The 72,089-nt window shown below is 43.1% G+C and overlaps 1 protein-coding gene across 1 annotated transcript; it reads right to left on the bottom strand.

Moving 5' to 3' along the window:
* Positions 1-39,167: 39,167 nt before the first annotated feature.
* LOC145401667 (uncharacterized) lies at positions 39,168-40,019 on the bottom strand. Its single transcript, XM_080273856.1, has one exon. It carries the CDS (start codon positions 40,017-40,019, stop codon positions 39,168-39,170), a length of 852 nt encoding a protein of 283 aa, XP_080129982.1.
* Positions 40,020-72,089: the final 32,070 nt, after the last annotated feature.

Raw genomic sequence — 72,089 nt, 5'->3', positions numbered from 1 at the left:
TGTTATAAAAATAATATTTTATACACAAAAAACTTTTACTTTCAGAACATAGAATAGGAAAATATGCTTTTATCTTTTTACACTGGAGTGACTGTCACTCGCAATACTTATATGATTACTATGTACAATTATTTACAACAAAAAACACTGTAACTGTCAGTGCTTTTACAAGTACATACACTAATTTACACTCATCAGGCTGTCACTGTCAGCACGTAAAAGAAAACTAAACAATATTATCACTGTCACTCTCAGTATTTTTCCCAATATTTTTACCCTTATTTTCAAAATCTACTTAGGCTGTGGTAGTCGAAAAAACACGGGTAAGCACAGAGGGGAACTTTGCACTCTTTGCACTGCAAGGAGGTGCGCCTAAAAGTTCTTTCCTGCCTGGTAGTGTGGCTGCACACATGACACCTCCTCAGTGCTTTCCCCCTCTTTGCAGTGGCTGGCAGTGGCTCCAGGCGGTGTCGCTGAAGGTAGGCCATACACTGTAGGCGGTCTGGAGGTGTGTGAGGGTGGCGTTTGGGACCTGTTGAAAGCACCTGGCCATAACGCTGAAGCAGCTGGTAGACACAAGTCTTGGAGAATCTTCTGAGAGAGTAGTTGGCTGGCTTCCTGTTCTTGATTTTATACAGGATGAAGGCGTTGAACATGCACATGTCAATCAAGTGCAAGAACACCTTCCTGTACCAACGACGATTTTTCCTCAGACAGTCAATCTCTCCAATCATCATATCCGACTTGTCCACCAGCCGCATATTGACGTTATAGTCAATTACAGCATCAGGCTTCATCACAGGCTCGCCAGTCCTTCTGTCGACCTTCCCTGTTGCCAGCATTTCACCCTTGTGTACTGTGGTGAGCATGTTCACGACTCTCTTATCATGCCACCTGATCGCAAGCATCTTGTCAGATTTCTTCAGGTGCACGTCTCCCCGCTTTGACTTTTCAGCCTCTGGGAAGGCAGGGTAATGTGCCCTGTTACTTCTGACAGTGCCACAGGAGCCGACGCCGTGTTCAGAAAGGTACTTGGCGAGTTTTGGAGCTGTATAATAATTGTCCGTATACAGGACATGATTCTCGCCAAAGTACTTTTCCAAAAGCACTTTCACCACAGAACCAGAGAATCCAAGGGGGTCAGTCTTATCCAAGTCGACATTGCTGGCGGTGTAGATGACGAAGTCAAGGATGAACCCCGTCTTGCAGTCGCACAGCACGAAAAACTTGATTCCAAAGCGGTGGCGTTTGCTTGGAATGTACTGGACGAACCGAAGACGGCCCCTGAGCAATACCAAAGACTCGTCAATCACGACTTTCTTGAAAGGGCGCAAGAACCTCGTAAACTTATCTTTGATCATGTTCAGGATTCCCCTCACTTTCCATAATGGGTCATTTTGGGAAGGCTCATCATTATTGGCGAAGTGAAGATAAGTCATCAGCTGCCTAAAACGATCGCGGCTCATGTATTTATTGAATATTGGTGTTGGGCACAGCTCGTCGGAACCCCAGTACTCTTCCAACTTATGCTTCCAGTTGTGCGGCATAAGCAACATCATGGCAATAAATACAAAAAGCTCGCGGATCGTCAAAGGCACCCATGATGCCATCCGCGACGTGGATGGCGTCGCAGCCTCACCTTCTTCTTCGCGAATTGGCGCACATTGCCCCTCGTACCTGTTGGTCTCGGTACAGATGTGCTCCATAACCTCGTCGTCAAGGAAGGCCAACAGGTAGTCAACACATTCACCATCGTCGTCCACAGGGAAGTCAGCCTGAAGTCCACACTCACTTTCGTCAAAGGGCAGATCTTCAGGCACAAAATCTGATCCCTCTGACCACACAAAAGCATCTAAAGTTCCCTGCCTAGGCTGGGAGGTGCTTGGGGTGGCGGGGGGTGAGGCAGGTCGTGTGGGAGTGGGTGAGGCAGGCTGGGCAATAGTAGGTAAGGGAGAGGTTATCCCAGGCCGTGTTGGTGTTGTGGTGGTGGTGGTGGTGGTTGGAGGGAGATTATCGCTTGGGTCAAGGTCACCCGTGGTGGCGTGACTCCTGAGTTGCCTAGTGGGAGTTAGCCTAGCGAGAGACGGGGTACCCTATGTTTGGTGTAATTTAAAGTAATACGTTGTCTTGAATAATGAGTAATAAAAAAATAAATAGGATTATTCTAATTTAGGATACAGGATCTCATTTACATCTTATTATACTGTAATGGCAAAGATGTTTGACTGCTGGAGTAAACGACGTGACCCCACTTCATCCCTCTTCCCTTCACCTGCCAAGCTCCCGATCACTCCCATACTTTCCCCTTCACTCTACATCGCACCATTTGTGGGTGAACTTGCTCACTGTTTCTGAACCACAGCTCAACCTGTATCGTGGTTCACGCTACAAGATAAGAGAAGAATTATCTTATATAACCCAGACTTTATAAACAGCATAGTGCACATACACAGCTCCAATCAAACAATCACACAATCTTTATTAGTCAAAATCAAAGCATATTACAATGACCACATAATAATATCATATGGCACAGATGATGAAGCTCGGCGATTCGAAGTGTTCTCGGGCATTGTACACAAGACACACACGCGCTGTTGCCACGTTAGCCATTAACCGCGACTAGGTGGTCCAGGTGGAACTTTTGTCGAGTGTACAGTTGCGAGCAGATGACTCGAGGCCACCTAGTCCACCAACATTTTGGTGTTTTATCTGGTAACAGTGGTAGCTATGAACTTGACCGAGATTCAGTCGGCTGTTCGAACAAATCAAAACCATTGATAATTTGTCAGTGTGCAGTTCTAACTGGTCTCCAATCAGTATCATGTAAGTAAACGCATTATATGTCATACACATGGTAGTTATATTTATAATCATAGTATTACAACACAGGTATACAAATAGTGGTGCGTTCATTCATGTGTGACATGGGTATCGGTAGTGATTTATTTGGTTCGACTATTGTCGTGAACCAAACAACCTTTACCAGTTTTCAAGAGATATTCCATAGGGTTATCAGCTTCCCCGCAACCTAGCATTATTATCACAAAAATGCCGTCATGCCAGTCATCCCTCACCGTGAACCTCACTTTCGTCGAAGTCTAAATCCGAAGCAGGTGGGAGAGTTAAAGGTTCACACCACAGTAGGCGGAACAGGGGGAGGGGGTGTGTGGGAGTTATAAGGAGTGAGGTGGGTGAGGAAGGGAGGGACGAGGTGGGACGTCAAATAGGAGGAGGGGGAAGGGGACAGGCGGTTGGCTGCGGTATTAAATGTATATGAGATTAAAGGCTGTAATAAGTTTGTTTTGACATACGCAACCAATGTTTGGTTAATATTCGAGTGGTAAAGTCGAACGATTACTCACGATAAATATTTATGAAGGGGCCATTTGGTTCCGCCTTCATGCCTCTCCACAAACTTGGCGTCACGTAGTGTCTACGTCACAAACGGAGGTGATGGACCTGCACATTCGGGATACCCGTGTGTCTTACATGAATGAACGCACCACTATTTGGATGCCTATGTTGTAATACTGTGGTTATAAATATATCTACAATGTGTATGACACGTTAATCATTATCAATATAATACTTTTACTTGCATGATATTGATTGGAGACCAGTTAGAACTGCAATTTGACCATTTATCTCTGGGTTTGTTTCGCCTGAACAGCCGACTGAATCTCGGTCAGGTTCATAGCTACCACTATTACCAGATAAAACATTAACGTGTTGGTGGACTAGGTGGCCTCGAGTCATCTGCTCGCAACTGTACAGCCTGAAATCGAACCCGAGACCTCTAGATGGTGTAGTGGTAATAATACCTGACTTCCATCTAGAGGTCTTGGGTTCGATTCCCGGCTGGAGCGTTAAAAAGTCTCCACATGTGTACACAAGTGTAATGTGTCTTTCTCCAACATACAGGGTATATTGTGTAAACGAAGAAGCCTATGGTGGTCTGAATACGGTAGAAAACTGATAGATCAGAACACCATTGTAGACAGACACCACCCCCACACACTTATCCATTCATTGCATGGAAGGTTAATAAGTTAATATGCAATAAAGAAATTATATACACTCGGAAACCATAATCTCTAGCCCACCTGGGTCGGTGACGGAGGTTAGTACAGCGACCTTTCTGGACGGCGGCCCACTCAAACTATCACGAGGTTAACACTCTCACGAACACACACAGTCCTTATGAACCATTCGAGGCTTCGCTCTGAGTGTGTCGTATGTTTAATCATCCTGCTGTATTTAATGTTACGCAGTCATAGTATGGCTATATAGGTGTCATTATGTATAAGAACTATATGTGGCATCGTACATTCATTAAATAGGGACACGAAGAAAAATTAACGTAAGTTGTAGTTACGAAAGTAAGAATGGAAAATACAGACTTTCAAACCACCCAGTGATTCGACACAATATATTCAGCATTTGTGTGTGTGTGTGTGTGTGTGTGTGTGTGTGTGTGTGTGTGTCTGTGTGTGTGTGTGCAAGCGAGACAAGGAAGTGAACTTTTGTATTCACGTGCATGTGTGTGTGTGTGTGTGTGTGTGTGTGTGTGTGTGTGTGTGTGTGTGTGTGCAAGCTAGACAAGGAAGTGAATTTTTGTATTCACGTGCATGTGTGTGTGTTCTTACCTAATTGTTCTTACCTAATTGTATCTTTACAGGAATGAGTCAAGCTCGTACTGTCCCGTGTCTTAAACCATGTTCATCGTACATATCCTTAAATTTGTGAATTGTTTTGGCACACACTATTTCATTCGGTAGTGCATTCCATTGATCAATTGCTCTGTTTGGGAAACTGAATTTCCTTACGTCTTTATCACCTCTCTTCTTATGAAATTTTTTGCAGTGTCCTCTTGCTGATGCTTCTCCATATGTTAAGTAATCATTTATGTCTATTTTCTCCTTTCCTGATATGCATTTATATAGCATTATCATGTCACCTCTTTTCCTTCTCTCCTGTAGTGTTGGTAGATTCAGTTTATTTAGTCTTTCTTCGTAGCTTAGGTCCCTTAAGCTTGGTATCCATCTTGTAGAGGCCCTTTGAACTTTTTTCAATCTTGTCTATGTGCTTTTTGAGATGAGGACTCCAGACTACTGATGCATATTCCAGGGTTGGTCTAATGAATGATGTTATTATCCTTCTTAGCATGTCTTCATTTATGTATGTGAATGCTATTCTCATATTTGCAAGCAGTGTATACATGTTCCGTACCTTCTCGCTGATGTGGTCAGCCGGAGATAGTCTGTTATTGATAATCACACCTAGGTCTTTCTCTCTTTCTGATGTGTATAGGGTTTTATTTCCTAACTTATAATCCCAATCAGGTCTTTTTCCACTTTTACCAAACTTGATTACATGACACTTGTCCACATTGAATTCCATTTGCCATGTACTACTCCATTCATGAAGTTTATTTAATTCTTCTTGTAGCTCTTTACAAGAGTCTGTGTTAGTAATTCTCCTTTGTATTTTTGCATGATCTGCAAACATATTCAGATAGCTCTCATTTCCAGTATTACTGTTTATATCATTTATATACACTAAAAACATGATTGGTGCCAGCACTGAACCCTGTGGTACTCCACTAGTCACTTCTTTCCATGATGAGTAGTTTCCTCTTAGTATTGTCCTCATTTTTCTTTTTATGAGAAAGTCTTGCATCCAACAAAACAGTTTGCCTCGAATTCCTCCTTAATGGTACAGTTTCCATAAATGTCTTTTGTGTGGTACTGTGTCAAAAGCTTTCTTGAAATCTAAATAGATACTGTCCACCCATCCTTCCCTTTCCTGTATTGTGTTTGTTACTCTGTCATAGTAGCTCAACAGATTAGTAACACATGATTTTCCTTTTCTGAAACCAAACTGTCTTTCTGTTATCATACTGTGTTCTTCTAGATGATTTACCCAAGCTTTTCTTATAAGTTTTTCTAATACCTTGCTTACAACACTGGTCAGTGATACTGGTCGGTAGTTGAGTGGATTTTGTCTATTTCCTTTCTTGAATAAGGGGACAATATTTGCTTTTTTCCAAATATCAGGTAGTTTACCTTGACTCAAGGATTTCTTGAAAATTAAAAATAATGGTTTACATAAGTCCTTTGCACATTCTCGTAATACCCAACATGAAATTTCATCAGGATCACTTGCTTTTCCTCTGTCTAATCTACTTAACTCCTCCTGTATTACTTTTTCTGCTATTTGTATATCTGGTAGTATGTGTGGACATGCGTGTTCCACATAGTCCCCCTCAAAATTTTTTTCTTCTGTAAAAACTAATTGGAAATTCTTATTTAGTGCTTCACAAATATCTTTCTCTTGTGTGTAAGTGATTCCCTCGTCCGTAATGGATTGTATTATATCTTTTACTTTAGTTTTGCTTCTGATATAGCTGTAAAACAGCTTTGGTTGATCACTACTTTTATTTATTATATCCTCCTCAAACTGTTTTTGGGCTTCCCTCCTTATTCTTGTATAGTCGTTTCTTGCCTGTTTGTAATTATTATACGCCCTTTCACTATTGTGTCTTCTGTATCTATTCCACAACAAATCTCTTCTTTCTTTTGATTTTTTACATTCTGCATTGAACCAATTCTGCATTTTCTTATCTGCTTCTTTGTGCTGTGGGATGTACTTCTGGACTCCTATTTCATAAAATTCACAAAAATTTTTATATACAGCATTTAAATCTTGTCCTCTAAGCTCATTTTCCCAATCAACTTCTAACAAATACTTCTTTAGGTCTTGATAATTTCCCTTTTTATAGTTTAGGCTCTTTTTGTAACTATCATTGCTGTTTACTATGTCATATGCTATCCTGAAGTTATAATTTAGTACTGTATGATCGCTTTTGCCGAGTGGAGGGTGATATATTAAACTGTCAATATCATTTTCTTGCCTTGTAAATATTACATCTAGCACTGAAGGTACATCAAGTCCTCTTTTTCTGGTGGTTTCCCTCACATGTTGCATTAAGAAAAACTCTTGTACGAGATCCAGGAGCTTTTGGTCCCAACAGCTTTCTTGGCTATTTTTATCTAGAGTATTCCAATTTATATTTGTATTGAAGTCCCCAGTTAGTATAATTCTTTCCGATTTCTCTTCTATTTTATGTAGCAATGATCTTACACTCTGAATTGTACTCTCTGCCAGGTCCTCATATTCTTCTCTTTCCCATGTGTTTGATCTGGGTGGCATGTACAAATTGGCTACCTTCAGATGTGTCGATCTCTACTGCAATCAGTTCTACTTGTGATGGTATATCTAATTTTATTTCCTTGACTTTTAGATTTTTCTTAGTTAATATTATAATTCCTCCTTCTTTTTTTAAATATCTGTCTCTTCTCCATATATTGTATTCTTCTAAGTTTAGTATGTCATTTGATATCCTTGGTATTAATTTTGTTTCAGTTAGGCATATTATTTGTGGTTCATTTTCTCTGACATAATTATTCATCTCTAGTAATTTAGATACCATTCCATCCACATTTGTGTACATCAACTTTATCATCTTGTTTATATACTTGTCATGACATGGTTCTACTACCTTCCTCCTTTTTCTTCCATCCTGTTTGTGTACCACTTTCGTACTTGGAATCCTATTACTTTGTAAAAAAAATTTCTTCTTCTCCTCTTCTGATCTTCCCTCATTTTTTGTTTTTGCTTCCTCCCTTTTCTCTTTCAGTAATTCCAGTTCCTCTTGTGTTAGGCATCTTTTTATCCATACATTTTTGAACTCCTCTTTTTCCTTAAGATTCTTTGCATTTTTTAGTATCTCTTCCACAGTGTTTACACTCTGGAAAGTCACCTTTAGAGGTCTTGTCTTGCTTTTCTCGTATTTCCCTAACCTTTTGTGTTCCTCTATGTCTTTACTACAGATTTCCTCTGATACTTCTTTCAGTAAGCTCATTACACTTGCCATCTCCATTTTGTCTCTTGTGATCTTGTTTTAACTTCTTCCTCTTCTATACCAGTGATTACTATTGATTTGTTTATCTCTACTGAATCTCTGACTAACTTTGGATTGTTTTGGATTATTCTTTTCACCTCCTTTTTAATGCTTTTTTCCTCCACCCTTGTTTCTAATTCTTTCTTACTTTCACCATTTCAGCATACGTGGTTTCTACATCATTTTTGTAGCTTTGCACAGCTTCATTCACTTGTGTTATCTTCTCCTCAATATCACTGCTCTGGTCAATAAGACTGCTAACTTGCCTAATTGTCTCTGTGTCATTTTTGAACTCTTCCATAACACTCTCGTGATTGACTACTGTACTTGCCATTTCACTCATTTTCTTTCTAAGTGTACTCAATTCCACTGTTAGTTCACTGATGGTTGTGTCTTTCTTGTTGGCCTCCCTTCCTAGTTTTTCTATTTCTTCCTTTTGCAAGTGCATCTGCTTCTTTATTTCATCAATTTCATTTTTGAAAGCCATTTCTAGTTTGTTTACACGTTCAACCAGTCTATTGTGGGTCTCTATTTCAACCAGTTCTTGGTAGAAATCATCATTTTGCTTTTTACCTTTATCCCTTTTCTTTTCCAAATTTGTTTTACTGAAGTATGTATCCATTTTGCAATACTTAAAGTGCAAAGCATGAACTAACAATCTCCGTGTTGTTGTAGTCTAAACAAACCTCAGAGATGACTCAGCATATTCTTTCGTCTTGGTTCTATTTCCTGGTTTTACAAGTCTTGTTTAAACTTATTATTTTTTTCCTTTTAATAATGAACAATCATTTAGTCTAACCTGGTAATGAGCTTGACTCATACAAAGATACTATTTAGGTAATGCCACTGGCCGTGATGATTTGGTACGGAGCGCCGGTGTCACACGTCCGCCTAGATTGAATCCGTGTGTGTGTGTGTGTGTGTGTGTGTGTGTGTGTGTGTGTATTGGTATCATCAGGCGTCAACCCTAATACAGAAGGTTAATATATACTGTAATTAGTTCATATACGAGACAATTCAGACATAAGCTGGTCTAAGCATAGTGCCAGATCACGATGCTTCCACCACACCCCATCTACTGTATATCTTTTATTTCCCCTTCATTCGTGTAACTACGTATATGAAAGACCGTATTTAATTAACCATATATTTAATCAAACTTAACATGCACGTCGATCAGTCACTCCTCATTTGACACACTTATAGCGTAATACTTTGACCATCCCACCTGGGAACATGGATGCCTACGGTAACTCCCACGGGGAGTCTGACCACAAAGGGCAGCAGAGCGATCATCACTCTCAAGTGCCGCTCACATAACAAAGGAAACAGGAGTTCAGTGTCACCCAATAACTACCAGGAGGCGAATACGGGAGACTGGCATTCAATGTTTCATCCCAGAGCGTAAGGAAACCTTAACAGAGGCACAGAAGGAAGCATGGAAAAGGTTTGCTGAGGCGTATGCGGATGTGGGATTCGGTATTTGGAGGTCTGTCACTTTCACCAACGAGAAATGTTTCACATGTCGCAGCAGTCAGGGGCCAGTGTCAGCAATTACATAATACAAGAAATGACTGAAGACACATCCATGAGACATCGACAAGCTGTCGTGTAACAACCTCCATGTATGGATGGATGTGGTGGTGAGGTGTTGTTGAACATACTGCTGAGCAGTATATAAAAATTCTAGAGATATCCTTTTTTCCATTGGTGCAAGCATATCCCATTCCAGACCCACAGTCTACTTACATGGTGCAAGACCGCAGTCCAATACCTACAATCCGCGCAGTCAAGCATTGGTTTCAGGTGCACTCACAAATTATTCTACTGGACTGGCCCCCTAAAGCGGCCGATTGTAATCCAACAGAAAATCTTTGGATGCATATGGTTATTGAATGTGGTGTTGAGGAGAAAACGAGGGAGACAGTGAGGAGACACGCACATAACGGGTGGGAGGGAATAAGGAGTAGGCCGAACATCTGCAGCAATCTGCATTCGCAGCTCATCTCTCGTTGTGGCAAGACCTCCTGGCGGGACCAGCTCTCCACAGCAGCCGTACCAGCCGAGGGATGGGCCCGTCGTTCCTATCTTAGGGAGTGCCCTGGTCTGCTCGCCAGGAGGTCGAGGCTTCTCCACCCTAGACTACCCGCCCAACGACCCTCCCTCCGCCATGACCTGGACCGGGGCTGTGCCATCTGTGACAACCAGGACAGGGCCTCTCCTTTAGTGATTCCACCTGCTGCTGCTGGAGAGCTGGGCGAATCTATTTTGCCCTTTCTACCAGGGGCAAGGGGGTTGAGGGCAGTGTCGGGGCGTTTCCACCTGAGTTCGTCGGTGCCTCCTCCATCGGCGCCGCGCTGTCTACCCGGCTCTAGTCCCACCCTGCCCTCTTTCAACCATCGTGCTGCCTGCCTCACCATCCACCGCCAAGCCCCGCCCACACTCGTCGATCATCGGGCAGCCAATCTCACCACCAACCATCGCACCTTCCCCTGCCTCTGCCGCCTTTCCCTCGTTCACCAGTTTGCTGTCCCCGCTACACTCTCTTTGAGAGCCTTTTTTCTGCAGTTTCCTTGACGGGCCTTCTTTTTACCCGTGCCCCACCAAGTGTGGGGCAAATATCACACAACAACACACAACAAGCAGCAGTCTGGTAGATTCCATGCCCCCAAGATTCCATGAAGTTATAACGGCAGATGGAGGTTGGACAGGGTATTAACCTTTGAGCACGAGGTATCTCAGTGGTAGCAGCCTTGCCTCGGGAACCTGTTGTCAGGAATTAAATCTCCGCCTACGACGGTGCCTTGTGAGGGGTGGCAGGGGAAGTAGCACCTCCTGTAACCTAGCTGGGGCCACATACACATTACACATTCTTTCCTATCTCTCGGGAATTTGTCAAGGTATTTAACTTTGCGATTTTACATCACTTCACATAAATATGCTTATAATGTCGAGGCAAAATATACATAACTCTTGGGAATATGTCCAGACAAAATATATGTTACTACAATAATCACATATGTTTACAGTGTTTATGCATAATACATGTGAAAAATATTTTTGGTGTTTCAAGTAACCAACAGTCATACCCACAAAACATTCTTGTTGCGCTATGTGCATGTGTGTGTGAGATAACTAGTAACTGATCCACATTAGTTTGGTAAATAAAGAAGTGAAAAGTAAGCACAAAGCCATATGGATACAGTTACACGGAAGAAGGGAAAAAAGGATGAACCATAGTTTTGATGGAAACACTTTGCTATGGGACGATGCGCACAATTACGAATGGGCGAGCTATCACCGACGATAAATGGAAACACCCCATTTTGAAAAACCATTCCTTCTATGGATGAAGCTTGGTGTTACAGAAAACACACACACACACACACACACACACACACACACACACACACAAACAAACACACACATGTAAAATCGCAAAGTTAAATACCTTGACAAATTCCCGAGAGCTAGGAAAGAATGTGTAATGTGTATGTGGCCCCAACTAGGTTACAGGAGGCGCTACCTCCCCCGCCACCCCTCACAAGGCACCGTCGTAGGCGGAGATTTAATTCCTGACAACAGGTTCTCGAGGCAAGGCTGCTACCACTGAGATACCTCGTGCCCAAAAGTTAATACCCTGTCCAACCTTCATCTGCCATTATAACTTCATGGAATCTTGGGGGCATGGAATCTACCAGATTGCTGCTTGTTGTGTGTTGTTGTGTGATATTTGCCCCACACTTGGTGGGGCACGGGCAGAAAGCCCATCAGGGAAACTGCAGAAAAAGAGCTCTCAAGGAGAGTGTAGCGGGGACAGCAAACTGGCGAATGAGGGAAAGGCGGCAGAGGCAGGGGAAGGTGCGATGGTTGGTGGTGAGATTGGCTGCCCGATGATCGACGAGTGTGGGCGGGGCTTGGCGGTGGATGGTGAGGCCGGCAGCATGATGGTCGAAAGAGGGCAGGGCGGGACTAAAGCCGGGTAGACAGCGCGGCGCCGATGGAGGAGGCACCGACGAACTCAGGTGAAAACGCCCCGACACTGCCCTCAACTCCCTTGCCCCTGGTAGAAAGGGCAAAATAGACTCGTCCAGCTCTCCAGCAGCAGCAGGTGGAATCACGAAAGGGGAGGCCCTGTCCTGGTCGTCACAGATGGCACAGCCACGGTCCAGGTCGTGGCGGAGGGAGGGTCATCGGCCGGGTAGTCTAGGGCGGAGGAACCTCGACCTCCTGGTGGGCAGACCAGGGCACTCCCTAAGATAGGAACGACGGGCCCATCCCTCGGCTGGTACGGCTGCTGTGGAGAGCTGGTCCCGCCGGGAGGTCTTGCCGCGACAAGAGATGAGCTGTGAATGCAGATTGCTGCAGATGTTCGGCCTCCTCCTTATTCCCTCCCACACGTTATGTGCGTGTCTCCTCACTGTCTCCCTCGTTTTCTCCTTAACACCACATTCAGCATCCATATGCATCCAAAGATTTTCTGTTGGATTACAATCGGCCCCTTTAGGGGGCCAGTCCAGTAGAATAATTTGTGAGTGCACCTGAAACCAATGCTTGCCTGCGCGGATTGTAGGTATTGGACTACGGTCTTGCACCATGTAAATAGACTGTAGGTCTGGGCTGGGATATGCTTGCACCAATGGAAAAAAGGATATCTCTAGAATTTTTATATACTGCTCAGCAGTATGTTCAACAACACCTCACCACCACATCCATCCATGCATGGAGGTTGTTACACGACAGCTTGTCGATGTCTCATGGATGTGTCTTCAGTCATATCTTGTATTATGTAATTGCCGACACTGGCACCTGACTGCTGCGATAGATGTGAAACATTTCTCATTGGTGAAAATGACTGACCTCCAAGTATCGAATCCCACATCCGCATACGCCTCAGCAAACCTTTTCCATGCTTCCTTCTGTGCCTCTGTTAAGATTTCCTTACGTTCTGGGATGAAACATTGAATGACAGTCTCCCATATTCGCCTCCTGGTAGTTATCGGGTGACACTGAACTCCTGTTTCCTTTGTTATGTGAGCGGCACTTGAGAGTGATGATCACTCTGCTGCCCTTTGTGGTCAAACTCCCCGTGGGAGTTACCATGGGCATTCATGTTTCCAGGTGGGATGGTCAAAGTATTTCACTATAAGTGTGTCAAATGAGGAGTGACTATCGACGTGCATGTTAAGTGTGATTAACCCGTCACGTCCCGAGGTTTTCCGCACCTCCGACATCCCCCAGTCCCGAGGTATTTTCGATTTTTTTTTTTTTGACTAAAACCTTCGCTTTTGGTGAGAAACATCGAAAATTCATAGAGAAATCGCTCACCTGAGGTTTAAAGTGCCCAATCCAGGTAGGAGTTCCTCCTTACCTGAGTGGGTTTTCTAACATGCTGGCACCAAAGAAAACGAGTTCTATGGGAGGGTAACTATTTTATCCACTCATAAACGGTATTTATTTATTTACTTGGTACGAATGTATATGTAATATGACAGTATATTGGTTTTCAAGCAGTAATAAAGGCATTATAAGCATTGTTTCACTCACTAACTAATCACCATACCTGACCTATTTTTGCCACACTACCTGATCATTATTTCTGGCTGTTTCTTCTTCTAATGCTATGTAAACATTGTCCTCCACATTGTCATCGATTGGGGAATCACTCTGGCCCTGAATAACTTTACTAGCCAGGTCACTGGTAACAGGTCCTTTGCCAAGACAATGTCGTGAGGGGGGGAGGGGGGAGGTTATGCAGTGTAAGGCATTGTCCCTGCTTGGTATCTTGTACAGGAATAGAGGAAGGTGTCCCGTGTATACATACGAAAAATCACGTGCGAAAATTGAAAATTGTGCAAATTAGCGACCTTGCAATTGCACGACGTACTGGTACGTCGCCGGGACTGGCAAATGCAAATCGTTGCAACGTACCCATACGTCGACGGGATGGGGCGGGTTAAGTATATCGTTAATTAAATAGGGTCTTTCATATACGTAGTTACATGAATGAAGGGGAAATAAAAGATATGTTATAAGTCCATATTATAATTACAATTCATAATAGACAGATAGATAAATATATAGATAGACAGCTCCATGCAAGCCTGGGAAAGGGAAATGATCTTGCAAGTTAACTGAAGACCTGTTCACAGTATACCAAATACACCCCTTCCCCTATAAAAATAACAACACTTTGGTCATCATCAACATCAACGCAGACACCGAACTCATCATGGTCTCCAAGAGACAGAACACTGTCACTTTCGCAAGTGAATCAACGACTGAACGAAAGTGCCGCACATCCTTACATGCTGTTCATCTTTGTCCTGTGTACATTTTCACGTTTCAGCCTACTGATACAGTCCCATGTGAAATGACTATCATCAGAAATGACAATATTCATAATCATTGCAACTTCACTTTTGCTCCAGATAAACTTGTACACCATCAACGCATCGGACACTCACAGTTTTTTTATTTCACTCATACCACATCAGTTTACATAGTCTGTCCAGATATACCACCATCTCATACTTCAGCCTCAGGATTATACATAGCACCAGACTACTGTGTGGTATTTACACCAGCCATGTCTACTTTATCCACCATTAATCACTACGCCATCCTCAATCATACACGCAAACATTTCCACCCACTGCCTAATATGGACTTAAACATGAGCACAAGTATTAAGTTGACTTCACCTAATTTTGAAACTATGCAGCTGGTCAATGAAACAATGAAGCCCTGGGAAGATTTGAGTTTGAGTATGTTCAACCCATATTATGTGTATAGCCCAGGACCTACTGTCTTTATAATCTTCTGCATTGTATCTGCAGTACTGCTGTTCGCAATGCACAGAATGCATGCAAGAATTGCAAATTTGGAGTCAGTATTTAGTGGGGGGAGAGTTAACATCCAAGTTAACCTCCCTGAATGAAGTGTATATATTTTGTATAAAGTATTAATCATATATATATATATATATATATATATATATATATATATATATATATATATAATACAAAGAAGACTGACCCATGATATAAAGGTATGGCATACCAGTACCATTAACTTTAAATGAAATATTAATAACTCATACCATAATCTTATTTTTAAACTTTTTTTTTTCTTGCATGTATGCATTTCACTACAATAACCCGCGTGCATACTGTATTACAATTAAATAGTTTACCTTTAACCCCTTAACCGCGGGGTGTCACTTTCGTGACGCTTGGGAGCAAGGGATCATACCGCGGGGCGTCGCTTTTGTGATTCTGTGTTATTTTGAATTCACCCGGGCTTCCAAGTGGGGGCTTATATCATCTATCAGTACTGCCAATGTCCAACACTAGTCAGCACTCCTAATCTCATCTGTACTCCCATCCATTGTTGACAATTTAGCCATTTCTCCCCGTTCTTGACTCCCCTCCCTACCCCCCCTCCATTACCCTATCCTCTAGCCTGCCCGGCCGTGCTACACTAAGTAAATCTTCCCTGGAATTTTTCACTGATTTCATCCATTGAAATAAGCCCTATGTCCTATTCTTATACCAAATAATATATACAAGAAAGAAATAAGGTAAGTGAGAGTGCCATACACCTGGAATTGGCTAATTATCACCTGACAACACCTCACGTGCACTCGTTCACTAATTTTCGCTGTTTTTTTCCCCTTGAAATATGCCGTATAATCTATTTTCGTAATAAATATACATGTAAGGAGGGAAGGGAGAAGCCTAAGTGATATTTGCATTCACCTGGAACTACCTAATTTATAATGTATTGTCTAGATTTCCTGCCAATCATTTCAGTGCTAGACAAAGCTGTTTCAAGATCTAACATTGGTAGCTCTGAATATATATCTCCTAAGTAGGCCTCTAATCTATTTTCGTAATAAATATACATGTAAGGAGGGAAGGGAGAAGCCTAAGTGATATTTACATTCACCTGGAACTACCAAATTTATAATGTATTGTCTAGATTTCCTGCCAATCATTTCAGTGCTAGACTTAGCTGTTTCAAGAACTAATATTGGTAACTCTGAATAACCCCTAAGCAGGCCTCCATGCTGGCCCTCCGTTATCAGTTTACTCTCATCTTCCGAAGCGAGGGAACGTATGTTTCTTCTTGCTGACTTCAAGGCTTTTTTTCACCCCCATGCAAATGGCCCTGTGACCTTTACCTCCTACTAAACCTCGTGTGGAAAGAGGTAAAGGGCTGACAATTGATAAAAGAGTGACTACGATCTTTCTATTGAGTAAAACAGTGCAAGTGGAATTGTAAATAATGTGTAAATAATGTGTAAACAGCAAGTGAAAGTAATGAATGTAAATATACGTGAACAATGGAAAATAGTTTTATAAGTTATTTCAAGTGACAGTGCACAACACAGTGTAAATAAAATAGAAATGTAAATAACGTAAATAAAATAGAGAACGTAAATAGAAATGTAAATGAGTAGTATTATAAGAATACGAGTATATACCCTAGGAGTAATGAAAGTGAAAGTTTCACTCTAGCATGTCTGAATACTATGAGTTATGAGAGTGAAGATGAAAGTGACATTCACTCTCAATGCCAGTATACAGGACGAGAAAGTGAATGCTACGTATTTTACTGAAAGAAATTGAATCCCTACAGTGACAATAAACTAATACTACTGAAGGAAACTTATGGATAAAGACTGTAGATATATATAAGTGTTATATAGTAATAGAAATATAAAGTGTGAGGGGTTTTATGAATAATAAATGACAGAGTACCAAGAGCGAACTAGTGCCAGTGCGACGATCAGACGCGCTCGTAATTTCCATTGCTTTCACAGTGTTTTTTTTTTTGAGTATGGATCCCAAACTACTTGAAAATTGTAGAATAGTGTTTATAGTGTTTGTATCTGGCTGTGGTAATCATATTACGGGTTGTCGGGAAGTGTAAAGTGGAGACTTCGTTACCCTACTTCAGAGGTCTCCACAAGTCCTACGGTAACCGACGAAGGCTCAACAATAATTCCAGGAGAAAGCTGAAGGTATGTGCCATAAGCATATGTAATTTTATTATTCTAGGACTAATAACTGATTTTTGGCAAATATTTTTTGAGAGTCTGTCGGAGCCCAAATAACCCCGCGGGACACGCAAGTCATTGGTAAACAAGCCCGCGGTGTAGGGGTTAATGCATTTATTCAAATATGTATACAACTTGTTTAAAATGTAATATTACTGGATCATTGCAATTTACTATGAATATTATATGTATACAATATTATAATCAATATTATGTACAAATAGATTAACATATGTCAATGATTGCTGTCAGAGGACCTTCAGCGGCATGGCCGAGCAATGTTATGAGTCCATATTATAATTACAATTCATAATAGATAGATAGATAAATAGATAGACAGCTCCATGCAAGCCTGGGAAAGGGAAATTATCTCGCAAGTTAACTGAGGAAATGTTGACCATTACACAGGAAGTAGCAAAGTCAGGGGATGATGTAGGTAGTGTGTCAGCGAGATAGCATGGGAACAAAGCCTAGTGACATACACACATACTCACACACAGGTTTCTGGAACTTTCCAACCACAGTGTAACACACGTGTCACGACCCCTGTTTCACCAGAATTTAGGAAGCAGAGCTCAGAAGGAGACAGGTCCTTAGAACCGACAGGCAGTGGAGAGAGTGAACAAGAAAGAGGGGCCCAACTAGACTTACTTATTATATCGTCTCTGTAAGATACACCCTGCCCAACTTAGATTTTCTCTGAAGATAATAAATTAAGATCAACTCACTGTATTCATCTTTAATTCCTACTACAAGAATCGAGAGTGACAACTACACAACAAAACTTCTCTACAAGTTACTACAAAGTCCTTTATGACAGATAGAGATGGGGTGTGGTGGAAGCATTGTGATCTGGCACTATGCTTAGACCAGCTTATGTCTGAATTGTCTCGTATATGAACTAATTGCAATATATATTAACCTTCTGTTTTAAGGTTGACGCCTGATGATACCAATACACACACACATACACACACACACACACACACACACACACACACACACACACACATGCACGTGAATACAAAAGTTCATGTCCTTGTCAAGCTTGCACATACATACACACACACGCACGCACGCACGCATGCACGCACGCACACGCGCACACGCACACACACACACACACACACACACGCACATGAATGCAAAAATTCACTTCCTTGTCTAGCTTGCACACACACACACACACACACACACACACACACACACACGCACATGAATGCAAAAATTCACTTCCTTGTCTAGCTTGCACACACACACACACACACACACACACACACATGCACGTGAATACAAAAGTTCACTTCCTTGTCTTGCTTGCACACACACACACACACACACACACACACACACACACACACACACACACACACACACACAAATGCTGAATATATTGTGTCGAATCACTGGGTGGTTTGAAAGTCTGTATTTTCCATTTTTACTTTCGCAACTACAACTTACGTTAATTTTTCTTCGTGTCGCTATTTAATGAATATACAATGCCACATATAGTTCTTATACATAATGACACCTATATAACCATACTATGACTGCATAACATTAAATACAGCAGGATTATTAAACATACGACACACTCCGAGCGAAGCCTCGAATGGTTCATAAGGACTGTGTGTGTTCGTGCGAGTGTTAACCTCGTGATAGTTTGAGTGGGCCGCCGTCCAGAAAGGTCGCTGTACTAACCTCCGTCACCGACCCAGGTGGGCTAGAGATTATGGTTTCCGAGTGTACATCAAGTTAAATCTGCAGTAATGGAAGTAACCGAGATTAGCTCATGTAAAGATAATATTATAATGTGTCAAGGGAAGACATTCTGGGACATATTATGCTTGTACAGGAAATAACAAAATGCAACTTAGTGGCCACTATAGATGTTTCTTGAGCTGACCTTATCTCTGCGAGGAATATCTATGCTAGTTCTGTATATAGAATACAAGACCACTCTTCTTCAAACATCTGCTTGCCAAATCCATCCATGTTCGTTTTGGTCTTTCATGCCACTCATTCGTGATAGATCAAGACAAAGATGGCTAGATAGGATGTGAGTATGTGACCCATAGACAACGGGTGACTGAAGGTTTTGTGGTCACGTACTGTCACCACAGGAAGCAGGCTAGTGAACCACCCTTTTAATTTTTTCAGGACAAGAAAGTAGTGGCCTACCCTCAGGCTCCTACACCTCGAAGAAGGGTAATTATATTATGAGCTTGGCTGTTATCGTCTGTATTGCGTACTTTGACCATGTTGAAAAATATACATTGAGCAATAATTGTGTACAACTGACTGAGGCTTCGATTGTGTTTGAATTGTTTATTGACTCACGCTGGAATACTCTGACTCACTTTGGGATCACCTACTTCGATTCACTTTGAAATTACGATGGATATTTCTCACTTTGACTCACTCTGGAAGTGGAAAAACATTTCCCCCTTTGACTCACAATGGATTCCCGGCGTTGATATCAAGTAGGTGTTTCCTACATTGGCCTAAAGTTGCAGAGTCCTACACTGACTTACACTAGCAATTCCAGCACCGATCTGCATTGGAATTACATACATGAACTTAAATATCATACACTGTCTTAGGCTGGAATTATTTAATGTTAATTTTTCCTGCACTGACTTTACGTTGGAATTGTGACACTAAATTACACTGGAATTTCCTGTATTCACTTATATTGGAAAATCTTACACTGACGTGCATGAAAATTCCTACTATGACTTATATATGAATCACCTACTCTGCCTTATGCTGCCATTGGGTTGAAATGGCCTAGTCAGACTCATTTCGGAAATTCTGATCATCCATGATGTTGAGGTTGAACTGCTTACTTTGACTCACGTGACTGACAAGTAGAGCAGCAAAGTAATGTGGGACTTGCTGCTGAGACTGAAGGATGGAGGGGGGCCGAGGATGAAAATTCAGGCGAGGTGGTGACTTCCAGTTGCAATACGAGTCAGGGCAAAACCCACCATATTGTTATGCTGGAACATCCTACTGTAACTCACGCTGGAAAGGAGTGATGAGCTTCTTCCAGGGCGCACTCGGGGGACTCTTGGCTGTGATGAAGGTGAGGGCGTCTATGAAATACATCGTGGTAGGATCCAGTGAATTGACTCGCTCCTGGATCATGAATAGACCTAAGGAGAAGTTGGCTCGCCCAAACTCAACGTCGCCCATTATCCCAGTCCAGTGGCCCTGGGAATGAATGAGACAGGTAGAGAAGGATGGGATCTACATATTCTTTTTTTATATTAAGTTGACTTAAAATTTTCTCTTTATTTCGGGTACTGATTTATAACAACAGTTTAATACTGAAAAATGGTGCTAGTCACCATGAAAAGCAATGGATAAGTGTGTTGATGTCTTCGACAACTGATATACGTGAAGTAGCCCGAATAATGACGATAATCTGGGCCATGTTAAGGCGAAAGAAGTATGGTGTATTCGCTGGTATTATGCCAAGCACAAGAAATTGGCTTTCAGCATTACCCATGACGCCAATGGCCCTTCTTGATGGGGGACAAGATTGAACTGGTATTAACTGCCGCATACTTAAAACTTAAACAGTGAAGAGGAAAGCAAGCTCCGAAAATGAGAGATGAGACACGAGAAGATGTGGTGAACTGGGTCGCTCTGAATAATGGCCAGACTAATGGAAGTGACTTTGATGACAGACACATTTGCACACCAGTGTAATGAGAGAAGAGAGCATACACACTGAGAATGATGGGGTTCACTGATATGTTTTGCTCCTGCTTCATGGTTTTATATTCATCATCACTTATAACGTTGATCCATATGCCCCAAAAATGAAGGAAGAGGCTAATTCAGGACTTATGGCCATATCCTTATAACTACAATCGAAAAGACAAGCCTCCAGCATTTTTTAATAATTTCCGATAGCTTGACGAAGACAGAACATGACCAAAAACCCAGATAGGATCCCGTGAATTTGTTCGTTCCCATAACCAGGCATAAAGAGAAGGTGGCTCGTCCAAAGTCGACATCATCCGTGGCTGTTTAATTGACCTTGAGATTAAGAAAAGAGACAGGTTCAGAGAGATTAGATTTTATCGTTAGGTGATTAAGCAAGACATTTGACTTATCCTGATTCATTGTCATCCATATTTCCAAACCAGCTACTCTCTTGAACGAGTAAAATAAGAAAGAAAATAATAGGGTCCACTGACTATGCTTGTTTTTGCTTCATTACCGCAGTACAGGAACTCAGTATCAGCCATTATGTTAGTGAGCCGAAGTTTGGAAGTGTGAATGGAAGACTGTCAGGTGTTGATAGAGGAAGGGCAAGAAAAGGTGTGGCTTTGTTAATGAGCCCGGAAGTGCAGCAATGTGTGATTGAATGGAAGGAGGTGTCATCGAGACTGATGTGGGTGAAACTGAAATTTGAAAGTCAGTTGTGGGTATTTGCAAGTGCATATGGGCCTGGTAGTGAAAGGGATACAGAAGAGACGGAGTCTTTCTGGAATGATGTTGATGAGTGTCTGCAGAGTTTTGGAGCGAATATAAATGTGGTAACGATCGGAGATGTGAATGCTAGAGTGGGAAATGCAGCAGTTAAAGGTGTAGTTGGTATGCATGGTGTCCTTGGAAGAAATGAAAATGGGGAAAGAATGACAGGGATGCGCGTTGAGCAAGAGATGGTGATTGGAAATATATTGTTTGAGAAGAAAGATATTTATAAGTATACATGAGTGAGACAGGAAGGTGGAAGAGTTGTTGATAGAACACTGATGGACTATGTGGTTGTGTCCAGATATGTAATAGGAAGATTGTTGGATGTGAGAGTTTTGAGAGGGGAAGGTGGAGGAATGTCTGGTGGGGGGAAAGTTGAGAGTAGTTAAGAGATGGGTCACAGCTAGGAGAGTTAGGTGTGGTAAGGACGTTTTGAAAGTGAGTGACCTGGATAAAAGAGAGAAAATGACAGAGTATCAGGAGAAATTGAAAGATGAGTGGAACTCAGAGAAAGATCAGGAGAATGGCAGTGTGGAGGAGGAATGCAGTTGTTTAAGAGTGCTGTGGTGAGGCATGTGGAAGAGGTGTGTGATGTGTTATGGAATGGTGGTGCGAGGAAGTAAGTATGGTTGTGGCTGAGAAGAGACGTGCATATGAAGTTTGGCTGCAGAGGAAGGATGAGGTGTCATATGAGAGGTATAAGGAAAAGAGGAATAGGGTGAGAAGGGATGTGCGTGATGCTGAAGTGGCAGCATATGCGAGGTGGGGTACTTGGTTGACTGAGAATTTTCAATGGAATAAGAAAAATTTTTGGAAGGAAGTGAAAAGGGTGCAAAAGGGAGAGTCTGGGAAGGAAGAGTGAGTAAAAGCAGGGGGTGGAAGGATGTTAACTGAGATGGATGCAGTAAAGAAGGGATGGACGGAGTATTTTGAAAGACTGTTAAATGTAGAGGAGGAAAGGGAGGCTGAGATTGTGGCAGATGGAAGGACGCAAGGAATAAATGTGTTGGGAGAGTTGAATGATTCTTTGATCATGCTAGAGGAAGTGCAGTTGGTAGTTAAGGAGATGAAAACAGGGAAAGCTGCAGGTATGGATGGGTGCGCTGTGGAATGCCTGAAAGGTGGTGGAGCGACTATTTTTGACTGGTTAGTAAGCTTGTTGAATGTGTGTTTTGTCAAAAGGTATGGTGCCAATTGACTGGGCAAGTTCCGTTGTATTAACCCCTTAACCACGGGGCGTCACTTTCGTGACGCTTGGGAGCAAGGGATCATACCGTGGGGCGTCGCTTTTGTGATTCTGTGTTATTTTGAATTCACCCGGGCTTCCAAGTGGGGGCTTGTATCATCTATGAGTACTGCCAATGTCCAACACTAATCAGCACTCCTAATCTCATCTGTACTCCTATCCATTGTTGACAATTTAGCCATTTCTCCCCGTTCTTGACTCCCCTCCCTACCCCCCCTCCATTACCCTATCCTCTCGCCTGCCTGGCCGTGCTACGCTAAGTAAATCTTCCTTGGAATTTTTCACTGATTCCATCCATTGAAATAAGCCCTATGCCCTATTCTTATACCAAATAATATATACAAGAAAGAAATAAGGTAAGTGAGAGTGCCATACACCTGGAATTGGCTAATTATCACCTGACAACACTTCACTTGCACTCGTTCGCTAATTTTCACTGTTTCTTTTCCCTTCAAATATGCCGTACAATCTATTTTCGTAATAAATATACATATAAGGAGGGAAGGGAGAAGCCTAAGTGATATTTACATTCACCTGGAACTACCTAATTTATAATGTATTGTCTAGATTTCCTGCCAATCATTTCTTTGCTATAAATAGCTGTGTCAAGAGGCTGAACGTTGACAGTACTGCTTTCCTAGGTAGGCCTCCACCCCGGCCTACACTTATCAGTTCACTCTCATCTTCCAGTGTGGGGGTACGTCTGTTCGCTCTTGCTAGCTTCAGGGCCCTTTCAACCCCCTTGCAAAGGGCCCTGTGACCTTTACCCCCTACTAAACCTCGTGTAGAAAGAGGTAAAGGGCTGACAATTGATAAAAGAGTAACTACGATCTTTCTATTGAGTAAAACAGTGCAAGTGGAATTGTAAATAATGTGTAAATAATGTGTAAACAGCAAGTGAAAGTAATGAATGTAAATATACGTGAACAGTGGAAAAAAGTTTTATAAGTTACTTCAAAGTGACAGTGCATAACACAGTGTAAATAAAACAGAAATGTAAATAACGTAAATAAAATAGAGAAAGTAAACAGAAATGTAAATGAGTAGTATTATAAGAATACGAGTATACTGTATACCCTAGGTGTAATGAAAGTGAAAGTTTCACTCTAGCATGTCTGAATACTATGAGTTATGAGAGGGAAATTGAAAGTGACATTCACTCTCAATGCTAATATACAGGACGAGAAAGTGAATGCTATGTATTTTACTGAAAGAAATTGAATCCCTACAGTGACAATAAACTAATACTACTGAAGGAAACTTATGGATAAAGACTGTAGATATATATAAGTGTTATATAGTAACAGAAATATAAAGTGTGAGGGGTTTTATGAATAATAAATGACAGAGTACCAAGAGCGAACTAGCGCAAGTGAGACGGTCAGACGCGCTCGTAATATTCATTGCTTTCACAGTTGTTGTTTTTTTGGAGTATGGATCCCAAACTACTTGAAAATCATAGAGTAGTGTTTACAGAGTTAATATCTGGCTGTGGTAATCATATTACGGGTTGTCGGGAAGTGTAAAGTTGAGACTTTGTTACCCAAATTCAGAGGTCTCCACAAGTCCTACGGTAACGACGAAGGCTCAACAAACATTCCAGGAGAAAGCTGAAGGTATGTGCCATAAGCATATGTAATTTTAATATTTTAGGACTAATAACTGATTTTTGGCAAATATTTTTTGAGAGTGTGTCGGAGCCCGAATAACCCCGCGGCACACGCAAAACATTGGTAAACATGCCCGCGGTGTAGGGGTTAAGGTAAGGGTGATAAGTATGAATGTACTAGCTTTAGGGGTAAAAGTCTGTTGACTGTTGTAGGTATGGTGTATGGTAGAGTGTTAAGAGAGTTAGAGAGGGTACAGAAGTGATTGGTGATTAGCAGTGTGGTTTTAGGAGAGGCAGGGGATGCATCGATCAGGTGTTTGCTGTGAGGCAGGTGTGAAAAGTATTTAGCGAAAAGTAAGAATGTGTTTTGGGCATTCATGGATTTAGAGAAAGAGTATGATAGAATTGATGGGGAGGCTTTGTGGACTATTTTAAGATTGTATGTAACTCATGGTAGGTTGCTAAAATGAGTGATTTTTTTTTTTTTTTTTTTTGTAAAGAGTACAGCATGTGTAAGAGTGGGAAATACTGTGAGTGATTGGTTTCCTGTGAGATTGGGGCTGTGGCAGGGGTGTGTGATGTCACCTTGGTTGTTTAATATTTATATGGATGGTATTGTAACGGAGGTGAATGCAAGAGTGTTAGGTGGAGGTCTGAGTCTGGTGAATGTTGATGGTAGAGGGTGGAATCTGAAGCAGCTGCTGTTTCTGGATGATACTGCACTGGTGGCTGATTCAGAGGAGAGATTGGGACAGTTGGTAGAGGAGTTTCGAAGGGTGTGTGAAAGGAGGAAATTGAATGTAAATGAGAATAAGAGAAAAGTGATGAAGTGTACGAGGTTGCTAGATGTAGGATGAATATAGTTTTGAATGGTGAGTTGATTGAGGAGGTAGAGTGTTTTAAATATTTAGGGTCACCTGTTGCTGTGGATGGAAGAATAGATTCAGAAGTGAAGTTTAGAATGAATGAAGTAGGAAAGATGCTGGGAGGAATGAAAAAAGTGTTTAGATGTCATTCACTTAGATTGGATGTAAAGAGAAGGCAATATGAGAGTGTTGTGGTACCGACTGCGTTATACGGGACTGAAATATGGAATATGGGTGTAGCAGAGAGGAAAAGTTTGAATGTATTGGAGATGAGGTGTCTGAGGAGTATGTGTGGAGTGACGCGTATGGGTCGAGTGAGAAATGATGAAATGCGAAGGAGAACTGGAGTCATGCGAGAGATGGCTGATCGAGTTGAGCAGACAGTGTTGCGATGATTTGGGCATATGGAGAGAATGGATGAATGATTAGTGAAAAAGATAACTAGATCTGATGTGAGAGGTGTAAGGCTTAGAAGAAGACCACGAATAGGATGGATGGACAGTGTGAAGAGATCGTTGGATGCAAGAGGGATGTCTGGTGGGCAAGGAAGAGTGGCTGTGCATGACAGAAGTGATTGGAGAGAAATCGTAAATAAAAAAATGATGAAACAGTTCCGAGGGGACACTTTTCCCGCATTTGGTCTGATCAGTTGATCAGGTCGGGTGCGAGTAAGGGGATGGGTCCATTATGATGTGGAAGGGGTAAACCAGCTCTGCTGTCAGGCCCTGCTGCGGATGTCACTGATTGCACTGCGCAGTTGACCCTCGTGCTGTGTGGTACGGTGAGGATCTGTCCCTTCCCCCCCTTGGAACTAAGGTAAGGTGTGAATGAATGTGTTTGAGTGGATGAGTAGATTGGGAGTGTGTCGTCCTGTCTCGGCTACCTTCCTTTTCTTGGGGGAAGCAGCCTAGGTATATAGAATAGATAGACTTTTAGTGAAGAGAATGTATGGTGCGGCTAATGTCTGATGCAGTTAATATTTGCTGCAGCTGATATATATTAAGTTGGTGCACCTAATTTTTGGTGCAGGTAGAGTCTGATATAGGTAATGCTCGTTTGTCGTCGTTAATGTTTGGTGGAGCTAAACTTTGTTTGGTACAGCTTATGTATGATGTATGACACACACACACACACACACACACAAACAAACACTGAATTGCCTGACCAAAAAGGTGGGGCTATACCTAACGCACTTCAAAATTTTGTCTTTTTGAAAGGTGCCATGAATACAGAAAAACTTTGTGCTAATAGGTTACCTGAATACTTTCTAAATTGTCAACCTCTCTCTTCGCGTGGTACAATGGATGGTACTGTGCAGTTACGCTGTTGAATTGTTGATGATTCTAAAATGCCCATTTCACTTCAGTATGTATGTTTATTTAAATGAAGAGGCATGAATTATTCTTTAATCTATTTATCTAGCTACAGCCAGACGCCTAATCCCGCAAGGAGTGACCAGAAATGATCGCCTTCATGTTATCCTTAACCGAGTCATCATTCTGTCTTCTCTTCAACCTCCAACTCCTGAGTCCCATTACCTTCCACCCAACCCCGCCACATCCTCGGTCTTCCCTTCCCCTCTCCATTACAGTCACAAACACTCTGCATTCTCTTCATATGGCCAAACCATCTCCAGGTACTTTCAATATTCTCCAGCACATCCACATCAACACCACAGTCCTCCTCCACTTCCTCATATGTTTCTCTAACTCTACGTATCTCTCCATATGCTCCTTTCAGATAACTCATTTCCATTCCTGTCACCCTTGACTTAAATTCTTTCATATGATAATTAATTTTTCAAGCACAAGAACGTTGGATGAAAGATAACTATTCGATGTGAATTGCTCGTGTTTTTAATGTTTTTCTTAACAGATGAATCATTGAACTTGACTACATGCTGTGTGACGTAACTACCTCGTCAAAAACTGCACACACAGTATATACAAAAGGTCCTTCACGTGGGAGACGAAGTGTAAAAGTAAAGAAGAGTAAAACCAAAGCCATAAAATTATTATATATAAATTAATGAGCATTTCGACATTTTGTGTTGTCATTAGACCATCATATTTACTGGAAGTCATTATTAAAAGTACAGACAACAGTTTACCCTAGTATTACCCTAGTATTAGACCGAAATGTGCTAAAAATGTCACAGTATTATAAGTTTAAAAATGGAGTACATAAAACAGTAAAATTTAATAATAAAGTTTACGTCAAAATAGTAATAAGAAAAAATGAAGCAGAGGAATCTTGCATACACACACACACACACACACACACACACACACACACACACACACACACAGACTTCTCAATACTCACATCATCTTTGAGAACTCCATAATCACCATCAGCGGGCATGACGATGTCGTAGGTAAAGTTGAGTTTGTAAGCAACTGCATCCAGAATGTTGATGTCAATGGATGGTTTAGATATCACCACCCTGGATCCTTCAACAATCTCATAGTCCACATATGGCCTGTATTGCAAGGCGGAACCTACAAGTTTGGTTCCGTAGAAATCAGCCATCTGATCTGGGAATATGTCATTGGTATTTGCAAGGCCTGTGCCACTCGACCATTTGTTTACACTGAGAACTTTTGGGGAGCCTGAAGGGTGCAAGAGCTGGCGAATTAATACACTCCAGTAGGTATTGTTTTGATTCGTTTGGGGGATGATGGCTGCCATGTTTTGCTCTTTCCTCAGGCGTTGATCCAGGAGGAAGCGTTCAGCTTCAACAGTGTCTTTGGCGTGAACGAGGAAGTATTGTGTTAGCTTGTTGGAGGAAGCGTCTGTTAGTAAAGCCAGCAGTTGGGAGTCGGGTGGTTCTCGCAACATGTACGTTATGCAGGAATACGGACTCACTTTGGCTATATATTTCTTAATGTATTTCAGTGTTTCATGATATTGGTGAGAAGCTTTCTGACTGAGGGAAATTTTCACGGTTGTTTTTGCCTGGTCCACAATTATATTTTCCAATGATTTTTTTGCATAAGGGTTGACTTGGCGGGAGTGGAGTGTATTTTCTGGATATGTGCTTTTTCCAATATTTGACCAAGAGTTTGATTTATTACCTTCTTCAGGCAATATCACAGATCTGAGACACTTTGGTGTGTACTGTTCAGCAAGAAGGTTCATTAGAGTTGATGTCTCGATGGCTTCCATGTATCCAAATGTACCCACCTCTGCAGCCACAGTAGCTGAGAGACTTTGCGTCCCTGCTGATGATTTGACGATGAGTAGACCAATCATTAAGGCAGCTGCCAAATGAGTCGGTAATCCCATGCCTGTATAAAAGCTGAAAAGTGCAGAAAATTATAGCTGTGTAATGTAAGGAACGTAAAAGTTAGGTATGCCATGCACTAAAATTAATCTGATTGTGAATTCTTACAGTAAATTTTTCGTGATTATATCAGAATCGGTAGAAAAATATCATTTCTTTTTATAAATGACATTGTTAGCCGTCTTTTCGTACAAAATTAACTGAAGTAATGAGCCCCCGTGAGGAGAATTATGTACACCTATTTTGAGCTAGTTGAACCACAGGGTTATAATATGTTGTCTGCTCACTACATCAAGTTGAAATCTTATGTGGCAAGATATGATTAGCCTACTAATTAAATGTTTATACATCCACTAGTAATACTGCTACTGTCCTTCATGAATAGTGTATACAATTTGTAAACATCAATTATACTTAAAACTTCCATTTTAACACTTATTAATTGTGCGTGACCTTACCCGACTGCTCTAAAAACAAAAATAAACATAGGCCAAACCCTTGTTTATACTGAACCCTTCCACCAATTGTGGACCATCTCAGATAAAAATTGTTTTAGTGATTTTGTGAACTCCAGACAAATGGCTCGAACTTTGACCTTGCCCTGTGGTCTTGACATTGCTAGTTCTCAAAATCGAACCCCTTCGTCCTTTCGTTATCCTCAACCCTCCCACCAGGTTCGGTGTAAAGTGGTTAAAAATAGCTCAGGTTGGCCTTCTAGGTCGAAGTGACCCAACCCAACAAACATTTCAGTTACTTGAACTATTAAATTAAAATGTGATACATGTTACCATTCTGCAACGGTCATGACTTAGAGAAATATTATTTTCACAGAGTATCTAAAGAAAATATGCTCACTCAGGTCCTGCAGTTTAACATTTTAAACTGAAAGAGTAGGTAGACAGTTAAACATGCACTTAATAATGAAGAAGTCAGTTTTTTTTTTTTTTTTTGCTTCATTTATAAGCACGCAATCTCCGGTCCCTTCTCGTTCGTTCGTTCGTTTAACGATTTCCTGCATCTATAGTGCAGGCCGGGCCATACATTACCCCGGTCAGTGGAGTGTGGACTGACTTAAAAAACAGTAAGGGGGAAGACAGGGCCTGGAGATTGCCCAGCACACACGCCCTGTCTTCTGGCTGGCTTTGTGGTGTGTGTCACTTCTCAGCTAGCTTTGTATAGGAGGACATAATTATGTTCCCCAGAAAAAGCATTGGATAAGGAATTTACCACCAACTGAAAAGCCTACTGTATACAATACACAGAAGACCTTTCTGCACAAGAGTACGGCTGCATTCTCTGTAACCGTGTCAGTTTGCAGAGTTTATCTCGCGTCCGAAATAATTTAGAATAGCAAACTATTAATTGCTGCCCACAATATGCAAGGAATGGAAAAAAAATAACTTATAAATTAGTACACTTTGAACACCTAAACATTCATGCTAGACACAGACACGCACAAAAAAATTATCCTTCTTTAGTAATATGGCATTTTTATTTGCTTAATTCCTCATACCACCTGATTATATCTTTGGTGTTGGGGACGCTTTTGTTAGAGAAATATATTCAGTGTAGGATATCTCTTTTCTTTGGATATGGTCATTTGGGACAGTGTGTTTGACATAAACTCAGGTGTAGTAATATAATTTGGTTATCAGAATGGGTTGACAGTTTTATTATTTCCCCAGTAATTGTGTCTCTCTTTCATGCTGCATCTGTTTTCAGTCCAAAGCAATACCATTGGCGACATATAATTACAGTTAAACAAGATAATTTAACAACACTAAAAAAAAAGCTAAACACAAATAAGATAATATGCTAGACTACTCTCTCTCTCTCTCTCTCTTGCATAAAAACGAAAGAAGGAAGGAGCAATGAAGAAGTATCCCCACCATAACACGGCTGTATGACGACAAGGTAGAAAGATGCTTGGGGAAAATAATTCAAGAGCAAAATATGAAGAGTGGAAAGAAAAGTGCTAATAATGAAACGAGAAACGGTGGGAGAGTCATCGAGGAATTGAGTAATCAGTGGGGGCTGAAAGAGTGAGAGGAGGAAGTGAAAAGCTGTGAGCTGGTGTCTCAGTGCAGTCAAACAATCAATAAAAAGTAATAAATAGACATGGGGCAGTTACAGTGTGAAAGGAGAGGCTGAAGGTTATGGCTCATTAAGTGACCTGAGTGAAGTGGGTATGACCAAGCGAAGAAGAGCAAGGACAGTCTCCCAGGAACGGCTGAGGTGGGTCGAGGGTTTAATACTATGATTTTTTTTTTGATAATGGGGGGATGGGGGAGGAGGCAAACGCCGTGGGGCGCATAGCTTTACTAAACCTCTGACTCCACCCACAAGGGTCCATTTATTCAACCCTCCAGGCAGCAACTCTTCCCCTTCTAAATATCTCTCGACTTGAATGGTCACCCTGCTTCTGCCATGAATTTCGTAGCCTTCCCCTTGATCTCGTCCACCCAATGTAAACTCTCTCACAGATCACCTTGAAAGCAGGGTCTGCCTCAGGAAAACGGGCCACGAGTCCACATAACTGGAGATGGCACTGACGTATTATGTGGGTAGTAGGACTCGACTCAGTCTCAGGGAGTAATCACTCAATACGTACCTGATCGTACCAGACTGCGAAGGCACTTAAGACTAGGGGAGCCAATTCGCCAGTTCAAGTCACTGTTCGGTGTCCACGTCTCATATTCATAGAGTAAGACAGGAAGCACCAATATCTAGACAATCCGAATTTTCGTTCCACTACACAAATAACGGCACTGTCAAATACCCGAATGGAGTGAATTCATAACCCCATATGCCAAACTCATGCAACAAGAAATCTCATCGTCTAACCTACCGTTGTTATTTACCACACCACCAAGATAAGCAAATCTCCCCATGACCTCCACATTCTCAGTGCATGCTTGGGCAGACTTAACTGCTTCATCCAACAAAGAATGAAATGCCTTGACCTTGGTCTTAGCCTAAGAGAGCTTTAATCTCAATGGCTTTGACTTCTCTTGAAATTGCTTGGGAGCACTTACAGGTAACCTATCTACAGCGACTCTGCTAGGATAACTCTGTCATTGGCAAAGTCAGTGTCAGTAATTGCCAACTGATACTCCACACTGAGCAAGTACCCAATCCAATCACGTATTGGGAAGTGTGAGAGCAAGGTTATAGAAATGTCTTACTCTAGTATTTACTACGAAGAAGTCGAATGTTCCTCCTCTACACTTTACAGTAGTATTTCAATACATGTCAGCAAGTCAGTCGGATTATCCCTGCTTGGATCCCACGGAGTTGCAGGAGATTGCGTAGTGCCTCCCAATATACCTCATGAGACACCTTTCGATCTACATAGGCTACAAGCAGACCTTGTCGATTCTTAAGGTGGTATTCCACGAGAACTCGAGAAGCTAAAATGAGGTTAACTGTAGACTTCTTGGGCTTGAATCCGGATTGCTCAGGCCTGTAAAATTTTGTAAATGGTCGTGGATACACATCAGGCGAATGGGGGCAAGAACGTTGCCCAGTACACTGGGGACTGTAATACCATGGTAGTTACTTCAGTTGCAATGGTCTACTTTCCCTCTCTAGGCAGGAGTAACCAAATCCCTTGTCCAGTCAAGAAGAATTATACGAGTCTGCCAAATGGGTTCTGTATCATAAAATAATGCATTAGTTATGGCCTAACCCACAGCTTTCATCAGTTTTGCCAGGATGCCACAAACACCAGTTGCTACACCAAATTTCAACTGCCTCCTTGAGTGCCTCTAGAGAAGGCACGGTATCATCAGTTGCTGGAAGAGCAGTCAGTGGTTGTGCACCAGTCGATACAAGTTCATCACTGAGAGGTTCAGCCAAATACTGCTGCACAAGGTGCTCAGCCCAACGAGCACTACGCTCGCTCACTCCAGACACTCACCATTCATCTTCTGGCCAAAAAGAGTTAACCTGAGAGGCGGGTCAGGAGTGGAGCTTCTTCACGGCTCAGTAAGCAGGTTGAAGGTCATTTGCATGGAAACAGCCTTCCACCTCCTTAGCGATTTCCCTTACATACTTCTTGTCCCTTCTCAGCAAAAACTTGTGCCTGTCAAGACAGAAGTCTGTTCTGTAACCAATCAGCAGTGAAGCTGGAAGCATGATTCTCCTCAGTTGTGTTCAGTGTCCCAGCCAAGACAAACCCTTTCCTTGATCTTGGATGCTGTCAAACGTACTCACCAGCTACTGCCTGGATAGCTCATTTAAAGGTATCCCATACTTCAAGAGGGTCCTCGACAATACTGTGAACTTTAAATAGGTTTGAGACTGCCACTGCATACTCAGAAACACACTCCTCATTGCTGAGTTTCTCAAGATGAAACTGTTTTGGGTAGCATCTTGAGCTTTGTGGCTTTAGAGTTGCAACAAGACTGTGATCAGTAGCAAAGAACACTGCACTCCTAAAAACCATGCAGTTCTGAAGGATCCTCCTACAAGTACTAAATAGGATGTGGTCAGTCTCTATGGCAACCTTTCCGGTACTGGAATACAAAGTCCAGTGATAAAGATCTGGCCGCTGGGACCAGGATTCAGTAAGTCTCAATTAATGGGACTTTGCAAAATCCAAAAGGTCAATTAATTGGACTTTGCCAAATCTAAAGGTAAAAACTATTGTGATTCCTGGTTCCAGAGCCATAGGGACCTACGTGCTTAGATTCCTCGAAGCCTTCCCTGTCAGTGCCAGTAACTGCACTGGTGTCAACCAGGAACAAGGTTGTATTCAGCAAGGGTTATTATTCCACAAATAAGTCAGGTTTAGTATAGAACAGCTTCTCTTCAAGAACACTCATCGCAGTTGAAACTTAAATGGCAAGAAGTGAGATGAAGCCCAAGTAGTGCTTCAATCTCACCAGCAATATACACTCATCAATTGGAGTAACTGTCAATACAACTACCAAAGCAAGCGGCAAGTGCCATGGTAACAATTCCATGTTCGCCACCATTGTCAGAGTCAGAGCAGCAGTGAGTATAACCATAGTAACTGATATCACAATGCCTGGGGAGCCTCTCTTTAGAGTCTAAAGTTTAGGCAGTGCTGGTGTGCTAACCCCAATGGGCCTAACTCTAGTGACAACAAAGACAGTCGTTCATCCCTCAAAATTCTTAGAAGGTTCCAAACCTCCACTCAGAGTGCCTTCTGAAGGCTGAAACGCACATGATGCTAGAGCTTCGTGTGTCCTCTGCCTCGCTACATGAGTCAAAACAAGGACTAGGGCTAGGGAGTCCTTCCCTCATCATTCAGCTTTGGGGTCCTGTAGGCTTTACTCAGCAACCACCATAATTGGTGGCAGCATATCAGGGCCCCAAATGTTCCGTCAGGCTGGCACCTGAACAGGGATCCCATGACAAAATTGAGTCAGTTTCAGAAAGTCCACTCTGACCCTGATCCTCCTTCCTCTAAGTACATCAGGCGAGATAGTTTTTCCAAGGAGGGCACGCAATTCCCACTGAGATGTCCTAAGTCAAGGGAAGACTGACCACTAGCATTTGGACATGGGCGTGGAATCTCTCACAAGGTCTATCCTGGTTTGATTCAGAGTTTTCCTTCTCCTAGGTGAACTGCCAATCAAGGCTATAGAGCTCCACCCACCCTGATATATTGTTGTTGGCTTATGCAGCTCATCTGGCCATTGGCAGGCCTTCCTTTTTTAGTTTTTTGGGGTGTCTAACTGTCTAATCAACTTCCTCACTAGCCTAGGCCTGTGGGTTGCTGGATTAGTTGCCGACAAAACGACCATGGGACACGTAGTACTGGATTATATGTTACCAACAGCGAATTGAACCTAACGGTGAGAAAGCAATGACAATAAGAGGGAGTGGGGTGCATGGGCCAACATAAAATATTGCAGTGGGATTTGACCGAAAAGCACCAATAGCTAACTAAAGGCCAATATGTTTAATGGAATCAAGATTTGAAAGGGTGTGGGTGGAGGTATAGGAAAACTCTTGGCAACAATAATGGAGTTAAGAAAGAATAAGGGCAGAGGGACGAGGAAAATGTGTACCCCAATGAGCACCCCAAGAATGATGAGATCGTATTTGAAACAAGTGATGATGTTGAGGAACAGATAATATAATGGATGAAACATGTGGTTGTGTAGACCGGATTTTCATTCTTAGATCTTTAATGGAAAAGTTTCCAGAGAAGGGAAAGAAGTTGTATGCAGCATTCATGGATTTGGAGAAAGTATATGACAGGAGGGCTAGACAAGCATTGTGGAAAGTATTAAGAATATATGGAGTGGATGGGAAGTTATTGAAAGTCGTGAAGAGTATGTATGAGGGTGCTAAGGTTGCAGTGTGTGTGGGTAGTGAACTGAGTGAAATTTTATATCTGAAGATTGGATTGAAACAAGGATGTGTCATGTCTCCAGGGTTGTTGAATATGTATATGAATGGGGTTATAAGAGAGATACAAGGTAGGGCAGTGGATGTTTGAGCGGCCCTAGTGAGAGAGGGCAGTGTTTGGAAACTCACTGTCCTTTTGTTTGCACATGACACTGTGTGGTTAAGTGAAGACGAAGGGGATCTGCAAGGCTTGATGGATGATTTTTTTTTATGCAAGAAAGAACTGTGCAGGGGTAAAGAAGGTACGGAGTCGGCTTAGGACACCCGATCTCTTGGAAGCAGATTTTACAAGAGATGTAATGTGATCTTTCCAAGATAAGTCGCGGGTGAATGAAACTCCAAGCATGTTCAAGGATGATGCAGCATTGAGATGGATATTACTGAACATTAGTGGGTACTTCTTTGGAAGATTTTGTCGGATTGATAGGTATAAAAACTGAGTCTTTGATGTATTAAAAACAACAAAATTATTTTTACCCCAGTCAGAGATACGAACCAAGTCAGACATTACATGTGCCATAGCCTTATCCCTTGTTTGTTGAAGTAACTGCTGAAATGGACGATGCAAGGACTGAGTAGAAAGGTGAAGGGTGGAATCATCAGCGTACGAGTGGATAGGGGTAGATGTACAGCTTAGAAGATCATTGATGAATAAAAGGAAGAGAGTTGGTGATAGGACAGAGCCCTGAGGGACACCACTGTTGATAGATCTAGGAGAAGAACGATGGCTGTCTACAACAGCGGCTACAGAACGACCAGAAAGGAAGCTATAGATGAAGGCACAGATAGAAGGATAGAAACCGTAAGAGGGCAGCTTGGAAATTAAAGATTTATGTCAGACTCGTTCGAAAGCCTTCGAAATGTCATGTGCAATGGCAAAGCTTTCGTCAAAGTCCTGAAAGAAGGATGATCAGGAGTCTGAAAGGTACTCTAGGTGAGAAGATTGCCGATGGAGCGTCCCTGACGGAACCCATACTGATGATCAGAAAGAAGTTTGTGATAGGAAAGATGTTTTAAAATTTTTCTGTCAAGAATTGACTTCAAAACATTTGAGACACAGGATGTTAAAGCAATTGGGCGATAGTTAGAGGGTTGGGTATGGTCACCCTTCTTTGGGACTGGCTGAATGAAAGCAAACTTCCAGGAAGAAGGAAAGGTACAAGTTGAAAGACAAAGACGATAGAGTTTACCTGGGCAGGGTGTAAGCACAGAAGCACAGTTCTTGAGGACAACAGGAGGGACTCCATCAGGCCCATATGCCTTGTTATTATTAAGGCCAGTGATGGCAAAAAATACATCAGCTGAAGAAATTTTAATGTCAGCTATGAGGAAGCCAGAGGGGGAGAGTGATGGAGGAAAAGCACCGGAATCGTCTAAGGTGGATTCGGAGGAAAAAATCTGAGCGAATAGATCTGCCTTATCAGTAGAAGAAATAGCTACAGAGCCTTCAGAGTAGAAAAGAGGAGGGAAGGATGATGAGGTAATGTTGTTAGAATGGCTTTTGGCAAGGTGCCAGAAGGAGCGGGAAGAATATTGGAGAGTTGAGAGCATTCAGTATGGATGAAATTATTTTTTGCAGAACAAAGAACAGGCTTAGCATGATTCCGGGCAAAAATATAAACAAGATGTGATACAAGGATGGGTTGCCTCTGGTACCTTTTATAGGCCCTCTCCATGTTGCAGACAGCATTAGAACAAGCATGATTAAACCAAGGCTTTCTTGCATTAGTCAGAGGATAAGATAAAGGAACGTATGCTTCCATGCCTGAGAGAATAACCTTCATAATACGCAAAGCACACTCACATGGCTCCTGGCCATGGAAGCAATAACCATTCCACGGAAAATCAAAGAAGTACTGCCTGAGGACCTCCCAATCTGCAGCTCGAAAGTGCCACAGTCGACGTTTCTTTGGGCGGTACTGGAACGATAGGATAGGTAAACGTAATAAGGTTGTGACTGGAGGAGCCCAACAGAGAGAAAAGATTAACAGCATAAGCAGAAGGATTTGTTGTAAGGAAGTGGTCAAGTATGTTGGAGCTCTCTCCAAGGCAGTCAGGGATACAGGTAGGGTGCTGTTCAAGCTGCTCTAGGTCATTAAGGATAGAAAAGATGTTGGTTTGTTCACCAGGTTGGTCAGTGAAAGGAGAGGAGAGCCAAAGGTGGTGGTGAACATTGAAATCTACTAGCATGGAGGTTTCAGAAAAAGGAGAAGTGTATAGAATGTGTTCCATCGTAGAAGTAAGATAGTCGAAGAATTTTTCATAGTCAGTAGAATTAGGAGATAAGGAAACAGTGCAGATATATTTAGTCATAGAATGACAAGAAAGCCGAAGCCAGAGAGTGGAGAATTCAGAAGAATGAAGTTCAGGAACACGAGAGCAAGATAAGTCATTGTGTACATATACACAACAGCCATCTTTGGCTTTGAAATGACTATAAAGAAAGTGGGAGGAAACAGAGAAGGGTTTGCTGTCAGTTGCCTCAGACAACTGAGTCTCTGTCAGGAAGAGAAGGTGAGGTTTAGAGAAGGAGAGGTGGTGTTCGACAGAGAGAAAGAGGAAAGGCCACGAATGTTGCAGAAATGAAAAAGAAGTGATTCAGACAGTGGTTCCAGACACCCCCCTGAGTCGTCACTGAGAGAGGGGCGGATGGGGGCATTTATGGTCCTCCCCCCCTCCCAGGGACTTGGAGGCCAGGTTATTGTTTGCCTTTTTTTTTTTTTTTTTAAGGAAGTGTAGCGTGTACTGTGCATGTAGATTGGTGTTGACAGTTAGAGAAACTTGTATTGGAGAGCATGCTGGACTACCGTCTGTGGTACTGAAACACTGAAAAAGTTCAGCAAAGAGGGATGGTCAGGAACCACTATGCATTTCAGCGGCTGTGTTACCTCGATTTTCTTGGTTTTCTCGGTAACGAAGTGTTGGATCACTATTATACTTTGCCACAGTTTATTTCACACCTAGCGCTAATTTCTGACTGCATAGTGCATTACCAGAAGTGTATGAGTAAGCTACATACTCTTGACAGTTGAGAGAAATTCCCGATACCCAGAGATAGTATTCGGACACAGCCATCACTACGTCACTCCTTAGACCCCACCCACCTCTCTCCCCCTACCTGTATGATCCCTCCTTCCTTCTATCACTGTTTACCCCCACCCTCCCTCAATCTCCCCCCTTCTCTCTCTCTCTCTCTCTCTCTCTCTCTCTCTCTCTCTCTCTCTCATGGAATTCAATTAAATTAATATCAACCTTGCACTAACCCACGAGATGTATATGGCTCTCCAACTGGTGCATGCATTAGCCATAAAACAATGAGGTGTGCGTAAATTGTCTTTCTTTGCCTTCATCTGGGCTATATACTCTTTGTAGCTCATGGATTAATTTCCATTTTGCCTTGTAGCCTCTACCCTAAAGTACGATTGGGGATGGGCGCCAGAGCAGTAACATGATGAATTCGAGATATTTTATTATTACACTGTATTATTATTATTATTATTATTATTATTATTATTAGTAGTAGTAGTAGTAGTAGTAGTAGTAGTAGTAATTGTAGTAGTAGTAGTAGTAATAGTATTACCGTTAGTATTGTTATTATTTTTGTTATGAGTAATATTAATAATATTATTATTACTATTATTATTACTGTTATTAATATTATTATTAGTATTAGTATTATCTTTATTAGTATTATTGTGTATAATATATATCTATAAATCCTTCTTAGGACAGAAATGAAAACGGAAATTAATCCATGGGATAACTTTTTAAGAAAGAGAACTACAGGTTATATGGAAGAGTATTTCATAGTTCAAAATACACTGTGAGCGGAAGCGGATATATGATGAGGTGACAAGTGATTACAACATGAGCGCACAGCATAACCTTTCTTTTACTCCACGTCACTTTCCAAGAACAAGTCTTCCTCATCATCGCTGTCGAGGTTTATGATGACGGGATCTATGCTGTGGTGTATGTTGTCTGTGGCCCAGTACTCCTCCTCAAAGCCTTGTGATCGGCGAACCGCACCTGCCCACACCTCTGCCGTTACACCCATTTTTGCCTCCTCCAGCCTGGCCTGCAAGTCTGCCCAAGTGAAGTGTTGTAAGGACGAGCGCACGTGTCTTTTCATGTGCCCCCATACTTGTTCAATGGCATTCAGTTCTGGATGGGCTGGTGGCAAGCGGACGACCTCATGACCCCACATTCGAATGGTGTTGTCGACGAAGTATTGTGGCTGTGGACGGTTCTGTTAGCATATGAGCAAGAGCTCAGGCCGTGTCGCGTGTGGCGGGAAGGGCAGCCTGTGTTTCTCCAACCATGTAATGAGGTCAGCTTTCCTGGTGGCAGTGGTAGGGCAACGACTCTCCTCCGTCTGCTGGCTGTGATATGGCGCATTGTCTAATACAAGCACAGATGGTTCAGCCAGCGAGGGCAGGAGCTGTGATGTCAGCCAACGAAGGAAGAGCCCCCCGTTAACCTCGCCGTGGTAGTCACCGCTGGTTGTCTTGGTGTGGTAGCACAGGAACGAATCCTCCTCAAAACCATCAGCGGTGCCGGCTGCAACTACCACAAAGCGGTCCCCTTCTCCGGGGGGCACGTGACGGCTGTACGTGGTGCTTGTGGCAGGTTGCGTTGTGTCCACCCACTTCATGCTGTGGTGCATCCTGGTGGTGAACCATGTCTCGTCAAGGTACACCACCTGCATCCCTCTCTCCCGGTGTTGCTTGAGTGCCCTGAGAGCATTAATCCGCCGGCATACAACATCCAGGGACTCCTTCCTCACATACATAGTCCGCTTTGATGTCCTATAGCGGAATCCCATATCGTGGAGGAGTCGCCACACCGACGTATCCGAGGTTGCCATCGGAATGATGCCGTCGATCATCAGCTCCTCCGTCAGGGAAGCAATAGTCATAACTTCTTTGGCGGCGAACTTTGAATGGACTTTGCGACGAATGGCCGCTACGGTGAAACTGTCGAATCCACCCGGTGTTGTGGGAGGTGTTGCAGGTGGTGGTGGTGGTAGTGCCTGGGCCGTCCCTGCCTCGCAGTTGGTGGTGCGATGCCGCCTTTCCACCGTCCTCACCGCGCGGACGCTCATGCCGACCGCATAGGCAACCCTGTCATACGGCCTGCTTGGTGATAGGTCAATATTACAACATTAGTGATATGTCTTTTACCTTTGGTGAAGTATTATCAGGGCTGGAGACAAAAGTCACCTTGATCCATTACCGCTTTAACAACGAAACCTTGGCAAAGAAAATGTATAAATAAAACACACACACACACACACACACACACACACACACACACACACACACACACATGAAGGTGGTTTCTGTCCTTAACCCTAAAATTTCTTACACCACCCACCATATGTGAAAATGCATGATGTGCTGTATTATAACCAAGTGAATACCTTATATGGTGTTTTATTGGCTCATATGACAATTTCTTTACCCATGTTCGGGTATGTATAGATAGTTTATGCGTATCCGTTGATATGGAGCCCATCACTCATCAAGTTAGTGATGGGAATGAATGGGTTGCAGTAATATAGCTATAAACGACACGCACCTGTGCAAACTGAACCTCAGCCGATTGTCTCTCTGTTCCTTGGTAAACAAGGATAAAAGCCGCATGACAATGCCATTCCTGCAGCCACGGGGACAATGACGTAACTTATATGCCATACTGTTAATCCTTGGAGCCAACGTCCTGTATTTCTGGGGTATTACTGTAGAGTGCAGCCACAAACCCGTTTAACAAACCATGTAACTTCGCAACACCTCAAACTGCTCAGCTCCAGTAAACCATCTGTTTGCCATCATTCTCGCTCGTTATTACCCTCCACATTACCGTAACCAAGTCTTTACTTCCACATTATTTCACTTTACAAAAATGACAAGTGCATGTTGGTATACCATATTTCTATATACTTCAGGAATACAGCATGCACCGTAAGTTATGAATCCAAGAGAGAGAGAGAGAGAGAGAGAGAGAGAGAGAGAGAGAGAGAGGAGGGAGGGGGTAAACAGTGATAGAAGGAAGGAGGGATCATACAGGTAGGGGGAGAGAGGTGGGTGGGGTCTAAGGAGTGACGTAGTGATGGCTGTGTCCGAATACTGTCTCTGGATATCGGGAATTTCTCTCAACTGTCAAGAGTATGTAGCTTACTCATACACTTCTGGTAATGCACTATGCAGTCAGAAATTAGCGCTAGGTGAGAAATAAACTGTGGCAAAGTATAATAGTGATCCAACACTTCGTTACCGAGAAAACCAAGAAAATCGAGGTAACACAGCCGCTGAAATGCATAGTCCCGAGGGCTGATGAAACAGGAGCTCCAGCTCTCCCTGACATCAGATTTCCATCCACCTTGGAAATACTGCCCTGCTCGACTGGTCGTACAGTCTACTCTCAGGAGAGTGTGTGAGAAACGGAATCTAAAGGTGAATGCAGGAAAGAGTAAAGTGATGATCTTCAAGAGAAGTGAAGTCAGTGAATGTCCAGTGAGGTTGGATGGTGAGGAAATGGAGAATGTGAGTGCATTTAAGTACATGGGTAGTGTGATGAGTAAGGATGATAGTTTAGAGGATGAAGCGCTTGAAAAGGTGCAGCAGGGAAGAAAAGTTGCTGGTTCCTTGAAAGCAGTGATAAGAAACAAGGAAGTGAGCATGGAATTAAAAAAGCTACTACATGACAGTACTGTGATACCAACTCTAACGTTTCGAAGTGAAGCTTGGACCTTGTTGGCGGGACAGAAGTCAAGCAGTATCGTAGGCACTTAAAAAAAAAAAAAGAATAGAAAGACAGCAATGACTGATTGGCAGAGTTAAAAAGCAGAATGGATAAAATATTCTAGTTGAAGGGGACGACCTAAGGTGTTATGTCCTTGTTAATACCTGAACTGTGGGGAGGAAAGAACACAACGGGATTCAATGTGCCACTAGAGTCGATCATTGATCATTCAGTTAAGAAGTTTACATAAACTAGTCAGGGCCATGGGATGATTATTTTGAGGAAGGTGTCCAGTTTTACCAGGTTTAAGAAATGTGTGAAGAATCGCTACATGTCAGTCAAGGGAAAGGAAACGTCTGTCTGTTTGCGACGGAAGTTTTTCCCGGCGGAACGATATACTATCAGTCTTGTAATAGATTATATAGTAGTCGTAGCCGAGATGTAGTAAATAGTGAATAAATATGTGAGGAAATAACATCAGTTCACTTGTTGTTGATGATGGGAGAAGATAAAAGATGAGTCTGAGGTTGACTGTAGTTTTATTGTCTTCAAAAGGAAAAAGCTCAAGATTTTTCACTATGTTTGTCTCACAAGAATGTCTTGAGGTAAGAGAGGTTTTATGCCTGCTAATTTCTCGCCGAGCTTCTCTCGTTCCACTCCCCTTCTCGCTCTCTCTCCACTCCAGTCTCCTAGTTCCTTCTGACTTCTCCTCCACTTTCTTTCCATATATAAGAACTTCCATCACGTGGGCTACACTGTCGTCAAAATATTCTAGAAGCGTGTGTGTGTGTGTGTATGTGTGTACATATTTTGGCTTTCCGGCCAAGCGCCACGAGGGGCTGAATACAGCATTCCCTAGCGGGAATATGCAAACGATGTTCCTGCAGCCCTAGCCATGACTTTGACTTAACCTAGATTACATCTATGCTACTAGCTATTATTTATGATATTTTAGAGCTCGGCAGTGGATCGTCAAGTATCAAGGGGAGTAGCAGCGGGGGAAGCACCTAAAATGAATGAGGAAGTTGGACAATATATCATGCTGAGAGGAAGAAGATTTAGGAGGAAGAAGGTAAACATAAGAAAACAATTCCCTGTCAACAACATGGAACTACCAACAGGGGGACTGAGGAACAGAACAGAATGAGGTAAGAATGAGTTGTCTTCCAACACCGACCAACGCAAAATCAAAGATCCAGGTGAACAAAGAGACAGATATAAACAAGAGAAGGAACGAGAGTGTAGGCCAAAGAGTGGAGGGGATCCAGAGTATCTCTTGCTAAAAAAAAATAGATATTTTAATAAGACTGTCATGGAGCTAATCGCTGAGTCTTCCTACAGGGAATACCGGCAATTTAGTCACGACGGAGAAGAATCGATAGGGAGAGAGAATGAAGTAAGGTGAACTCTGGAAAATTAAAATGGTTAGAAGGAGAGAAATGGAGAGAGCTAACAGTGATCCACTGACGGAGAAACACACGAGTATAAGTTAGAAGGATAGGAAAACAAGTAGAAAGATATTCATGGGCATCATAATTACAGGTAAGGGGGATAATGTCATATAAAGAATGGGATCCGCGAAAAGTACAATTCAGAATAAGAACTGGCAAGATCGAAGAATGGTTTCCTGGAGAGAGAGAGAGAGAGAGAGAGAGAGAGAGAGAGAGAGAGAGAGAGAGTATTGTGTGTGAGGAAATAAGAAAATGGAGGTCTGTATGATGGGTAGGACTCCTCTGACTTTCATCTGAAAAAATGCCATAACAAATGAAATAGAAAATTTATTCCAGTTGGAATGCAGTGGCTGTTTACAGCATGGAATGCGACAGTAACCAGGAAACATAGGTAGATCAAGAACGGAAGGGATTTGGAAAGACTGGGAGGTTGTGGTGATCAATGAGGAGGAGGGTGGCTACACAGAGGAAGAGAGGGAAACAGAAGACGGAGAGGGGAAGGCTCAGGAAGGGTAAGAGGGAGTAGGGGGGACAGAGGAACGAGGGGAATGTATTTCTTTAGTTAAAAGAGTATGCAAGAATGAGATACAGTGAAGGCAACCGGGAACATACTGAATGAGAATGAGGTCAGGTAGAGGTAAGAGATAAGAAGAGAGGAAAAAGAGGAAGAGGAATCAGATAGGGAGACAAGAGCAGCGAAAGAATTGGAGACAGGTAGGGAAGCCGAGGCACTGGAAGAGCAGGAGACGAGTGACAACACGAGTATTACAGGCCACAGACACAGTTGCCAGGGGAATGATGTAAGCTACGTGCTTGGCGACTGACTTCTTGAAGGGAAAGGCCAGTTTTTCTGTGAAAACAAGTCACTCCTGTTTCAAAAAGGCATACTGGGTATTTTCTGCAAAAGGCTGTATGTCGACCTTTACAGTTCTGCAAGACAGGATGCTGCAAGGACAGGCACAGGAGGAGAATGAAGCCTGGGCACAGCTGCAGCAGACAGCCTGTGATCAGCAGCGCTCAACCAGGTGACCAAAGCGGCAGCAAGAGGACAGTGCCCCTGATGATGACAGAAGGGGAAGATTATGAAAATCAGTTATCCTATGGCAATGTATTGGCAACGTTGGCTGGCTGTTAGCGGCGTCCAGGGTGAAGATTAATAAAACTATATAGACAGAGAATACTGAGGGTTGTTGTTCGGAAACAATGATGCGAATATCATCAACACTCAGCAAAACTTAGGTTTCCAAAGGAAAAAAAAAAAGTGGAAGACGTACAGTGCCTGTAGAGGAATTTAACTGTGCATCTGGAAAGACTGAAAGGGAATTACCAGAAGGATTAAACAAAAAGCTTGGGTTGCAATTAGCACTCTGTGAAGATGAGGGCCACTGGGTCACACAGAGGCTGTGGCATCACTGCCTACATGGCGAACCATAGAGAGACGAAGGGAGAGGTTATCTGTAAGTGTGGTGATGTTAAAATATTGCCATCACATCTAGGCTCAACGAGTGAGATGACTAAGGAAGGATTAGTGAGTAAGGAAGAAGGATGAAGACGGGACAAGGGAATCCAAGACAGGAAGGGTAGACTTGGGAAGGAGTGGAGAAAAATAAGGTTAGATAGTCATTACAGAAGAAGAAGATGAACAGGTGGACAGAGTCGTGGATGTAAGGGGTCATGAGGTGAGAGTTGGTGTAGGTAAATGTGAGGAAACAGCAGAGATGAATAGAGGTTTAAAATTAGTACTGAGAATCAGAGAAGTAGCACCAGGAGGAGCTGGGGTCGTCATCGAGGTCAAAATAACAACAAGAACCAGGGAGGGGGAACTTGAGATAATTTCCATAATCATATATGGAAAAGAAAAGGCTCATCATGACTGCCAAAAAACAGAAAGGACCCTGTGGGTGGAACCTGGAGTCAAAAGGGCCGGCCATTTACTCAATCAGGTATCAAGCTCAAAATATGTACTCCCAACCCTACCCAAGGGAATAGCAACACACTGTGGGAGATCAGAACCCCACATCACTATGCTGGTCCAGTGGCAGTTGATTGATTGTATTAAAACTGGTGGTGCAACTGCCGCCGGACAACAGGGTAGAAGACGGAACAAAATAAACAGTGCATATTCAAAATAATGTTAATAATTGTTAGCAGGAATAAAACACCGTACATAATAAAAGAACAGTTTATAAAATATCAATTACTTATAAAAGTGGAAGGAGGCCCGCCTCGCGAAGAAAATTAAAAACATCAGTAAAATCGCTAGAGGCTTCACCAAGCATCAAGGACAAACAGTAGGCACCATCTGCCCCCATATGCCTATGGAGGAATCTCTGACATAGTTCCCCCAAACTCGGACACTTGACCAGCAAGTGACGGACAATATGAGGAACAAGGCAATCATCACAATACGGTTGAGTCTCACCACTCATGAGGAACCCATGTATAAATCAAGAGTGCTCAATGCGAAGCTTAGCAAGAGTCATCTCCAATTTGCCGAGACATGGAGAGGAGAACCCTTGGCACAACCACTCTCTGAGAGATTTCTTTTAGTTTGTTATGAGCAACACCATCCCAGTGTCTGCCAACAGGTACAAATTGCGTACAGCAAGTAAAGTGTTACATCAGAATCAGGAAGCAGGTAGTTGGTTGGGGGCTGTTGAGAAGATGCAGCTTTAGCTAATGTGTCTGCCCTCTCATTGCCCAGCACACCAGTATGTGCGGGAACCCAACAGAAGTCCACATGGCGACCACGACGGCGAAGGAGAAAAAGCCCCTCCAAAATTGATAAAACCAATGGATGGGATGCATGAAAAGACTCCAGTGCAGATAGGGCACTATGCGAGTCAATGATAATCACAAAATGGATTGGGGGTGATTTTAAGATCATACAAATTTGCAAACTGTTCCACTGTATACACTGAAGTAATGCCAGGAAGGCTACCACCCTGATTAACGGAAACTGCAAGACTCTGCCCAGTCAGAAATTCTACTGAGAGACAGCTGCAACTTCCTCTCTATCATAGACATTCTAGATGTGGTGAAGGAGATTGAGAGGTCATCGACATGTAGTGATCCTAGTACACCGTCAGGAAGTACACTGATGACCCTGTTAACCCGCCCCGTCCCGGAGACGTGAATTCACGTCCTCACATGATGTGCACTCATATCCCGGAGACGTAAATTAACGCGGTAACATTGCAAGGTCCCTAATTTGCACAATTTTCAATTTAATTTGCACAATTTTCAATTTTCGCGAGTGATTTTTGGCACGTATACACGGGACACCTTCCTCTACAAGATGCCAGACAGGGACAATGCCTTACCCAGCATGACCTCCTCCCCCCCCCTGCATGCCCTTTTCTCAGCAAATCACCTGTTGTCAGTGACCTGGCCAGTAAAGCCATGTCATGCCACAGTATGAAATTCAGGGCCAGAGTGATTCCCCAATCGATGACAATGTGGAGGATAAACATTAGAGGAAGAAACAGTCAGAAATGATGATCAGGTAATGTGGCAAAAAAAGGTCAGGAATGGTGATGAGTTAGTGAGTGAAACAATGCTTATAATGCCTATATTACTGTTTGAAAACCAATATACTCTCGTACTACATATAAATTCGCACCAAATAAATAAATAAATACCGTTTATGAGTGGTGTGGAATAGATATCCTCCCACAGAACTCGTTTTCTTTGCAGCCAGCCTGATAGAAAACCCTGTAAGGTAAGGAGGTACTTCTACCTGGATCGAGTATTTTAAACATCAGGTGAGCGATTTCTCTATGAATTTTCGATGTTTCTCACCAAAAGCGGATGTTTGAGCCAAAAAAAAAAAAAAGGTCCAAAAATGTCAGGACTGGGGCGCACCACTGCCCAGAAAACGTCGGGATAGGGGGGGTTAATGGCTACAGCAAACAGAGTAACACTAAGGATACTCCCTTGTGGTACTCCGTCTTTTAGTGCACTGGCATTAGAAAGCACTCCTCCCACTCGGACCCTTAAAAAATGGTTGGATAAAAATTGTTGAATAAAAATAGGCAAATGCCCACGAAGACCAAACTCATGAAGAAAAAAGTAAAATGCCATGATGCCAGGCAGTGTCACATGCCTTCTGCAGATCGAAGAAGACCGTGACCTCGTGTTGGTTAGTGGAAAAAGCCTCACAGACAGAAAAATCCAAGGACAGTAGTGCATCAGATGTAGATTGCATTTTTTGAAAACCATAATGGGCAGGGAATAAGAAGTCACCTCTCCAAAAGCCACACAAGCCTAACATTGGCCATCTTTTCCAGAACATTACACATACAAGACATCAGAGAAACAGGCCAATAGTTCGTCACACGTAGGTGGTCCTTATCTGGTTTGGGGATGAGGATAACTACAGCAACACCCCAACAAGCCAGAAACTCCCCAGAACACGAGATGTTATTAAACAGTGAAAGCAAAAACAAAAGGGACTCATCAGATAGGTGATGCAAAAAGGCATAAGGAATTACATCATAACCAGGAGAGGAATCATGGCACTGCAACAGAGCCACCTAGAGTTCAGAAACTGAAAATGGAACATTGTAAGGCTCTCCCCCAGCATAGGCAAAACAGAGACAATGAGACTCTAGGCGCCGACGATGACAAGCCGAAGGCGTATCTGAACCCTTCTGTGACACACTGGCAAAATGATCAACAAGCATCTCTGCAACAGCAAATGGATCAGCCAGAGTTCCTGCTGCAGATAAAAAACGAGGGTAGACAACAGTACATTTTCTGAAATTTTCCTTACCCGGTTCCACACCTGGGTGATGGAAGTCCTCGAATTGATGGAGAAAACATAGCCAAAGATGAATCCCTGGCCTCCTTTAAAACCTGCCTCATATGAGCTCATGCCCTCTGATATGCCACCAAATATTGAGGATCCCCACAGTGATGACAAAGTCGAGAGAAGGTGGCAAGTTTGGCTCTCACTGTGGAACTACACTCAGAGTTCCACCAAGGAACCGAACGTTTAGGAAATTTACCCCTCGTTCTTGGAATAGATAAAAGGGCTGCTGAGTGCAACAAATTAATGAAATATGACACCGCCCCAGTAAGACAGCCAAACTCATTGACAGAAGGGGACTTAATTCCCTGAAAAGTGGCCTGTCAGGCTTATCCAGAAGCCAGCGAGGAAGATGTGGCTGAGGCCCACCTGCATTACCAGTTAAAAGTAACAGAAAATGGTTGCTGCCATAAAGGTCTGGTAACATCCCAGGTAAAATCTAAAACTGCATCAGCTGAGCATAAAGACAAATCAATGGCAGTAAAAGTTCCAGTCTGGCTATGGAAATAAGTCATTTTATCTGAGTTGAAAATGCCCAACTCCTCACCTTTCATTAAAGAGGCCAGCATGACACCACAAGGTTTAGCCTGACTTTCTCCATAGTGAATGGTTACCATTCATATCTCCTAGTAACAGAAAGGAAGAAGGAAGGCCACGAATAAGGCATTCCAGATCCACCCTTTCAACGGTAGCACTAGGAGGAAGATAAAGACTGCAGACTGTATACTGCTGACGTAAAAACATTCGGACAGTAACAGCCTAGAGGGGAGTGGAGATGTCCAGATGACTGTACGGAAATCCTGGCGAAGGAAGATAGCAGCACCTGCATGGGTGGCCTGGGACAGGATCAGAATAAAAAGCATGATAGCTAGAAGGACCGGAAGGAACAGCATCACCTACCATGGTCTCCTGGATGCAAATGCATAGAGGAGTAAATTGAGAAACAAGACGGCACAGTTCCTCATAGCATGTAAACTCTGACAATTCCACTGGATGACAGAATCCATTGTGGAGGGATGATGATTATGTGTGGGACTGTACACCTGACAAGCGAGCGGGTTTGGACTTGGAGGAGCCTGCCCAGCACCAGAAACCAGCACCCTCTGTCTAATATCCGAAAGTAAACGTGAGGACGAGGAAGTAAGTTTTACAACACTCCTTCATGGAGTGGGCATACCAGTTTGTTTGGAAGGCAACTTGGGTGCTGCTCTTGGAAATGTAGGACGGCCAGTGCCCCCACCAGAAGCCCTAGTTGTGCAAGTAGAGTCCACAGGACACGAAGCATTTGAAGAGCCCCTCCCATGCTTCAGATCTGAAGCACCAATGAGCTGTCCAACACCTGGCTAGATCCGTCAGCCTGCTGGGCAGAGGGAACAGGAGAGGTGTCGATAGAAGGGTCAACACAGAGACCATAGGTGGCCGGTCTTCATGCTCAGAGGACTCTGACAAACAATGGTGATGTTTGCCAGGTACAGATGAAGCCTCGGGCATACTGGGTAAGACGGGGGAAGGAGTCCGGTTAACGTGCATTCTGCATATCACACGAGTTGCAGGAGTGGGTACTGGAATGGGGCCGATTCCATGTGTTTCTGTAACAGTAGTATCCCCCAACTGGGACGTCTGTGATGACTGATAACCCCAAGAAGCAGGTGGGTCAACATGAAGTGAAGTCTCGTTGTACTCTGGGACCTCCTTACGACGTGAGAGAGCTGAAGCAAAGGTGACCTCAGGGTGGATAAAAATCCCTCTGACCCTTTCCTTTGCCTCTGCAAAAGAAAACTTCTCAGGGGTTCGAACTGACATGACATCATTTTCAAACTTTTACTTGTCACACTGTGTTGATGAAGTTGGGTGAGCACCATGGCAGTTGATACATGAGGGGGATTCGGGCAGTCCATCTCGCCACGTGAATTACCACCACAATTAACACACACCTGTGGGAGACCTTGCATGCTCCTACGACAAGACCTGCTGACATGCCCAAATCTCTGACAATGGAAGCATTGCCTAGGTCTTGGCACATATGCCTTAACCCAAAGGTGGCAGTAAGCTGCCTCTAAGACATCAGGCAATGTCAACTTATCAAAGGTGACAATCAGTGATGGTGTGACAATCAATATCCCATTTGCCTTTTTCTTTTTCCTCTCCACCTTCACTACTCCCTGGCCTTTCAGTCTGTCCAGGAGGTCCTCCTCCAAGTACCTAAGGAATTCCTTAGAGAAGACAACATCCCGAGTTCAGTTCAGGGGGGAAATAACTGGTGACTGTGACATCACAGGAAGCTAACCATTTAATGCCAGGATGTGAGCACTTTAGTCAGCATTCCTGGCCTCTATAAGGAGTGACCCCTCTGCCTGTTAAACAACCTTTGGGGATGACCCACAAGCCTTGACCAGGTCACAGTGAACCTTAACTTGCCCCGTACCCAGAACATACGATGCACATCGCAACTTTTTTACACGCTCAGTACCCACGACGTATGTATACAGTTTACACGCTCAGTACCCACGACGTATGTATACAGTTTGCAACTGCAAGATCCGTCATTTGCATATTTTTCATATTTCGTGCGTGATTCTTGGTGCGTATACGCGTGACACCTTCCTCTACCCGCCGCCAGGTGGGGACACTTCCCAACCCCGTGTGACCCCTGCACACCTTTGACTCAGCCACTCACCTGTTAGCAGTGACTCAGGACAGACATGGCATGCCAAGGTTTCTCTGACAAGGAAATCCAAGCCATCCTGGATGCATACCCATCTGAGGCCTTCACTGGCAACAGTGACTCGCCAGTTGATGTTGATGTCCTCTCTCTCCATCCTGTGCATGAAGGGTCAGATGAGGATGAGGATGAAGCAGGTGGACATGATGTTCCCATGTGGTTGGGGTCGGAACAGATCTTGCCGTGCGGAGTGGAAGGAGTGAAGAAGCAAGTAAGGAATGGGCTTGTTGTTTTGTCTGGGGAAGGTGAAACTGAAAGGGTGGGAGTGAATGGTGTTGAAAGTGAAACTGGTGGTGGCAGGCAGGGAGCTCCCGGGCGAGCACGTGGTGCACCTGGGCGGCGGGCAGGTGAGGTGGAGCTGCTCCCATGTGGTGTACCTGGGAGGCAGGCAGGTGAAGAGCCGCTCCCAAGCACCTCTATCACCCCATAGTATGCCCACGCTCCCTCCCCGCAGCCCCGTGATGTGGGGAAGGGACGAAAGGGAAGAGGAAGGAGAAAGGAAAAGGAAAAGGAAAAAGAAGTGCAAGTGGGGAAGGGCGCCACTCTCCTCCTCCCCAACCACCCCCACCACACTCACCTCCACACCCCAACAAAGGCAACAATGGAGATGAGGCTGGAGACGGTGATGTGTTGTGGTTCTGGGAGGATGGGAGTGATTTTATACCAACAATTCACCCCTTCACAGAGGAGTGGCGGTCTGGCTACACTGCTCCACACATCCTTGAAGGCTCCCACAGGGTGGATTTCTTCCACCTTTATCTGAGCCGTAGTGAAGCGTATTGTGGAGCAGACAAACACCTTCGGCAGGAGCATGTGTAGTGAAAGCGAGCGTGAGGGGACAATGAGCAGGCACTCACTGCACTATGATTACCCAGTTACAGTACGTGAGATATTCCAATTTATGGCCTTGGCTCTGTTGATGGGTATTGTACGGAAAGGACAAATTCTGGCTTACTGGTCTACTGACCCGATTACTAACACACCTTTCTTTGGTAATGTTGTGAGTCTGAATAGGTTTCAATAAATTCTGAGCCACCTCCAATTTATGATGCAGATGACCCTGCTGATGCAAATAACACAGATAAAATGAGGGGAATTAGGCTTGTTCTTGATCACCTGCAGGAAATGTTCCACTCGTCATTTTATCCTTACAGAAACCTCATCATAGACGAGAGTCTTGTGTTGTGGAGAGGCAGTATTTCCTTTCACCAGTACATACCCAACAAGAGACACCGTTTTGGGTTCAAGATCTCTGTTATGTGTGACTGTAAACCTGGTTATGTGCAAGAATATAAATAGTCTCATACACTGGTGCACAGACAGACATAACAGGAGATTGAAGTACTGGACTCTCTGGGGCCGTGGGGAAGACAATGTTAGAGAAGTACCTTCATCGTGGTCACGTCTCGTACCTGGAAAACTGGTACACTAGCCCTCTTCTCATTTGGTACCTCCACCTTCACGACACTGGAATCTGTGGCACTGTCAAGAGAAACTGCCGTCATATGGTGAAAGTCAGTAGGAAACTCGACAGGCATGAGATGGTTTTCTTCAAGGCAAACAACATCCTTGCCACTTTATGGAACCACACGAGAGAGATTTCCCTCCTGTCGACAGTACCCCCCCCCCCCGATGCACTGCACAGACTCCGTGGAGTACACTGGCCAGAGGAGGGCTTACGTCTAAGAACAGGAGTCAGTAGTGGAGTACAATGTGAACATGAGGCAGGTAGACCACAAGTGACTCCATGATGTCCAGTGTGGAATGTGCCACGACCAGGATGAAGTGGTACAAGAAACTCTTCTTCACCTGCTCAGTATCACAGTCCTCAACTGCCACTACCTCCATGCCTTGACTACAAGAACCTCTGACACCTTCGAGGGGTTTGTGAGGGAGCTGTCCTGAGAGATCATCAGGAAATATGTAGAGGAAAGGACCCACCCCCGCACCCACACTGCCACTGACGGTCAGACGCCCCTACCCCTCACAAGATGCCACTTCCTCACCACCATCCCCTCTCAACCAAACTGACCCAGACCACAGTGCCGCTGTCATGTATGCAGCAACTCCAAAGTTAGAACGAGCACTGGCAGACGAGACACGTGATACGTGTGTGTGGAGTGTAATGCTGGCTTGTGCCTTGAGCCCTGTTTCAAGGAATATCGCACTCTACTATATTACTGATAATGTGTGTATATATGCACACTACAGTAAGACCAATCAATATGTGATACTGTGTGCTTGCGAGAATATCATGCTCACTGTAATAGTAAGTCATGTATATAAGTGATAACAGTTATAGAAGGTTGGAAAACGGTAATAATCTTTTTGGATAAGTATAATGGAAGTTGAAAAGTAGAATGTAATACTGTGTGCTTGCGAGAATATCACGCTTGGCATATAAACATGCAATAACATTATGCTCACTATAACAGTAAGGCCTATCAATATAACAGTTATATAAGGTGAAGATTAGTATAATCTTTGTGGAAAACTATAATCAAAGTTGAAAAGAAAATGTAATACTGTGTGCTTGCGAGAATATCATGCTCACTATAATAGTAAGGCATGTCCAAATGTGATAATATAATGCACACTACAGTAGTACGGCCTGTCAATCTGTGATAACTATTATAGAAAGTTGAAAACTGTACAATGATTGTAGAAAAGTATAATGTAAATTGAGAAATAGAATGTAAGTTGAACAAACAGTCTCAGTGAGTCAATCGTGCAAGAATCGGCGATTTTCAGGTGTTCTGATCATTAACCTATGCTTATATCACCTATACATATTTTTAAACCAATATATCCTTGTACTACATGTAAATTTTTACCAAATAAATGTATATTTATGAATAGTTACCCCTACCAAAGAAAACGCGGCACCTGTATCGTGCCTCAACAGAGTACGAGACCAGGTGCGAGGAGGTTCTCCTGTTCTGACTACTTATAAGCTTAGGTGAGCACTTTCTTGCTAATTTTTCAATGTTTCTCACCAAAAGCGGAGGTTTGAGCCCCCCCCCAAAAAAGTTGAAAATTTGTTGGGTTTTGGGGGGTGGGTTTCATAATAAATTAGTGGGTATGGGGTGGGTTAAATGCATTCTGATCCCTGAAGGAGGAACCATCAGTCAACTTCAATACTAGGAATTTCATGTATTGTTCAAGCACAAAGAAACCAGGCATCATCTCAATGAAGGGTGAGAGAGCATTCTTGGAGGGCTGTGTGCCCCTCCCTCAAAATGCGCCTTACCCTTGTTGGTCTTATGTGGCACAGGGTCAGCAGAAGAAAGAGACGTGGCAGGTTGTTGGGAACTCATTGGCCTAGTCATCTGTCACATGAGTACCAAAATTGTAGGAAGTTACAGCCATAACAGACAAAAAAAAAAAAAAAAAAAATTCATTTGCCCAGCGCTCCACCCACCATGGAGCCCAACAAGGCGAGGTCGTATGCCACGAACAACACCACTGGTGACCCCAGAGGTAGCAGGAGAGTATATGTGGGTAACCACCGGGGGACCTGGGCAAGGATGACTCCAGAACGATAGGAGCCACCAGGCCCCCCAGTGCCCACTTGACCCTAGTCAATTCATGACCAGCCAATTAACGTGGTCAGGCCCAACCAGGCCGCCTGTCTAGCCAGAATAAAGGAACAAAGAGGTGTATTGCTAGCTGCAGGGCGCATCGTGCAGCATTGCTCAACCCCCAGGACTCCAGTCTCCCAGGATTATGGGACACCACGCATGGCAAACACGTGGTGAGGCAACAGTCCCACCCTAGATGGCAAATGGGCAGGGACTAACATCACCAGCAGTCTTCCTCTATGAGTGATGCAGGGATTGCTTGGTCCACAAGGCCAACAGATGCCAAACCCTACAAAGGTAGGCATGTCTCCACAGTAGGTGGCACTGCCAGCCTTGCTTCAAGCCCTGCCACCACGTCAAGCTGACCCCCCCCCCTCAGTGGGGGGGTCCAGTGGCAAATACCCGAGTGTTCTACACCAAGGTCATAGCACCTCCAGATATGCAGCTGCAGTCACGTAGTAAGTCTGGCCTCTGCAGAGGCCAACACACTGGGGTGGTGATGCGGCAAGAAGGGAAGGGGAGAAGGCAGAACCGGGTGGAGAGACATAAATGCGGCAACCAACCAGCAACCAACCCTCCACATTCTACCTTGGAGCCTGCCAAGGTACCTTGTGAGAGCTCCCCCACACATCAAGTCCCGATCAACGTCTCCTAAGCTGCCCTTGAACAACATCGACCAAGGAAACAGAGGGATCATGTATAGGAAAATGCTTATGCAACTTCCTTGTCCAGTATTATATTTCTTTAATAACAGTATTTCAGTATTATCTTAGATTTAAGGAAAAGTGCCATGCCAAGTTTCAATATTTATCATTCTTCATAATCAGTAATATTAAAAAATGAGGTGCAGAGTGGTAGATCAGACTCAGCAATAAAATATTAAGCACATTTACTTGGCTTGGTAATTGCCCTGTAAAAATAAAGCTTAGACCTTTGATTATTCTCTTCCCTTAACAATGCAAGCACCAAACACTCAGTATTTTGTGTCTGTATCTGCATCGTGTATAAGTAGACATTACCATTTATTCATAGGATATATTGTTTTCATAATATTTTTGTTTTAAAAATGAAGGCTCAGAAATATAAGCCATTACAACATAATCAGTAGTAGATAGTTGTTGTAAGTCCATGCATTCTTCTGATGATCATACTGGCTATTCATTCTAAAGGAATTTCAGGCTTGCCAAACTCTCCCGTTATCTTTAGGAGATATCAGGCATCTCAGCCAGTCACTGAATGAACAGCAATGAGCTCCTTTTTTCATTTTCAGCATGAAATGCCAGTAGGGTCGCCGGATATTGAGGCCAATCGGTACTGGGGATAGAAAAGAGTCATAGTTATGTTATCCAGAGACTGTCATCACAAATGTTAGAAGCCGATTATAAAAATGCACAGGGGGAAGAAGATTTTCTAAGTATTTTTGTGTTGTAACATACAGTATATATATTATACAATAGTAATGCATATACAAAATAACATTTCAGCAAAAACCTCTTTAAATTTAATCGTAATCCAGCATGCAGACGTGTATGGTATGTAGGAGGACTACTGGGCCTTGATAGCAGGCTGTGAAGCCTATGCCCAGAGTCGGACACATAAAAAAAATAATAATAAAATTAAAAAATAAACTTTCTTTGTGTCTGTCCATCAATATATTGTTAAGAAGAGGGATTCGCCAGTTAGGAAGTCGATATGTTTTTCGACGTTTCCCGATGTTTACTCTAAGTTCTGGTATGAGTCAGAGTTGGCAGTTTGCCTGCTGTTTATGAGCGTAGTTGTTTCATAAGTTATGCATTAAATTTTGTACTCATTTTTTTATAATGTTTTATTTATGTGACTGCTTGTTAAATTATGTAATTTAAGTTTGTATGCTAAATAATTTACAGTGTTATATAATGTAAGAAGTCACTGGCATGTTTTGATGTCTCCTAGTTGGTAACTTTTAGCTGTTGCCCCATCGAGTTTGTGCTAGAAATTTATCGAGTTAGGTAAGGCTACATATAAGGATGGGGAAGAGACTAGAGCAAGTTCAGTCAGTTTTCAGTTCAGTTTGAGTGTAGTGCAGTGTCAGTGCGGTGAAGTTTATGTATCATCGGTACTTGTGAAAACAGTGTTGTTGTGAAGCAGTAAGTGTGATTGGAGTTAGTAAAGTTTGTATAGCTCCATTGCTTGTGAAAACAGTGAAGTCGGAAAGCACTAAGTGTAACTACTTGGAAAATAAAGACAGTGAACTTAAAAGGCAGTGTTTATTTACAACGCCTCAGCTGATCTTGTGTACTGTACACCTAAAGGCTTCGCGTAGGAAAAACATCTCACTGGGCAACGTCCTTCCTGTACTGAACTATTGCTGTTTGAGCCTGTGGCAGTGTGGGACAGGGATGTAACACTGGTGTCAGGAGTGAGATTATTAAAAGCTGCAGTCAGGCTAACCTTCGACATGGAAGCGGAAGGTATGCAGACAAGGTTTCGAGCTGGGCAGAGGAGGAAATGTCCCTGGCGGCAATTGTGAAGGACAACAGAAAGAGCTCAAAGAATAATTACAGACACAGAATGAAGGACAGAAAGAACTCAAAGAACAATTACAGGCACAGAATGAAGGACAGAAAGACTTCAAAGAACAATTACAGGCACAGAATGAAGGACAGAAAGACTTCAAAGAACAATTACAGGCACAGAATGAAGGACAGAAAGACTTCAAAGAACAATTACAGGCACAGAATGAAGGACAGAAAGAACTCAAACAACAATTACAGGCACAGAATGAAGGACAGAAAAACTTCAAAGAACAATTACAGGCACAGAAGAAAGAACTCAAAGAACAATTACAGGCCCAAAATGAAGAACAGAAAGAGCTCAGGATCGAAATCAAAGAACAATTGCAGGCACAGAACGAAGAACAGAAAGAATGATATGAACAGCTTCAGGAGCCATTACAGGAACATCAGAGGGAAGTACAACTGAGGGTGCCAGGACAGCTACATGCATTCATGGGGGAAATGAAGGAAGAACAGAAACAGCTTAACAAGGAAGTAGATGCCAAGCTACAACAGCAGAATTATGAGGTAAGCAATAATATGATGGATTGCAGACAGCATGTAACGACCATCTGAAGCATGTAGACGACCAGTTGAAGACAATTAGTGAAAGAATTATGATGCAGTGCAGACAGCATGCAGATGCCAGTTGAAGCATGAAGTCGACCATGTAAACATAATTAGTGAGAAAATTGTGTCTGTAGAGAAATATTGCACTGCTGAGCCTCAAGCTAAAGTACAGGGGGCATATAAAAAGAATGGACAGTGTATGGTGAACCTTGACGGATCCCAAGCATCTAAAGATAGCATTACAGGGTTGAATAATCAGAATGTAGATTTAAGTCCTGGACTTAATTATGATGCCCCTGTTTTTAGGTCCCAAACCATTGAAGTGCATGACTATAATCGGGGTCCAGTTAAAAAGAAACCTCAGGAATTTGACAGTAGAGTATCTTGGGAAGCTTATCGTGCACAGTTTGAGTTACTTGGTGATCAAATTGGTTGGGATGATAGGCAGAGGGCAGTGCAGCTTGCTACTAGCCTTAAAGGTGCTGCAATGGAAATTCTGGGCCAGATGTCACTGATGGAGAGGAACAGTTATCAGTCCCTAGTAGAAGTGCTGGAGTGCAGATATAGAACCATGTAGCAGACTGTTTACAGAGCAAGATTCCGGAGCCGTGATCGGGCTTGAGGAGAATCCCCACAGCAGCTTGCTCATGACCTGGAGAGTATGGCATATAAGGCATACCCTGGAGCTGCACTTAACCTGTTGGCTGTTCTTCTGAGGAACCAATTCATCGATGCTCTTGACAGCGCAGAGTTGAAAGTGCAAGTGATGCAGGCACAACCGAGAAGCATGAAAGAGGCACTAGCTAGGGCTGTAGAGTTTGAGTCCTACGTCAGGTCCAGTATGTCCACTTCTCAGACAGGTTGTAGTGCAGGATTCAAGGCAAGAAAGGGGCAGATATGTGAAATAGAAAAAATCGAAGGAAGTTGCTGGTACTGTGAAAAACCAGGACAAAGAAAATGGATTGCGACAAGTGGAAGAGGCGACAGAAGATCAGAGGAGGTTGCTGGTTCTGTGGGAAGTTGGAACACAAGACGGTGGATTGTTACAAACAGAAGAAGGAGCAAGAACGGAACAGTGCGAGGAAATCTCAGATTGCAACAAATGGGTATTGAACATGTGGTGAGGTGGGACACTGCAGCTATGAGTGTCCAAAATGAGAAGGTGAAAGGTAAATTTGTGAAGGTTGGTGATTAGTATGGTCTGACAGGACCAGTGCCAGATGCAGAAGACGTGAAGAAGATGCAGATGGAGGATGCAGATTTACAATCAGTGATAGAGTGGCTGCAGCAGAGTACAGTGCATCCACCTTGGGAAGAAATTTCCAGGTTAAGCCCTGCAACCAAAAGCTACTGGAGTCAGTGCAACCTTCCACATTTGAAAAACGAACTACTGGAGCATCAGTGGGAGACACCCAAAGGCCTCAGCAAGTATTGGCAACTGGTGCTCTGAAGAAGATGAGGTCTGAGATCTTGGATGAGTCCCATAACCAGATCACTAGTGGGGACCTGGGAGTTAGAAAAAAAAAATAAAAAAAATAAGCCAGCTGCAACAGAGGTTCTACTGGATTAGCTTGCATCAGGATGTTGAAAAGTGGTGTTGGTCCTGTGATGTGTGTTGTACCAAGGGACCCAAGACACGTCGTTGCGCCCTTCTTTAGTTGTACCAAGTGGGAGCACCAATGGAAATAGTCACAGTGGACACTGCTGGACCTTTGCCATTCACTGAGAGAGGAATCTGGTATATATGTGTAGCTATGGACTGCTTCACAAAGTGGCCATAAGCCTTTGCCATCCCCGATCAAGAGGCTGCTACTGTTGCTCAGGTGTTGGTTGACCAGTTTTCCTGTCGTTTTGGGATGCCACAAGAGCTACATTCAGACCTGGGAAGAAACTTCGAGTCTGCTGTGTTCCGTGAGTGCTGCAAGTTATTGGGGATCAAGAAAACCAGGACGACCCCACCAAGGCCACAGTCAGATGGGATGGTGGAGAAATTCAACTGGACCCTAGGACAAGAACTGGCCGAGTACTGCGTAGATGGACAAACAGAATGGGACCAGAAATTACCTGCGTTGCTGATGGGATGCCAGTCTGCATCCCATGAGTCTACTGGCTACACCGCTGAAAAACTGGTGTTGGGCCACGAGTTACGCTTACCTGTTGACTTGTTACTGGGAAGACCTCCTGGTGAAGAGCTGCCTACAGATACCTCCAGGTACAGTATGCGAAGCACCTTCAGGACAGGCTAGCTGAGGTACATTATCAAGTGCAAGGAGCCCTCAAGTTTTCAGGAGAGGTGATGAAATGCAGGTATGATGTCAAGGCAAGTGAGGTGAGCTTCAAGGATGGTGACCAAGCTTGGATATACAATCCTCAGCGAAAGAAGGGACAGTCCCGAAGCTGCAGAGCCCATGGGATGGGCCTTACACTGTGTTGGACCGCCTATCAGACGTAATTTATGGGATTTAGGGAGGCAGGAAGTCTCGCTCAAAGGTGGTACATGTGAACCGTCTGTGGCAGTACCATGTGCCAGGACAGTACAGCTGGGACATCTCCGAGGAATTGCGCTATCCTGCAGTCAAGATGTTGAGGAGGACCAAGGAACTAGAGAGCAAGAGGATGGTGACAGTTTTCCAAGAGAAGTGAATCAGGAAGAGGACCAAGACCTTCCTGGAGGAATGGACTGCGTGGAGGAGCAAGGACGTCATTGGAAGCTGAATAAGAGAAGACCTGATAAGTTGAAGGATTATTTTGTGTATAGTTAGATGTTTCTGTAGGAGTAAGGTTTATGTTTGTATATATTGTGTAGTTTTGCCAGGACGACAAAAGACTAGGGAGGGGGTAGAAGGAATGGGATTTGTCAATTTGGTAGTCGAGATGTTTCTCGACGTTTCCCGATGTTTACCGTAGGTTCCAGTAGGAATCAGAGTTGCCAGTTTGCTTGCTGTTTGTGAGTGTAGTTGTTTTGTAAGTTATGCATTAAATTTTGTGCTCTTTATTGTAATGTTTTATTTAAGTGATTGCATGTAAAATTATGTAATTTAAGTTTGTACTCTAAATAATTTACAGTGTTATGTAATGTAAGAAGACTCTGGTATGTGTTGATGTCTCCTTGTTAGTAACTGTTAGCTGTTGCCCCATCGAGTTTGTGGTAGAAGTTTCTCGAGTAATGTAAGGTTATATAAGGATGGGGAAGAGACTAGAGCAAGTTGTCAGTTTGCAGTTCAGTTTGAGTGTAGTGCAATGTTATTGCAGTGAAGTTTGTGTACCATCGGTATTTGTGAAAATAGTGAAGTGTTGCTGTCAAGCATTAAGTGTGACTGCAGTTAGTGAAGTTTGTACAGCTCCAGTGCTTGTGACAACAGTGAAGTGAAGCTGGGAACCAGTAAGTGTAACTACTTGAAAAATAAAGACAGAGAACTTAAGAAGCCAGTGTTTATTTACAATGCCTCAGCTGATCTTGTGTACTGAACGCCTAAAGGCTGATCATAGGAGGAACAACTCACTGGGCAACGTCCTCCGTGTGCTGAACTACTGCTGTTGGAGCCTGTGGCTGTGTGGGATGGGGACGTAACAATATATCTCTCTCTCTCAAGACATAGACATCTAGTTATACATAAGCGGTATTGTAATAGACTAACAGTAATTGCAGTTTTATGGAGATAATAGTCAGGTTTCTAGTTCATATCTATCGGCATTTCATATGAATTAGGTGCTTAGAAGTCATACCACAGCTACTACATAAGTATTATATACATATATACTTTTTGCACATACATTACCTTTTATAAGGCAGTGTTTCTCAATGTGGAGATACTGAAAATGGCTTTACATTTGAAAAAATAGCCAAACTTTTTACGGAAATGTCAGAAGTCAGATAAGAACTAAGATCATAGATAAATGTTTTTGCGAGTATACTGCTGCTTCAAGAACAGTTTTGAAGACTTTGAACCCCCATCAGCCGGGTAACGTGTATACACATCATAATTGGGCTGCTATGGGGCCACTAGGTAGCAGCAATACACGCAAGTGTCTTCCCGCCACTGTTTGAACCATCCGCCATTTCATCTTGCCATCAGAACGTAGGGAGGGAGTCCTATACCGCACAGGCGAGAGTCAGTCTGTCCCATGCTTTTGCTAGGTGTACAATGTTTTCTTCAGGTTCCATTTTGTCTGATTCTATCCACACCGCCTGTAGTCAATTACACCCTTGCCAAGCCTCTTTCCAAGGATACTGGAAAAGGGCTCAGTAATATTGCCATAAGGTATGCCCTGGATGAAACAGTGTCTAATTTACCTAATAGTGGGGCAAGTTTTCACGTTGAGAGCAGAGGCACAGTCGGTGCCAGAGGCAGTCGCACGAACACATCCTGCCCTCGCGCTGCTCACGCGGCAAAAATTAATGATCTTCCCCACGTCATTACCCATCAACGAAACAATCTAGAGACCTGGAAATACTTTCATTTACCAGAGGATGAGTTGATGAGTAACAAGGTAGTTAATTCGTTTCTCTAAGTGATACAGTATCTGAGATACTTAGGTTTGAAAACAAGCAATTTTCTGCAGTTTCTGAAGAATTGCCCATAGTGAGGTGATTAGATGACTTCATTAAATATTGCCTGGCGTTTGCAGGTTAAGTCTACTATTCATAGCTCTGCTTCCTATTGTGTACAGGCATCTCACAAAAAGCATAACACATCAAATAAATTGTATATTGATCGCAAAGGTAAAGAGTAAAAATTCTGATCTTTAATAACATATTAAACTAAAATTCTTAATCAACTATGGGAAGGGGCGTAGCTTGTAATTTTTAAATATGGTTGCTCTGAGATGGTCAAGGATAATTATGGGGTGGACCAAGCAGAGTTCTTCAGGGCGTATCATAGGTTTTCTCCTAGAAATCTTGGGTGACCACTGAAGTGGCCAAGGATATTCTAGGAGCTCTGGTCACACCACTGAATACATGAAACTGAACAAGAAAATAAAATTGCTTTATTGCGCTAATTGTTTTTCTTTGCATTTCATTTGGCCCTGTTGTTTAAATCACTGTATATTATGAAGGATATCGCATATTTAAGAGGTCATCATTTTTTTTCTATTAGTGACGGAGCTGTACATAACAAAATGTGTTCCTTGTCATAAGAAGACGTGAGATAGCCTTTACTGGACTATTAAATATGCTCATTACCCATTTTTTGACTGTACGTTGGTTTTCTTACGTTAGCATGATACAAAATCTTATACTCGTACATGACGAATGTATAACCATATAACGTTAACCCGCCCCGTCCCGACGACGTATGGGTACGTCACCACGATTTGCATTTGCCAGTCCCGGCGACGTACCAGTACGTCGTGCAATTGCAATGTGCATAATTTCGACAATTTTCAAATTTCGCGCTTGATTTGCGGTACGTACCCTCGCCTGACCTTCCCCTACCTGCCACCAGGCAGGGACACTCGGCGACCCCGCACGACCCGCGCTAGCCCACCGCTCGTCCACTCACCTGGTAGCCACGGTCCTGCTCAGACATGGCTAAGAGAGGTCTCTCCGAGAGCGAAATTCAAGTCGCCCTGGACACCTTTACCGGCGACAGTGATTCCCCACTGGATGACGAGGAGATGGACAAAGATTATGTGCAGCCAGACGAGGAAGAAACCACCAGCAGTGACGAGGAAGTTCCGTCACCAAGGAAACGGCAGTACGTGACTTACCGTGCTGCTAGAGAGGGGCAGGAGGCAAAGAAGGCACGTGGTATGTCATATCCCTATCCCCAGCGTGCCTTGGAAGCCGAATTCGAGGTCGAGGACGAGGACGAGGACGAGGACGGAGACGGGGGACGTGCTGCCACGTGGTATGGGCGGGAGGTGATTACGCATCGTGGCCCAGAGCGCACACCACGTCGTCTAAGCAGGTATGGGCCAAGCATTCTGTTTGGGGCGGTAGGAAGTGAAGTGGAGGGAGTGGGGAGTGAAATGGACATTCCTGGGATTAGGGAAAGTGAGAGTGAGGTGGGTGAGTCATTGCTCTCCCTACGCAGTGTGAGGCGGCAGAGTGGATCACGTGGGCCAGTGCGGGTGCGTTCCTTATCACGTGGGGTTGTGAGGGAGGGGGAAGGTGGGGAGGAACCACTCCAAAGCACGTCTTATGCTCCCCAATATCCCCTAACACGTGGTCGAGCAAGGTTGCGTGAGAGAGCACGTGGTGTGGTAATGAAGGGGGAAGGTGGGGAGGAACCACTCCCCAGCACGTCTTCTGCTCCCCAATATCAAACTATTTCATCCCCACAGCCCCCTAATGTTCCTCAAGGCCGTAAGGGTAAGGGAAAGGGAAAGGGTAAAGGCAGAGGGAAGAGGAGTGACAGTGGGGAAGCCCTCCGTACTCCTTCTCCCCAACCTCCCCAACCAGGATCTCCTCCCCACCCAGACGAAGGCGGTGATGGGGACGAGGGATTTGTGTAGTGGGATTGGCAGGATGGGAGTGATTTTTCTCCCCTCATTCACCCCTTCACTGAGCAGGGGCGATCTGGCTGCATTGCACCAGGTATTCACTGTAATTCAAGCAGGTTGGATTTTTTCCACCTGTTTTTCAGCGGAGCCTTCGTTGATCAGATCGTGCTTCAAACAAACCTGTTTGCAAGCAGCCAGCGGCTAGAAAGTGAAAGATTGGGAACAAGGAGTAGGCATTCAATGATTTATGATTACCCTGTCTCCATTCCAGAAATGTTCTTATTTTTTGCCCTTGTCCTTTTGATGGGTATAATAAGAAAAAATAGAATTCCTGCTTACTGGACTAGGGACCCTGTTATGTTTACCCCCATATTTGGTCAAGTGATGAGCCGTAATCGGTTTCAACAAATTCTAAGTCGCCTCCATTTTTATGATGCTAATGACTCTGCAAATACAAACAACACGGACAAAATGAGGCGAATTAGGCTGGTCTTTGATCACCTCAGGCAAACCTTTCGATCCTCATTCTATCCCTATAGAGATCTCGTCATAGACGAGAGTCTCGTGTTGTGGAGGGCAATATTTCATTCAGACAGTATATACCCAGCAAAAGGCACCGTTTTGGGTTCAAGATCTTTGTTATGTGTGACTGTAGGACTGGATACGTGCAAGACATAGTCTTGTACACCGGTGCACAGACAGACATAATAGAAGATTGAAGTATAGGACTTTCTGGAGCAGTGGTAAAGACGATGATACAAGACTACCTTCATCGTGGTCACGTTCTCTACCTCGACAACTGGTACACTAGCCCTCTTCTCGCTCGTTATCTTCACAGACATGAAACGGGAGTATGTGGAACCGTAAAGGTGAACCGGCGTCACATGGTCAAGGTAGGGCGGAAACTTGCAAGGAGTGAGGTTGTCTTCTTCAAAGCAAACAACATCCTTGCAACAATGTGGAACCACAACAGAGAAGTAAGCCTCTTGTCCACGGTTCACCGCCCCTTGATGCACCGTACTGATTCTGTTGATTACCATAGCGAGAGCAGGCGTCGTGTTTGGAAACCTGAATGTGTCATGGACTATAATATAAACATGCGCCTCGTGGACCAGTCAGACTCCATGATATCGACGGTAGAGTGTGCCAGGACCACGATGAAGTGGTATAAGAAACTGTTCTTTCACTTGCTAGATATCACTGCTCTGAATTGCCACCACCTTCACGCCATGACCACAGGAGTTCAGGAAACCTTTGAAGGGTTTGTGAGGGGGCTCACACGAGAAATCTTTGCAAAATATGCGGTTGAAAGGCCCCAACAGCGCCCCCGCACTGCCCCTATTACCCACACTCCCCAGAGAATATCCGCCCGCCATTTCCCCACTCCTATCCCGCCCCAGCCCAACAGACCTAGGCCCCAGCGCAGGTGTCACGTGTGCAGTAATTCCCAGGTGCGACTCACGACACAGAGGAAGGACACCCGCTATGAGTGCGTGCAGTGTGACGTGGGTCTGTGTATTCACCCATGTTTTAGTGAATACCACACGTTGCTGCAATTTTAGCATGGTGTGATTGCGAAAGGACGCAGAAATTATGATGTAAATGCGACAGACAGACGCTCTGTGAAAAAATCAGTCATGTGGATCGCCAAATATTAGTATAAAGTGCCTACGGGTAGAACATAAGTGCAATCATTGGGTGTAAGTATATAAATCTGCCCTAAGTTGAAACTTACATAGAGAGGGTTGTTTGATGCGATATTCTGTCGCTCAGTGCAATAAATACGGCCCCTTATTATATATTTTCTATTATGTGACATTCTTACTGGTATAATATAAGTTCAAATTATTTTATATGATGATGTATTTCCTAAGTCAAATATTCATAGCGTGTCTATAAAGATAAGATTTCCTGACGCCTAGTCGAATGAATAAGGCACGTATTAGTCAAAATAAAAGTCAGCAAGTGATAAAGTGAATAATTAGTATATAAGTGTGTGCTTGAATTAGTATATAAGTGTGTGAGTATTATGTATGACGTAACATTCCTTGCGAGGGTATTTTCAGGCGATATTCTCACGCTCACTTGAATAAATAATGGCAGTAAGTATGTACAGTGCATTGGAGGGTGTAAACGTGTGTAATGTAAGTGGGAAAATATAATTGGAGTGAATAAATAAAGTAGATGATGAAACACGAGTGTTTGAGATCGTGGTTGCTACGTGAATAGGCGCTAGCATATCGCTAAATGCCCTCGTAATGAATGAAAATAATTGAAAACCTTCACAGTGGTGGGGGAAAGGTTCTATGTAAATGGGAAAATAATTAGAAAGTGATAAAACAATTTGGTATGTTGAAATACGAGACATAGCGAGTGCGCTTACTAAGCTGATGTGCGCTAAACTTATGCTGTATGTCATCAAAATGAATGAAAACATCTGAAATCACTTACAAACAGTTGTAATTAGTAAATTGTCATTGAAACAGAAGTATACAAGTAGAAAAAATGATCGGTAGACTCATAACAGAAAATTAGCAGATAGCATGATACGACTCGGACCTAACTCGCTATGCTCGCGCGATGGTACAATGCTTATTTTTCCTATATATGTGTCTGAAATCCATTATATTGTTACTGTTATTGTTTATTAGTACAAATTCAATAAATGTAGAGGTGTTGTGTGTTGTTTGTCCCATTACTCCTTACCATAGAAAACGTTTACGCATATCCAGCCCATTACAGAATACGATACCTGCGGGGGGAAACCGCACCTGTATAGACCACTTATAGACTGCAGAGACAACTTTCTTCAAGACTTTCCATAGTTTCTCGACCTAAGCGGAAGTTTCATAAGAAAAAATTTTTTTCCAAAAAGGCTCGGGACTGGGGGATGTCATAGGTGCGGAAAGGCTCGGGACGTGACGGGTTAAACACACGATGGGATGAAACATTCTTAGTTTTAAACACTGCACAAAAAAATATAAACTGAAGGAAGCACTTGTTGATTAGATTGCCATTTCTATTGTGGCTAGTTGAATATGTGCTGAGGCATAAATGGGGACTACCAGCAGTATAAAACGGCTGAATACCTCCTAGTTTAGGGTGCATGGCAATGGAGGCCCTTCATGTGTTGCTATTTCAATATACATTTGGAGAGACTCGTGGGTGTAGTGAATACCGACAGCCATAGATATACTGCTCTCGTGGGACACGATTGGAAAAGCTTGATTGGGATAGGGAATCAGAGCCTGTGTTCCAAACATACCATTGACTGACCTAGCGTTAAATATAACAGCTTGATTGACAGGGCATACTTCATGAGGTATGATATGTCTGCCACACTCCTTGTGAAAGTTTGGGCTGAAAAATATCTTAAGCTGATGATGTGCTGCTGCTCGGGGCAACACTTGGAGGAATTTGATAGTTGCAGTGGCGATTGGAAGCCGCTGGTGTTCAAACTCCCTAGGACGCATTTAGAGTAATTCATTTGGGTCAGTTTTCATTCAGTCTGTCAGTGACTGAACCAACAGTAAGATCACAAATGGAGAGTCTCGATCAAAACTGAAGTCTGGATCAAAAATGGAAATTTCCCGAACTACAAACCGCCTCTGCAGCTCCTTGTTTATAATGGGGCTCAACGTCACTGAATGCTGTAGGTGTGCTCCTATCCCACGACATAACTGGAGAGGCTTGACGACTGTAATAAGGATTCAGGGCCAAAGTTCCTTCCCTCTGCCAGCGTCGGATCCAGCGGTAGACTGTAGAGAGGCTGGACCCTGTCTCGAGGGTAATATCTCTCGCCGACTGACCTGCCAGCCACAGCCAGATGATCAGTTTCCGATTTGCTTTCATTGTTTTCGCCCAGCTCGCTCGTCTTTCTATCTCTTTTCTGTCTGTGTTGATCAAGACGTGCAGTTGTAGCTGTAGCTGTGTAATAATTTCAGTGTATAGGTTGTTCCTACTGTAGTACCAGCTGTTGTTACAATCAGCTATTTTAATACAATGATGTTCTTGGTTGTTCCCCAAGTAATTTTACTGACTTCAAAATCACAGTTTAAGATATGGTAATAATTTATTAGAATTGGTGACAGATTAAACAATTTTTGCATCTACAAATGACAGTTTTTACATATATAATGGGAGGGAGCAACAAGAAATGATTAATGAGCTAAAAGGTGCATGTTTTTATGTTTAGCAGAAAAGGGATATGAAGGTAAAGAAATGTGGTGGTAGAATGTGATTTTTCAGCTTTCCAACACGGAATCCTACAATGCTCTACCAGGAGAATATGGGTCCCTGAGGTCAAAGGCTAGCTACTCAGTACAGACATTCTATCTTATCAGTCCGATATTATATTTTCTAATTTATGTCAAACGATATATTTCAACTTAGAAAAGACCTCCTAGTTGTAAAGGGGTTAAGAAGGCTATATATGAGTCCTCCAGTTTGAAAAGTTAGTATAGACCTGAATAAAATCGCCAGGAGATGACAAGAATAGAATGAAGAATATTTTCATTGCCTGAATGCATTATGGCGGGTTACCAGTCACTCGTCCTTTCCCCCTCCTACTCTTCTTCTGACTTACTGTGTCACCCTCTTGATACTTCTTCTATTGTTTCAGATCATTCCAGTCTAGGAACAACATTACTGCCTCCTTGTCATGCCATGATGTTAATATTAAAGTTCCCAAATAAACATAATTAAAAGCTTTGTTTCAAAGTGGGGTTAGCCACACATCAAAACTTGACGTACGGTACTGAAAGCGTAATATTGTTTTGCTAGTCTAAATCTCTCTTCATAAGAGTGAACTGTTACAGTTTTTCTTCAGTAGGGTTTACAAAAGAAAGTTTAAATGGGTATGATATTATTGCACTTTCTGCGAAATCCAATGGCATTTACAGCATGCTTTACGAATATTGAACCTTCTCCAGGACTGCAATGGAACAGAGAGAGAGAGAGAGAGAGAGAGAGAGAGAGAGAGAGAGAGAGAATGGCAGTGCCATACAACACGTACAGTGCTACTTGACCGTGTGAGAATAACCAACCTTTTCTCCTCGATTATGGTGAATCAGCACATTTTGGTAGGATAATGATTTCAGAAACATGCGAAATACTTATTGACATGGACAATAATCTCTCTCAGTCATACAAACATGCTTTAAAATGTGTGTTTTCATTCCCAGAAAAATAATATACCTGTGAAAACAGTGCAAAGTGAATAGTGTGAAAAATCTGAACTATACGAGAATATGGCTAAGTATTCACACACTCATTTAGTTATGGCCAAGATTCTGGCAGAATCCTTGATTCACTTTCGTTTCATCTTGCACTGAGTTGTTAATGAGCACCAGGTGGGATCTGTAATAATACCACTGTAAATGTAAACCGTGGACTTGCCAAAGGTGTCGATAGAACACAAAATCCTGACAAGAAAATAAAAAGGCGGCATCATGGCATTTCTCCCAGTCAACTAGGCAGTCGTTGCCACTTAATGCAGGGGCTTTGTATGGCATATGACTGGAGTGCATTATTTATCAATTATTTTGCACGGTCTTTGCTCAGTTTCAATGTGTTTTAGTGCAATTCATTAAAAAAATGCCAAACGTGGAGGATCATATTGAACAAGGGCCACTTTCTTTTACGTGGGTCGATACGAAACAATATATCATTAGGGTGTTCAAAAGTTTATTAAAGATTTTTCTAATAGCAACCCTGGGAGATTTTTGCTATGACAAAAAAAAAAAAAAAAAAAAAAATCTATAACGGTAGAAAGAATACAATAAAAGGCTCCTGTTGAATGGGATAATTCAATGGAATTTCAACTTGTCTGAAAGCATCCAATTTCAGACAGCTGTTGAAAGCTGGCCGTATTCTCAGTGAAGGAGCAGGTTGGCTAACACTTCTTTGTTGCTTTTCTTTTCTTGGGGGGGAGGGGGGAGGACAAGGCTTCTTGAAAGTAAACGCAATGGACTGCAAGCTTAAGTTGTCCATATTGTCCTTCTTTTGTAGGGAACCATCATAATATGCTCTGGGGATGGGGAAGTATTTAAGGAACTTTTAGAAAACCAGGTAGTAAGCCGCCCCATTATACTGATGCCACCACATGAAGGCGCTCCTCTCCAGCATGTACACCTCTCTCCTACCAGTTCATATTTGCATTTGCAAACTGATTCTCATTTCTCGCTATGAAAGAAACAGCAACTTACAAGATAATGCTGTATGTAATGTACAAAGTAAAAGAAGGATGTAGAATGCCTCCTTAGCCCATGAGAGCAGGCTCTTTCAGTACAATATTTTTTGTATTATACTCCTGCCATCGCCAGACTTTTCCAACTAAAAGAAAGGACATATATTCTTCATCAACTCTTACTCCTAGGGTGCTCTCCTAGACTGATGAAAACAATCTGATAGCATCAGAAATATAAATTATGTTCTCTCACTGAAGGACTCAGGATGCTATTAACAGTAATTTTAGGTATTTCCTCTACTACGGGTACTAGTAAGGCACAATCTTATTTAGTAGCACCGATATGATTGGTTGGCTCCACTGCCCGGTTATTGAAAGGTTTCTTAGCTCCTCCCTTAACCCCGACAGGGGATGGTAGACCGCACACCTCCGGGTTCACGTCCTTGACAATCCTGGGGCCACAACAGCAACCGTTACAGTAATTCATATCCCTGACACCGACCAAAATCGTGTGTCCACGCAATGAAATCGTCTACCCACAGTATGAATAAAATATCCATTAATCATGCTAATTGATATAACGAAGCTACTTCTACCCTTTTTACCAGAAGTTTTTTTTTTTTTTTTATGCGAGGAAGAAGGAATCAAAGGCCATGAGCCCGCAGTAACAGTTCCCTCCAAGAGAAAAACAAAATACAATAGAGAGCCAAATTCAAGATCCGATCATTTCGAGATGCCTGGACACACTGCATTTGAAAGAATGGAGATCATAGGCAGCAGGAAATACAGACAGAGGGAGACAGTTCCAGAGTTGACCTGTTGCATAAATGAAAGACTGGGAGTAACAGTTAACTCTTGCATTAGAGAGTTGGACAGAACAGGGATGAGAGTTTGCTGCCAGACGGGTGCTACGCGCCCGTCGTACAGGTGGAGGAATGCAAGCAGACAGTTCAGAGGAGCAGTGACCATTAAAGTAGCGATAGAAAAGAGATAATGATGCAACAGTGCGGCGAAGAGACAGAGGTAGAAGGGAGTCAGTAAGAGGAGAAGAGTTAATGAGACGAAAAGGCTTTGACTCCACCCTATTGAGAAGAGCTGTATGTGGGGAGCCTCCCCACACATGAGAGTTGTACTCCACACAGGGGCGGATAAAACCCCTGTATAGAGTCAACAATTGTGCAGGGGTAAAGAAAGAGTGGAGTTGGCTTAGCACACCCAATCTCTTGGAAGCAGATTTTACAAGAGTTGTAATATGATCTTTCCAAGATAAGCCCCGAGTAAATGAAATCCCAAGCATGTTCAAGGATGATGCAGGATTAAGCTGAATATTATTAAACATTAGTGGGTATACCTGTGGAAGATTTTGTCGGGTTGATAGGTGTAAGAACTGAGTCTTAGATGCATTAAAAACAACCATATTATTTTTACTCCAGTCAGAGATACGAGCCAAGTCAGACATTAGGTGTGCCATAGCCTCATCCCTTGCTTGTTGAAGTAACTGTTGAGATGGGCGTTGCGGGAACCGAATGGAAAGGTGAAGGGTGGAGTCATCAGCGTATGAGTGGATAGGGTTAGATGTACTGCTTAGAAGATCATTGATGAATAAAAGGAAGAGAGTTGGTGATAGGACAGAGCCCTGAGGAACACCACTGTTGATAGATCTAGGAGAAGAACGATGGCCGTCTACAACAGTGGCTATAGAACGACCAGAAAGGAAGCTAGTGATGAAGGCACAGATAGAAGGATAGAAACCGTAGGAGGCTAGTTTGGAAATTAAAGATTTATGCCAGACTCGATCGAAAGCCTTTGAGATGTCAAGTAAAATGGCAAAGCATTCGCCAAAGTCCCGAAAGAAGGATGACCAGGAGTCTGAAAGGTAGGTGAGAAGATCGCCAGTGGAGCGTCCCTGACGGAACCCGTACTGACGATCGGAAAGAAGGTTGTGATGGGAAAGATGCCTTAAAATTTTTCTATTGAGAATTGACTCGAAATCTTTTGAAATACAGGACGTTAAAGCAATTGGACGATAGTTGGAGGGTTGGGAGTGGTCACCCTTCTTTGGGACTGGCTGAATGAGAGCAAACTTCCAGCAAGAAGGAAAGGTACAAGTTGACAGGCAAAGGCGAAA

This window comes from Coenobita brevimanus, chromosome 56 (assembly GCF_032717465.1).
Source record: "Coenobita brevimanus isolate Jiangsu-jjx chromosome 56, ASM3271746v2, whole genome shotgun sequence".
Taxonomy (NCBI): Eukaryota; Metazoa; Arthropoda; class Malacostraca; order Decapoda; family Coenobitidae; genus Coenobita; species Coenobita brevimanus.
This window is presented reverse-complemented; position numbering and strand designations above follow the sequence as displayed.

Coding starts and splice junctions, on each gene's coding strand:
- LOC145401667 (XM_080273856.1), bottom strand. CDS start 40,019: ATGAGCGTCCGCGCGGTGAGGACGGTGGAAAGGCGGCATCGCACCACC.